Source organism: Salmo trutta, chromosome 15 (assembly GCF_901001165.1).
Source record: "Salmo trutta chromosome 15, fSalTru1.1, whole genome shotgun sequence".
NCBI classification, from domain to species: domain Eukaryota; kingdom Metazoa; phylum Chordata; class Actinopteri; order Salmoniformes; family Salmonidae; genus Salmo; species Salmo trutta.
In genome coordinates this window covers 4,999,003-5,071,091 of record NC_042971.1, presented here as the reverse complement: position 1 = coordinate 5,071,091, position 72,089 = coordinate 4,999,003, and the positions used below count along the sequence as shown (strand labels likewise).

Here is a 72,089-nt window from a genome sequence, read left to right as displayed (position 1 = left end):
AGACATATAGCACTTGGATGTTGTAAATAAATACTGAAGTGATGTAAGATTGTAATTTTTTTTTAAATTATAGACCAATTTATTATACTGCGTCCTTATGTATAGGCTGCAAGTACCTTGAAATTAAGTTGTTTTCAAGTCATTGAAAGAACGACCCGAAAATACATCTTTTCAACTTTCACTTTGAATTACAAGCGAACATATATTGGACGTCGGGCATAGTCTTATTTTCAACGTCTTTTGAATTACATTTTGCTAAATGGGAATAGCGCAATGACAAAACACCGTTGTAACGAGTCCAAATCAATAACCAATATGTAGAAACAGTTTGGGATATATTGAAAACCTAAACATTTTGAAGTGTTGCATTTTGATTCAAGTGGGTCACCAACGTGGTAAGTGTAACACAACTCTATTTTTGTTAGTCACTTTTTGTTACATCTCATAAATAGTACTCTTTCAATTCTGAGCCTGGATTTTACTTTCTACTGAGGCTAATATCAACTGAACAGTGGCCAAACGTTTAGGGTTCTACATTCTGACATTCCTTAAAATACTGCTACTATAATGTTAAAACATTCTATATTGTGACGTTACTAAAATACTTCCACAATATTAAAAACATTTTACATTATTTCATTGATATCATGAAACAACTCCATGTATTTTCTGATGTTTAGTCAGAGATTTTTTATTAGAGTATCTCTTCCCAGATTGATTACAGCTACGAGATTTCTCTCCTGTGTGTGTTCTCTGGTGTATAGTTAGATAGCTAGATGTAGTCAAACTCTTCCCACATTGAGTACAGCTATAAGGTATCTCTCCTGTGTGTGTTCTCTTGTGTTTTGTCAGACAGCCAGATGTACCGAAACTCTTTCCACATTGATCACAGCTATAAGCTTTCTCTCCGGTGTGTGTTCTCTGGTGTGATACTAGGTTGTTTAGCCAAGTAAAACGCTTCCCACACTGACTACAGCTATAACATTTCTCTCATGGGTGTGTTCTCTGGTGTATAGTTAGTTTGCTAGATGTAGAAAAACTCTTCCCACATTGATCACAGCTATAAGGTTTCTCTCCTTTGTGTGTCCGCTGGTGTACTATCAGGCTGTATTGCCGAGAAAAACTCTTCCCACATTGATCACAGCTATAAGATTTCTCTCCTGTGTGTGTTCTCTGGTGTTCTGTCAGAGAGCCAGATATACAGAAACTCTTTCCACATTGAGTACAGCTATAAGATTTCTCTCCTGTGTGTGTTCTTTGGTGTTTTGTCAGACAGCCAGATGCACCTAAACTCTTTCCACATTGATCACAGCTATATGGTTTCTCTCCTGTGTGTATTCTCCGATGTATAGTGAGATAGCTAGATCTGGTAAATCTCTTCCCACATTGATCACAGCTGTAAGGTTTCTCTCCAGTGTGAATTCTTTGATGTATTTTAAGGTCTGATGAAGTGTTGAATCTTTTCCCACAGCCAGAGCAGCAATTAGATTTCTTCCCTGTGGGTCTCTGCTGGTGTTTCTTTAGGAGTTCTGATCTGGAGAGACTTTTCTCTGCCTCTTCAGCATCATGATGTTGTTGAGCCTCCCCAGAGGATCCCCGATAGTCACGTCACTCTCATGTGTGAATGACAAAGTCAGACAGACGGTTAAAGGCCCACAACAGCAGAAATCAAATCAAATCAAATGTATTTATATAGCCCTTCTTACATCAGCTGATGTCAGAAAGTGCTGTATAGAAACCCAGCCTAAAACCCCAAACAGCAAGCAATGCAGGTGTAGAAGCACAGTGGCTAGGAAAAAGTCCCTAGAAAGGCCAAAACCTAGGAAGAAACCTAGAGAGGAACCAGGCTATGAGGAGTGGCCAGTCCTCTTCTGGCTGTGCCGGGTGGAGATTATAACAGTACATGGCCAAGATGTTCAACTGTTCATAAATGACCAGCATGGTCAAATAATAATAATCACAGTAGTTGTCGAGGGTGCAACAGGTCAAGGACCTCAGGAGTAAATGTCAGTTGGCTTTTCATAGCCGATCATTGAGAGTATCTCTACCGCTCCTGCTGTCTCTAGAGAGTTGAAAACAGCAGGTCTGCAGGTCTGGGACTGTTTATTTGAGGTGATGCCCAGAGCATACCCATGAAGTTGTACAACAATTCATATCTGTTAAATTATTTGACAATTAAGACAGTCAAGTTAGCAACAAGTCATATTTAGTCTTGTTTTCACATTAGTAGTAACTAGAAATAAGTTATTAAAGTTGTTGAAATCCTAAGCAGTGTGCCAGACAACTATTGGTCTCCAATATAGGTCCTTTCAGCACGAGGGCAAAGCACACACAATTTGATTACAGAAACTCCTCCCTGCTAATGAGGAAACCACTAGTTATTGATGTAGTATATCTGGTAATGAGGAAACCACTAGTATTGGATGTAGTATATCTGGTAATGAGGAAACCACTAGTTATGGATGTAGTATATCTGGTAATGAGGAAACCACTAGTTATGGATGTAGTATATCTGGTAATGAGGAAACCACTAGTTATGGATGTAGTATATCTGGTAATGAGGAAACCACTAGTTATGGATGTAGTATATCTGGTAATGAGGAAACCACTAGTTATGGATGTAGTATATCTGGTAATGAGGAAACCACTAGTTATGGATGTAGTATATCTGGTAATGAGGAAACCACTAGTTATGGATGTAGTATATCTGGTAATGAGGAAACCACTAGTTATGAATGTAGTATATCTGCTAATGAGGAAACCACTAGTTATGGATGTAGAATATCTGCATGGAGCAAAAATAGTGAACAAAGATTTTAGTTTTTCACAAAGCATTCTGGATATTACAGAGCAAGATCAGGAGTGCTACTCAAGAAAACTCACATTAAGTTCTTTGCCGCTATTTACTAATTCACCACCGTGGGGGAAAACTCAGGGGAAAACTCAGGGGAGTTCTCATAGGCTGACAGCAAATATAGCCTCCATTTACAGGTTGCTTAAAAGTGCATTTCACATTAAATATGGATTATAATTGTAAGACTCGCTTGAATCACCTGCTTAATATGTTTGTGTTATTGTCGCAAATCAACTGATTTATAGTTAAACACTTTAACCAGTAAAATGCTCTTTGGCTAGCTTTGCCATCAGCCTGACAATAAGTGTTTAACCAATTGGCCCATAACTTCACCTAACAACAACATAGACCTACTGTAGGACCCATAACTTCACCTAACAACAACATAGACCTACTGTAGGACCCATAACTTCACCTAACAACAACATAGACCTACTGTAGGACCCATAACTTTACCTAACAACAACATAGACCTACTGTAGGACCCATAACTTCACATAACAACAACATAGACCTACTGTAGGACCCATAACTTCACCTAACAACAACATAGACCTACTGTAGGACCCATAACTTCACCTAACAACAACATAGACCTACTGTAGGACCCATAACTTCACCTAACAACAACATAGACCTACTGTAGGACCCATAACTTCACCTAACAACAACAACATAGACCTACTGTAGGACCCATAACTTCACATAACAACAACATAGACCTACTGTAGGACCCATAACTTCACCTAACAACAACATAGACCTACTGTAGGACCCATAACTTCACCTAACAACAACATAGACCTACTGTAGGACCCATAACTTCACCTAACAACAACAACATAGACCTACTGTAGGACCCATAACTTCACCTAACAACAACATAGACCTACTGTAGGACCCATAACTTCACCTAACAACAACATAGACCTACTGTAGAACCCATAACTTCAACTAACAACAACGTAGACCTAAGACTATATATAACTTAATATTTCAGGTGAAACAAGGAAACTAAAATGTCTATGTCATGACATTTCATAAACTGATCACCAGATAATTTTGTGAATAATCCCACTAGGCTACTCTGTAATGTGTTGTCATTCTAAATGTCCTGAATAAAGGAAAATATCTCTGTGTGTTGTACAATAGCCTATCCATCAAGGAACAGTTCTCTACACATTATGAGCTAAGTATCTCTGTGCGCAAACAGAGTAACGAAACGCTACTGTAAATCAAGCAGACAATAACATTATAAACATCAATTTGTTAGGGATGTTGGAGCCAACATGGAGCACGGCATAACTGTCTTTCCCAGAGTAATGAATGAAGAAGCACTTTGGTTGTTGTTGCATGTCGTGATGTTTGTCATGTGACTGTCATTCAGAAAATAATTTCCTGGATCAGCTGATGATAGTTGAACATGTGAGTGTAACTAAACAGCTACAGTATTAAGTATTATGTGTAATTATTTAAGAACCGCATTAATGACAGTATCCATTTGGGAGTTGTCAATAAAGTTAAGGTGACTCTCGGTTAAAACCATTGGATTTAGGAAACTCTGAAATGATTTAGGATTTCTGTGCCCATGAAAACTGTTTTCCCAAAGTAACATAAGGAGACACTAAATGTTACGTAGGTCGAGTGCATTTTTTTAACTTAGAAATTGCACTGTTGGTATGAGCCTGTAAGTCAGCATTTCAATGTAACACCTGTTGTATTTGGCGCAAGTGACAAATATATTTTGATTTGATAGTAGGACTAGTCTACCTGGCCTGTGTGCAAATGTAGGTCTATAAATGTGCCCATTTGGGGATGTCTGATAGTATTTCTGATTGTCTTAATGCAACACCACTAATGAGTTGTGGAGCTTCTCAAAGTAATTTTTTCTTCACCTCAAACAGCAAGTAAACAAAGTCTAATCAAAATCAACTGCGAATGACAATAGTTCCTCAAAGTATTTTAGTAAAATATTTCCAGCTCTCGCCCTTTCGATAACCACTCAGCATAAAAGGGAAAAATGTAATTCTCTGATCCAGTGGAAATGTCATAAAATACCTGATTACTTCTTATCCTTTGCACAAATATCCTATAGCTGTGTCTGTCCAGAAATCACTGGAGCAGGAAACTGAGGGCCCAGAATATTTTATACAATGTTGCAAGCTTGATATCTGGAGTTTTGGGCCGACCAAGTTGATAGTTGATACAATGTTTCCAGTTTGTTGTAGACAGGCCATGTGCAGCCAATGTCATTTATATGATATTTATTTTTATCAGGACATTTTCTCCCCGCAGGCTGCAATGTTTAAATTTTGGGGCTATATGTAGGTTATTTTAAAAAACGTAGCAATGGAAATAAAACATTTTATTTATAATTTTCATTTAAATAGAATGTAGATTAACCACAGAGAATGATGTTGAGATACAACGACTATTATAATTATTATTACTATTATAAATTCAATGAAAATGTTCCAGTAAAATGTGCATATGAAAATCTTAACTGGCACCAGATCAGTAGAAATGGTCAGATAAATTGGCACCAAATGGAAAAGGTTGGAGCATAACAACTGCTGGTGTAGCCTATTACCAGAAACTATAGGAGCATAACGACTGCTGGTGTAGTCTATTACCAGAAACTATAGGAGCATAACGACTGCTGGTGTAGCCTATTACCAGAAACTATAGCAGCATAACGACTGCTGGTGTAGTCTATTACCAGAAACTATAGGAGCATAACGACTGCTGGTGTAGCCTATTACCAGAAACTATAGGAGCATAACGACTGCTGGTGTAGCCTATTACCAGAAACTATAGGAGCATAACGACTGCTGGTGTAGCCTATTACCAGAAACTATAGGAGCATAACGACTGCTGGTGTAGCCTATTACCAGAAACTATAGGAGCATAACGACTGCTGGTGTAGCCTATTACCAGAAACTATAGGAGCATAACGACTGCTGGTGTAGCCTATTACCAGAAACTATAGGAGCATAACGACTGCTGGTGTAGCCTATTACCAGAAACTATAGCAGCATAATGACTGCTGGTGTAGCCTATTACCAGAAACTATAGCAGCATAACGACTGCTGGTGTAGTCTATTACCAGAAACTATAGGAGCATAACGACTGCTGGTGAGGTCTATTACCAGAAACTATAGGAGCATAACATCAGAATTTACGAAGGCCAGCAGCAGCGGGAGGAGTTGGCTAAGGAAGAGGTTTTTCTGATGGTTAGGCTATCTTGTTTCAGAGGGGTGTCATCAATAGCCCATAATGACAAAGTGAAAACAGGTAAAAAACAGAAATACCTTATTTACATAAGTATTCAGACCATTTGCTGTGAGACTCGAAATTTCTTTCAGGTGCATCTTGTTTCCATTAATCATCCTTGAGATGTTTCTACAACTTGTTCGGAGTCCACCTGTGGTAAATTCAATTGATTGGATATGATTTAGAAGGCACACACCTGTCTATATATGGTCCCACAGTTGACAGTGCATGTCAGAGCAAAAACGAAGCCATGAGGTCGAAGGAATTGTCCGTAGAGCTACAAGACAGGATTGTGTCGAGGCAAAGATCTGGGGAAGGGTACCAAATAATAATATGTAGCATTGAAGGTCCCCAAGAACACAGTGGCCTCCATCATTCATAAATGGAGCTGGTCCTAGAGCTGGTCCTAGAGCTGGTCCTAGAGCTGGTCACATCATAAATGGAGCTGGTCCTAGAGCTGGTCACCCGGCCAAACTGAACGATTGGGGAGAAGGGCCTTGGTCAGGGAGTTGACCAAAAACCTGATGGTCACTCTGACAGAGCTCCAAAGTTCCTCTGTGGAGATAGGAGAACCTTCCAGAAGGACAACCATCTCTGCAGTACTCCACCAATCAGACATTTATGGTAGAGTGGCCAGATGGAAACCACTCCTCAGTAAAAGGCACATGACAGCCTACTTGGAGTTTGACAAAAGGCACCTTAAGGACTCTAAGACCATGAGAAACAAGATTCTCTGGCTTGATGAAACCAAGATTTAACTCTTTGGCCTGAATGCCAAGAGTCAGGTCTGGAAGAAACCTGGCACCATCCCTACGGTGAAGCATGGTGGTGGCAGCATGATGCTGTGGGGATGTTTATTCAGCAGCAGGGACTGGGAGACTAGTCCGGAAAGTATTATGTGAAATTATTTTGATGTGATATTTAAATATTGTGTGAAACTATTCTGAATTTATATGAAAGTACAGCAATTTATGTTTCTAGAAACGTATCGCAATTGAGAACCGATTCACATTTAGATGGAATATTTGACTATTTTAGCTGCCAGAGCCAGTCTACCTCTGAAAATAACATACAGTCCTTGGACCTTGAGGAGTAAAGGGGGCAGCAATAAGCAGTAGAAACAAGAACAAAGCGTACTCCCTGCCCGTTTCGGTAAAAAGCTGAGGGATGGGGCTGGAGAAATATAACCATCCATGAAATCAACATTCTAGTTTTAACCATGTTTTGAGGATATACAGTGTTTATATTTACAGACAAACATTGGAGTAAATAAAAGCCTATATTTTGGGTTCTGATGGGGTACGACAGTTGAACTAAGCTCATGAGGCATTTATAAGGGATTTCTTCAAGAAACAATGAGTACATATCATTAATGTATAAGTCCCAAAATGGATGTAACAACTACTGATTGCCCCTTTAAGAGAACGTATTGGGCTAATCTAATAGGAGATATTGAGGACTACAGTATTTCAGGCATTGTCATTGGATGCATTTGATCAATTGTTAATGTTTTGTTGATGGTCAACTCTTGATGTTCTACACGCTACAGTGTAGCTTCAGCCATTCCTACAGAACAACATTAAAACCTCTTACATCTAGATGTTCCGCTAGCGGAACACCGCTCCAATATCCAATGATAGGGCGTGGCGCGAATTACAAAGTCCTCGAAAATCCGAAAACTTCCATTTTTCAAACATATCACTATTTTACACCATTTTAAAGACAAGACTGTCCTTTATCTAACCACACTGTCCGATTTCAAAAAGGCATTACAACGAAAGCAAAACATTAGATTATGTCAGGAGAGTACCCAGCCAGAAATAATCAGACACCCATTTTTCAAGCTAGCATATAATGTCACAAAAACCAAAACCACAGCTAAATGCAGCACTAACCTTTGATGATCTTCATCAGATGACACTCCTAGGACATTATGTTATACAATACATGCATGTTTTGTTCAATCAAGTTCATATTTATATCAAAAAACAACTTTTTACATGTGACGTTCAGAACTAGCATTCCCACCGAACACTTCCGGTGATTTTACTAAATTACTCACGATAAACGTTCACAAAAAACCTAACAATTATTTTAAGAATTATAGATACAGAACTCCTTTATGCAATCGCGGTGTCCGATTTTAAAATAGCTTTTCGGTGAAAGCACATTTTGCAATATTCTGAGTTGATAGCCCGGCCATCACAGGCTAGCTATTTTGACACCCACCAAGTTTGGTACTCACCAAACTCAGATTTACTATAAGAAAAATAATCCATAGTTATATCCAAATAGTGGCGTTTTGTTCGTGCGTTCAAGACACTATCAGAAGGGTAACGATGGGTGACGCGCCGACGCATATCGTGACAAACAATTTCAAAATATTCCACTACCGTACTTCGAAGCATGTCAAACGCTGTTTAAAATCAATTTTTATGCGATTTTTCTCGTAAAATAGCGATAATATTCCGACCGGGAGACGTCGTTTTCGTTCAAAGACTGAAAATGTCAAATGGACATTCAGGGACTGCAGAGTCATCATTCAACGTTCTGGCGCCTTCTGAGAGCCTATGGGAGCCGTAGAAAGTGTCACGTTACAGCAGAGATCCTCTGTTTTCAATAAAGAGGCTAAAGAAGGCCAAGAAATGGTCAGAGAGGGCACTTCCTGTTTGGAATCTTCTCAGGTTTTGGCCTGCCATATGAGTTCTGTTATACTCACAGACACCATTCAAACAGTTTTAGAAACTTTAGGGTGTTTTCTATCCAAATCAAACAATTATATGCATATTCTAGTTTCTGGGCAGGAGTAATAAACAGATTAAATCGGGTACGTTTTTTATCCGGCCGTGAAAATACTGCCCCCTATCCATAACAGGTTTTAAAGTGTAGAAGTCCTTTACTGCATATTGGTTCAAGGACTGCAGAGACGGTACTTACTGGTGTTAATCAGATCTCCAACCTCCTCTTCTTCCTCCAATGTGACAGTCATCTCCCCCTCCTCCTCTTTCACTCCAAAAACTGCATCCTCCTCTTTCTCTTCCTCCTCATCTTTTACTGTAACATCCTCCTCCTCTTTCACTCTGAATGCGTCTTCCTCTTCTTTCACTGAAACGTCTTTCTCTTCTTCTTTCACGGTAACAGCCTCACCCTCCACTTGTTTTTGTATTGTAGCATCCTTCTCTTCCTCCTCCTCTTTCACTAGAGCTTCTTTCTCCGTCCAGCAGACCTCCTCTTCTTTAGCAGGAGGAGAGTAACTTAGTGAACTCATGGTCGGGGATGTTAGCTAGCTAGCATTAGCGACTAGCCTAGTTCTAAGCTAACTTAGCAAACCAGCTAGCTGACAAACAACGTAAATATATAATTAAATGGACCAACAAGTACATACGACAGAAGTGTGTTTAATACACAGCGACTAATATACACCAAAACAGTGTAAAGAGCGTGAATGTTGTAGCTATGTTTGCTAGAAAGCTACCGAGGTGTCTGACTAGCTGTTGTTGTTGAAGGAGCGTTCGTCCACTAGATTATACGTCACACTGGCAGCATCGCCTGAACCTAAAAGACGCACATCGCCATCTGCTGACTGGAGTGGGCAAAGCAGTTGAGGTACCAAACGTTTATTTTTAATTTATTTCATAAAAGTTTAATATTATATTAAGTCGTTCAAAGAGAAGCATGTGTTGATTGATTCGTGTTTAATGAGTTACAATTTAAAACAAACTTCACACCCACTACATATTTGCATTGAACCATACTTCTGACATGGATCATTTTGACCCCAGAGGCATATCTTTTATCATAGCCAAAATGTAGTTTATTCAATTCTTCCAAATTTTCCTGACTTTGTCAATCAACTTGTTCTTAATAAATCTAAATCATGGTTTAGTGTTTCTGTATCAATATGGACTTTTTACAAATTCAAATCCTTTGGAGTAATTTTGACCCCAGCCAAAAGCATCTTTGATAAATAGGACGTTTATTTCAAATCAAAATCACATTTTATTGGTCACATACACATGTTTAGCAGATGTTATTGCGGGTGTAGTGAAATGCTTGTGTTTCTAGCTTCGACAGTGCAGTAATATCTAGCAAGTAATATCTAACAATTTCACAACATATACCCAATACACACACATCTAAGTATTTGAATCTAGGTTTCTCTGTAGACATGATCCATCCCACCAGAGAGGGGAGGGGCTCCTGTATCAGTGGTTTTGACCAGATAGACACCTGCAGACACACAGAATAGTGCCTCCCATGTACTCTCCTAAGATTGGACTTTTCTATACCACATATCACATGACTGTGATCCTGCCAAGGCAGCAACTACTCTTCCTGGGGTTTATTATGGATCCCCATGAGTTCCTGCCAAGGCAGCAGCTACTCTTCCTGGGGTTTATTATGGATCCCCATTAGTTCCTGCCAAGGCAGCAGCTATTCTTCCTGGGGTTTATTATGGATCCCCATTAGTTCCTGTCAAGTAAGAAGTATGGTCAGGGAGCGTGCCAGCCTGCCTGAACCGCCCCTTTCGAGCAAAAGGTATAAATGATGGGTTATGAATTAACAGGTATAAATGATGGGTTATGAATTAACAGGTATAAATGATGGGTTATAAATTAACAGGTATACATGATGGGTTATGAACTAACAGGTATACATGATGGGTTATGAACTAACAGGTATACATGATGGGTTATGAACTAACAGGTATACATGATGGGTTATGAATTAACAGGTATACATGATGGGTTATGAATTAACAGGTATAAATGATGGGTTATGAATTAACAGGTATAAATGATGGGTTGTGAATTAACAGGTATACATGATGGGTTATGAATTAACAGGTATACATGATGGGTTATGAATTAACAGGTATACATGATGGGTTATGAATTAACAGGTATACATGATGGGTTATGAATTAACAGGTATAAATGATGGGTTGTGAATTAACAGGTATAAATGATGGGTTATGAACTAACAGGTATAAATGATGGGTTGTGAATTAACAGGTATAAATGACCACTGTTAAGGCACAGCACACCAACATCAAAACCTCATTCCAACTGTAAAGTATGGTGGAGGGAGCATCATGGTTTGCGGCTGCTTTGCTGCCTCAGGGCCTGGACAGCTTGCCATCATCAACAGAAAAATGAATTCCCAAGTTTATCAAGACATTTTGCAGGAGAATGTTAGACTATCTGTCCGCCAGTTGAAGCTCAAGTTGGGTGATGCAACAGGACAACGACACAAAACACAGAAGTAAATGAACAACAGAATAACTTAAACAGAATAAAATACGCCTTCTGGAGTGGCCCAGTCAGAGTCCTGACCTCAACCCGATTGAGATGCTGTGGCATGACCTCAAGAGAGCAGTTCACGTCAGATATCCCAAGAATATTGCTGAACTGAAACAGTTTTGTAAAGAGGAATGGTCCAAAATTCCTCCTGACCGTTGTGCAGGACTGATCCGCAACTACAGAAAACGTTTGGTTGAGGTTATTGCTGCCAAAGGAGGGTCAACCAGTTATTAAATCCAAGGGTTCACATATTTTTTCCACCCTGCACTGTGAATGTTTACACGGTGTGTTCAATAAAGACATGAAAACGTATAATTGTTTGTGTGTCATTAGTTTAAGCAGACTGTGTTTGTCTATTGTTGTGACCTAGATGAAGATCAGATCAAATTTTATGACCAATTTATGCAAAAATACAGGTATTTCCAAAGGGTTCACATACTTTTTCTTTCCACTGTAAGTAGCTGAATATGATTAAGGACTAACAGTCTAACAGTTTGAAAGGCACAACTCATGTTATTCTGATTAAACAGTGAGAGACTAGTTGAGTTTCATATTGGGGCTAAATGGCTAATGTAACGATGCAATATATATATATATATATATGACACATCTACTCATTTAAGTGTTTTTCTTTATTTTACTATTTTCTACATTTGTAGAATAATAGTGAAGACATCAAAACTATGAAATAACACAATGGAATCCTGAAGTAACCAAAAAAAGTGTTAAACAAATCAAAATGTATTGTATATTCTTTAAAACCCTTTGCCTTGATGACAGGTTTTCACACTATTGGCAATCTGTCAAATAAATCAAGAGATAAAAACAAATAAATGAATATTACAAAGTAAATGTGCTGAACGATACATCATGTAGCCTCAGAAATAGGGACACATTATTGATACTCATTCATGGGTGTAAAGGCCTGTTGGTTAAGAGTTCAGAAATGTCTGCTCCTGCTTTTTTCCAGAGAGGACACATCTGGTGTTGTGTCAGGTTTCTTAGGGAAGTAAAGCGCTTCCCACAGTCAGAGCAGTGGTAAGGTTTGTCTCCTGTGTGTGTTCTCTGGTGTTGTGCCAGGCTTCTTAGGGAAGTAAAGCTCTTCCCACAGTCAGAGCAATGGTAAGGTTTGTCTCCTGTGTGTGTTCTCTGGTGTTTTGTCAGGTTTCTTAGGGAAGCAAAGCTCTTCCCACAGTCAGAGCAGTGGTAAGGTGTGTCTCCTGTGTGTGTTCTCTGGTGTTGTGTCAGGCTTCTTAGGGAATTAAAGAGCTTCCCACAGTCAGAGCAATGGTAAGGTTTGTCTCCTGGGTGTGTTTGCTTATGTTCAGTCAGATAATAAGTTCTACCAAAGCTTTTCCCACATTAATCACAGCTATAAGGTTTCTCTCCTGTATGTGTTATCTGGTGTCCTTTAAGGTATTCTATCCGAGAAAAGCTTTTCTCACATCGATCACAGCTAAAAGGTTTCTCTCCTGTGTGTGTTCTCTTGTGTCTATTCAGGCTGTTTGACTGAGTAAAACTCTTCCCACACTGATCACAGCTATAAGGTCTCTCTCCTGTGTGTGTTCTCTGATGTCCTTTAAGGTGGTCTATCCGAGAAAAACTCTTCCCACATTGATTACAGCTATATGCCTGCTCTCCTGTGTGTGTTCTCTGGTGTGATACCAGGTTGCTTGACTGAGTAAAACTCTTGCCACACTGATCACAGCTATAAGGCTTCTCTCCTGTGTGTATTCTCTGGTGCTCTTTAAGGCTTTCTCCCCGAGAAAAGTTTTTCCCACATTGCTCACAGCTATATGACTGCTCTCCTGTGTGTGTTCTCTGGTGTGTTTTCAGATTACTTGAATGAGTAAAACTCTTCCCACATTGATTACAGCTATAAGGTTTCTCTCTTGTGTGTACTCGCTGGTATTTTTTAAGTTCTGATGAAAATCTGCAAGTTTCCCACGGTCAGAGCAGTGAGATTTCTTCCCTGTGGGTCTCTGATGGTGTTTCTTGAGGTGTCCTGATGTTGCAAGACTCTTCTCTGCCTCGTCAGCATCATGATGTTGTTGAGGCTCCCCAGAGGATCCACGATAGTCCCGTCTCTCTCCTGTATGAAAGTCAAAATCAGACAGTCAATGTAGTGAATGTAGTGTTTAAATGTTTTTACAAACTTTGACAAATGTCTTCTAAGTCTTGTTTTAGATTGATTTTGGTCCACCAGCCACTGTAGCAGGCAGATGATAGAATATACCAGCCAGTGTAGCAGGCAGATGATAGAATATACCAGCCACTGTAACAGGCAGATGATAGAATATACCAGCCACTGTAGCAGGCAGATGATAGAATATACCAGCCACTGTAGCAGGCAGATGATAGAATATACCAGCCACTGTAGCAGGCAGATGATAGAATATACCAGCCACTGTAGCAGGCAGATGATAAAATATACCAGCCACTGTAGCAGGCAGATGATAGAATATACCAGCCACTGTATCAGGCAGATGATAGAATATACCAGCCACTGTAGCAGACAGATGATAGAATATACCAGCCACTGATTTTTTACCAGCCCAAATACTTTTTTGCCATGACTGATTACACCAACAATCCCAACAACAAGAAACGAATGAGCAGCTTGGCAATGTTTGTAACACAAGAAATGTAAGTAAGAAGTAATGTGGTATATTGCTCCATGTAATTACATTTTTGTGACAAGAGTCTTTTAACCAATGTGTTAAAATAATTCATTTAGATACAATAGTAATGATGAACATGAAGAATCACCAAAGTGCCTCCATAACACATCACTACACACCACACTGTCCTGCCAGATAAACTGCTGATCACTACACACCACACTGTCCTGCCAGATAAACTGCTGATCACTACACACCACACTGTCCTGCCAGATAAACTGATCACTACACACCAAACTGTCCTGACAGATAAACTGATCACTACACACAACACTGTCCTGACAGATAAACTGATCACTACACACCACACTGTCCTGACAGATAAACTGATCACTACACACCACACTGTCCTGCCAGATAAACTGCTGATCACTACACACCACACTGTCCTGCCAGATAAACTGCTGATCACTACACACCACAATGTCCTGACAGATAAACTGCTGATCACTACACATCACACTGTCCTGCCAGATAAACTGATCACTACACACCACACTGTCCTGACAGATAAACTGCTGATCACTACACATCACACTGTCCTGCCAGATAAACTGATCACTACACAACACACTGTCCTGACAGATAAACTGCTGATCACTACACACCACACTGTTCTGCCAGATAAACTGCTGATCACTACACGCCACACTGTCCTGCCAGATAAACTGATCACTACACACCACACTGTCCTGCCAGATAAACTGCTGATCACTACACACCACACTGTCCTGCCAGATAAACTGCTGATCACTACACACCACACTGTCCTGCCAGATAAACTGCTGATCACTACACACCACACTGTCCTGCCAGATAAACTGCTGATCACTACACACCACACTGTCCTGCCAGATAAACTGCTGATCACTACACACAACACTGTCCTGACAGGTAAACTGCTGATCACTACACATCACACTGTCCTGCCAGATAAACTGCTGATCACTACACACCACACTGTCCTGCCAGATAAACTGCTGATCACTACACACCACACTGTCCTGCCAGATAAACTGATCACTACACACCAAACTGTCCTGACAGATAAACTGATCACTACACACAACACTGTCCTGCCAGATAAACTGCTGATCACTACACACCACACTGTCCTGCCAGATAAACTGCTGATCACTACACACAACACTGTCCTGCCAGATAAACTGCTGATCACTACACACCACACTGTCCTGCCAGATAAACTGCTGATCACTACACACCACACTGTCCTGACAGATAAACTGATCACTACACACCACACTGTCCTGCCAGATAAACTGCTGATCACTACACACCACACTGTCCTGACAGATAAACTGCTGATCACTACACATCACACTGTCCTGCCAGATAAACTGCTGATCACTACACACCACACTGTCCTGCCAGATAAACTGCTGATCACTACACACCACACTGTCCTGCCAGATAAACTGCTGATCACTACACACCACACTGTCCTGCCAGATAAACTGCTGATCACTACACACCACACTGTCCTGCCAGATAAACTGATCACTACACACCACACTGTCCTGCCAGATAAACTGCTGATCACTACACACCACACTGTCCTGCCAGATAAACTGCTGATCACTACACACCACACTGTCCTGCCAGATAAACTGCTGATCACTACACACCACACTGTCCTGCCAGATAAACTGCTGATCACTACACACAACACTGTCCTGACAGGTAAACTGCTGATCACTACACATCACACTGTCCTGCCAGATAAACTGCTGATCACTACACACCACACTGTCCTGCCAGATAAACTGCTGATCACTACACACCACACTGTCCTGCCAGATAAACTGATCACTACACACCAAACTGTCCTGACAGATAAACTGATCACTACACACAACACTGTCCTGCCAGATAAACTGCTGATCACTACACACCACACTGTCCTGCCAGATAAACTGCTGATCACTACACACAACACTGTCCTGACAGATAAACTGCTGATCACTACACATCACACTGTCCTGACAGATAAACTGATCACTACACACCACACTGTCCTGCCAGATAAACTGCTGATCACTACACACCACACTGTCCTGACAGATAAACTGCTGATCACTACACACCACACTGTCCTGACAGATAAACTGCTGATCACTACACACCACACTGTCCTGCCAGATAAACTGATCACTACACACCACACTGTCCTGCCAGATAAACTGCTGATCACTACACACCACACTGTCCTGCCAGATAAACTGATCACTACACACCACACTGTCCTGACAGATAAACTGATCACTACACACCACACTGTCCTGCCAGATAAACTGCTGATCACTACACACCACACTGTCCTGACAGATAAACTGCTGATCACTACACATCACACTGTCCTGCCAGATAAACTGCTGATCACTACACACCACACTGTCCTGCCAGATAAACTGCTGATCACTACACACCACACTGTCCTGCCAGATAAACTGCTGATCACTACACACCACACTGTCCTGCCAGATAAACTGCTGATCACTACACACCACACTGTCCTGCCAGATAAACAGATCACTACACACCACACTGTCCTGCCAGATAAACTGATCACTACACACCACACTGTCCTGCCAGATAAACTGCTGATCACTACACACCACACTGTCCTGACAGATAACTGATCACTACACACCACACTGTCCTGACAGATAAACTGCTGATCACTACACACCACACTGTCCTGCCAGATAAACTGATCACTACACACCACACTGTCCTGACAGATAAACTGCTGATCACTACACACCACACTGTCCTGCCAGATAAACTGCTGATCACTACACACCACACTGTCCTGACAGAAAACTGCTGATCACTACACATCACACTGTCCTGCCAGATAAACTGCTGACCACTACACACCACACTGTCCTGCCAGATAAACTGCTGATCACTACACACCACACTGTCCTGACAGATAAACTGCTGATCACTACACATCACACTGTCCTGCCAGATAAACTGCTGATCACTACACACCACACTGTCCTGCCAGATAAACTGATCACTACACACCACACTGTCCTGCCAGATAAACTGATCACTACACAACACACTGTCCTGACAGATAAACTGATCACTACACACCACACTGTCCTGCCAGATAAACTGCTGATCACTACACACCACACTGTCCTGACAGATAAACTGCTGATCACTACACACCACACTGTCCTGACAGATAAACTGCTTATCACTACACACCACACTGTCCTGCCAGATAAACTGATCACTACACACCACACTGTCCTGCCAGATAAACTGCTGATCACTACACACCACACTGTCCTGCCAGATAAACTGATCACTACACACCACACTGTCCTGCCAGATAAACTGATCACTACACAACACACTGTCCTGACAGATAAACTGATCACTACACACCACACTGTCCTGCCAGATAAACTGCTGATCACTACACACCACACTGTCCTGACAGATAAACTGCTGATCACTACACACCACACTGTCCTGACAGATAAACTGCTTATCACTACACACCACACTGTCCTGCCAGATAAACTGATCACTACACACCACACTGTCCTGCCAGATAAACTGCTGATCACTACACACCACACTGTCCTGCCAGATAAACTGATCACTACACACCACACTGTCCTGACAGATAAACTGATCACTACACACCACACTGTCCTGCCAGATAAACTGCTGATCACTACACACCACACTGTCCTGACAGATAAACTGCTGATCACTACACATCACACTGTCCTGCCAGATAAACTGCTGATCACTACACACCACACTGTCCTGCCAGATAAACTGCTGATCACTACACACCACACTGTCCTGCCAGATAAACTGCTGATCACTACACACCACACTGTCCTGCCAGATAAACTGCTGATCACTACACACCACACTGTCCTGCCAGATAAACAGATCACTACACACCACACTGTCCTGACAGATAAACTGATCACTACACACCACACTGTCCTGCCAGATAAACTGCTGATCACTACACACCACACTGTCCTGCCAGATAAACTGCTGATCACTACACACCACACTGTCCTGCCAGATAAACTGCTGATCACTACACACCACACTGTCCTGCCAGATAAACTGATCACTACACACCACACTGTCCTGCCAGATAAACTGCTGATCACTACACACCACACTGTCCTGACAGATAAACTGCTTATCACTACACACCACACTGTCCTGCCAGATAAACTGCTGATCACTACACACCACACTGTCCTGCCAGATAAACTGATCACTACACACCACACTGTCCTGACAGATAAACTGCTGATCACTACACACCACACTGTCCTGCCAGATAAACTGCTGATCACTACACACCACACTGTCCTGCCAGATAAACTGCTGATCACTACACACCACACTGTCCTGCCAGATAAACGGCTGATCACTACACACCACACTGTCATGACAGATAAACTGCTGATCACTACACACCACACTGTCCTGACAGATAAACTGCTGATCACTACACACCAAACTGTCCTTACAGATAAACTGCTGATCACTACACACCACACTGTCCTGACAGATAAACTGATCACTACACACCACACTGTCCTGCCAGATAAACTGATCACTACACACCACACTGTCCTGCCAGATAAACTGCTGATCACTACACACCACACTGTCCTGACAAATAAACTGATCACTACACACCACACTGTCATGACAGATAAACTGCTGATCACTACACACCACACTGTCCTGACAGATAAACTGCTGATCACTACACACCACACTGTCCTGCCAGATAAACTGCTGCCTTATTATTATAGTTCAGGGCTCTACGCTGACATGTGTTTCTAAGTTTATATACTGAACAAAAATATAAACGCAACATGGAAAGTGTTGGTCCCATGTTTCATGCGGGATCGTCTGAGGGAGGGGGGTGCGGAGGGGTATTTCTGTCTGTAATAAAGCCCTTTTGTTGGGAAAACCTCATTCTGATTGGCTGGGCCTGGCACCCCAGTGGGTGGGCCTATGGCAGCAGAACCTGCCCAGTCGTGAAACCCATAGATTAGGGCATAATTAATTTATTTCAATTGACTTCTATGAACTGTAACTCAGTAAAATCTTTGAAGTTGTTGCATGTTGCGTTTATATTTTTTGTTGAGTATAGTTAGGAGCTGGGCAATTCCACAGTAACAGAATTACACCAGACTCAGATTTTGGATTTTAAAATTTATGCAAAACAAAAACCATTGCTGCTTTAAAACCACGTTTGTGTTCATCAGTTCAACAACTGCAGGAATTGTGCCCCGTTATTAAATATTAGTATTTACTGGTGTTAATCTGACCTGTCTCCTCCTCCTCCTCTTCCTCTTCTTCTTTCACAGTAACATCCTCCTCCTCTTTCACTCTGAACGTGTCTTCCTCTTCTTTCACTGAAACGTCTTTCTCTTCTTCTTTCACTGTAACAGCCTCACCCTCTACTTCTTGTTTTACTGTAACATCCTCCTCTTCCTTCTCCTCTTTCACGACAATGTCCAGCAGACTTCCTCTTCTTTAACAGGAGGGGAGTAGTTTAGGGAGCTCATGTTCGGGGATGTTAGCTAGCTAGCTATCATTAGCGACTAGGCTAATGCTAACTTAACCAGCCAACGTTATATTAAATGAAATAGGTTAACAAGTAGATACGACAGAAGTGTGTCTAAAACACAGTAGGTAATATAGACCGAAAGCGTATAAATATCTTGAATCTTTCGGCTATGTTGGCTAGCAAGCTACCGAGGTGGTTGACGAGCTGTTTATGAAGAACCGTCCACTAGATTATACGTCACGCTGCAGCATCGCCTGAAAGACGCACATCGCCGTCTGCTGACTGGAGGGAAACGCAGTTGAGGATCAGATTTTATTTTCAGACAAAGATTATTTCACATGGATTTAATTAAATAATACTATTATATTGAGACATACAAAGACAGGAATGTGTTGATTGATTAGTGCTAATAATGTTTTACTACAGCACATTTAAGGCAGTTTTATTCAGTCAAACTAAATCTAAATAAGTAGCCAGCTACTCTAGGTCTATACTGCTCCTACATGGTGTAACAATACATCATGTAGATGTATATAATGAACAGACTAGGTCTATACTGCTCCTACATGGTGTAACAATACATCATGTAGATGTATATAATGAACAGACTAGGTTTATACTGCTCCTACATGGTGTAACAACACATCATGTAGATGTATATAATGAACAGACTAGGTCTATACTGCTCCTACATGGTGTAACAACACATCATGTAGATGTATATAATGAACAGACTAGGTCTATACTGCTCCTACATGGTCTACCAAAAGTTTGGGGTCACTTAGAAATGTCCTTGTTTTTGAAAGAAAATCAAAAAGATTTTCCATTAAAATAACATCAAATTGATCAGAAATACAGTGTAGACATTGTTAATATTGTAAATGACTATTGTAGCTGAAAACGGCAGATTTTTTATGGAATATCTACATAGGTGTACATAGGCCCATTATCAGCAACCATCACTCCTGTGTTCCAATGGCACGTTGTGTTAGCTAATCCAAGTTTATCATTTTAAAAGACTAATTGATCATTAGAAAACCCTTTTGCAATTATGTTAGCACAGCTGAAAACTTTTGTGCTGATTTAACAAAGCTTTTGTAAACAGTGTTGTTGCATAACAATCAGGCAGTAGAACAACAATAATCATCACCCTCTTGACCAATCTTCCCTCCCCTTAACATTGGGTTGATTCAGGCCCTGTCAGTGTACCAGGTGGACATTGGGTTTGATTCAGACCCTGCCAGTGTACCAGGTGGACATTGGGTTTGATTCAGACCCTGCCCGTGTACCAGGTGGACATTGGGTTTGATTCAGACCCTGCCAGTGTACCAGTTGGACATTGGGTTTGATTCAGACCCTGCCAGTGTACCAGGGGGACATTGGGTTTGATTCCGACCCTGCCAGTGTGCCAGGTGGACATTGGGTTTGATTCAGACCCTGACAGTGTACCAGGTGGACATTGGGTTTAATTCAGACCCTGCCAGTGTGCCAGGTGGACATTGGGTTTGATTCAGACCCTGTCAGTGTACCAGGTGGACATTGGGTTTGATTCAGACCCTGCCAGTGTACCAGGTGGACATTGGGTTGATTCAGACCCTGCCAGTGTACCAGGTGGACATTGGGTTTGATTCAGACCCTGCCAGTGTGCCAGGTGGACATTGGGTTTGATTCAGACCCTACCAGTGTACCAGGTGGACATTGGGTTTGATTCAGACCCTGCCAGTTTACCAGGTGGACATTGGGTTTGATTCAGACCCTGTCAGTGTGCCAGGTGGACATTGGGTTTGATTCAGACCCTGTCAGTGTGCCAGGTAGACATTGGGTTTGATTCAGACCCTGCCAGCATGGCCAGAAATGTATTCCAAGGTCAGTAACTTATAACCACAGAACCACCCCAGACCTTTCATGCATGACTAAAAACACCTAAGTATTAATTTACTACCATGGTCTAGTATGTCACTGCATTAGACACCATTCCCAATTCTGGCTGAGGTACTAGTAAAACATGACATATTATTTCCTAACCATTCACAATGCTGGCTGTGGTACGAGTAAAACATGAAATATTATTTCCTAACCATTCATAATGCTGGCTGAGGTACGAGTAAAACATGACATATTATTTCCTAACCATTCACAATGCTGGCTGAGGTACGAGTAAAACATGACATATTATTTCCTAATCATTCACAATGCTGGCTGAGGTACTAGTAAAACATGACATATTATTTCCTAACCATTCACAATGTTGGTTGAGGTACGAGTAAAACATGACATATTATTTCCTAATTGTAAAAAATTCCCCAATCTTTTAAAAAATATCTGAAATGGCAAGGCCTTAGTTCAATACTTATTTCCCTCATTAAAATGAAAATCAATTTATAACATTTTTGACATGCGTTTTTCTGGATTTTTTTGTTGTTATTCTGTCTCTCACTGTTCAAATAAACCTACCGTTAAAATTATAGACTGATCATTTCTTTGTCAGTGTGCAAACATACAAAATCAGCAGGGGATGAAATACTTTTTTCCCTCACTGTATATGCTCTCTAACATAGACAGTTGTTCCTGCTGTAGATGTTATGCCTTTGAACAGATCTAGGATCAGTTCTCCTCCACAATGCATATTCAGTACCGGTCAATTGTTTGGACACACCTACAATTCTGTTTTTTCTTTATTTTAACTATTGTCTACATTGTAGAATAATAGTGAAGAGAACACAACTATGAAATAACTCATATGGAATCATGTAGTAACCAATAAAGTGTTAAACAAATCCAAATATATTTTATATTTGAAATCTTTCAAAGTAGCCACCCTTTGCCTTGATGACAGCTTTTCACACTCTTTGCAGTCCCTCAACCAGCTTCACCTGGAATGCTTTTCCAACAGTCTTGAAGGAGTTCCCACATATGCTGAGCACTTGTTGGCTGCATTTCTTTCACTCTGCGGTCCGATTCATCTCAAACCATCTCATAGGCATAGTTGTGTTATCTTCACAGTTAACTCTAATGAACTTATCTTCTGCAGCAGAGGTAACTCTGGGTCTTCCTTTCCTGTGGCAATCCTCATGAGAGCCAGCTTCATCATAGCGATGGATGGTTTTTGCGACTGCACTTGATGAATCTTTCAAAGTTCCTGAAAGTTTCTGCATTGACTGACCTTCATGTGTTAAAGTAATGATGGACTGTCATTTTTTTATGCTTATTTGAGCTGTTCTTGCCATAATATAGACTTGGTCTTTCAGCAAATAGGGCTATCTTCTGTATACCACCCCTACCTTGTCACAACACAACTGATTGGCTCAAATGCATTAAGAAAGAAAGAAATTCCGCAAATGAACATTTAACAAGGCACGGTAAATTGAAATGCATTCCAGGTGACTACCTCATGGTAGATAGATTATAGGAGATAGAATGGTGGTCAAATGATAAAAGTCAAAATAAAATTTAAAAAAGTCAAAATAAAACATAATAAAAAGTACATTTGAATGACACTAAGTGGCAGTGTTTTTACAACTAATGCCGGTTTGCCTGAGGCTGATGCCATGCAGGTGTTGGTACACATGCATATACACACACTCTCATTCAAATAAACACATACAAGAACACACACATACAAACTTATACAGTTGGAATTGCTGTTATGATTTCAGTTGTCCTTGATGTCCTTTGTTTAAATTTACTTTTTATTTTTTTGCATTGTTGTTTGCTGTTTTCTTCTGTCTTTTCCTTTTTTCTCTGTAGTTAATTATCTTGGTTGTTGGTGCATTGGGAGGTTCTTGGGGGTGGAGAATGGAATCAATAGTATTTTTTATATTTTTTCTTCTGGGGGGGGACTGTGGGAGGGGTCTCGAATGGTTGAGGGACAGCTATTGGGGAACTGTGGGGGGATCTTGGAGGGTTGAGGGACAGCTATTGGGGAGCTGTGGGGGGATCTTGGAGGTTTGAGGAACAGCTATTGGGGAACTGTGGGGGGATCTTGGAGGGTTGAGGGGCAGCTATTGGGGAGCTGTGGGGGGATCTTGGAAGGTTCGGGTTTTACAAGATTGTGATCATGAAAAAGGAAACTATGACATATATTTTATATCACTATCATGCACATTCACCCTCACACATAAGGATGGCTCTGTTGTGGACAGACTGATACATGTTTGATAGTGTCTTGATGCTGTATTGTTTGTCCTTCATGTTCTAATACTTTAATGTTACCCCTTCCTTGTGTTTTTTGTAATAAATAATAATATATATATATATTTTAATCAGTCGGGGTCTAAACTTACTGTTGAGAGTTAGAATAGAAGAATAGACAAGGTGTCATTTAGAAATGTGGTTGTTCATCAGCAGTTTTTCTCTTGAAAAAAATAAAGAGGTGGGGAAAAGTACATTCTACACAAATGACCTTCATTATATCAAAGAACAAATGTGTGTCTGAGGGGAAATTAACTTTCATACAGCCACAAGGGGTGAGAAGTTATACCAATATCAGTGGACAATTTGCACTGTTGCTGAAAAACATCCCCACAGCATGATGCTGCCACCACCATGCTTCACCGTAGGGATGGTGCCAATTTTCCTCCAGATGTGACACTTGGCATTCAGGCCAAAGAGTTCAATCTTGGTTTCATCAGACCAGAGAATCTTGTTACTCATGGTCTGAGAGTCCTTTGGGTGCCTTTTGGCAAACTCCAAGCAGGCTGTCATGTGCCTTTTACTGAGGAGTTTCTTCCATCTGGCATCTCTACCATAAAGACCTGATTGGTGGAGTGCTGCAGAGATGATGGTCCTTCTGGAAGGTTCTCCCATCTCCACAGAGGAACTCTGGAGCTCTGTCAGAGTGACCATCGGGTTCCTGGTCACCTCCCTGACCAAGGCCCTTTCCCCCCGATTGCTGTTTGGCTGGGTGGCCAGCTCTTGGAAGAGTCTTGGTGGCTCCAAACTTTTTCCATTTCAGAATGATGGAGGCCACTGTGTTCTTGGGGACCTCCAATGCTGCAGACATTTTTTGGAACCCTTCCCCAGGTCGGTGCCTCGACACAATCCTGTCTCAGAGCTCTACGGACAATTCCTTTAACCTCACGGTTTGTTTTTGTTCTGACATGCACTGTGAACTGTGGGACCTTATATAGAGAAGTGTGTGCCTTTCCAAATCATGTCTAATCAATTGATTTTACCACAGGTGGACTCCAATCAAGTTGTAGAAACATCTCAAGGATGATGAATGGAATCAGGATGCATCTGAGCTCAATTTCGAATCTCATAGCAAAGGTTCTGAATACTTAAGTAAATACATTTGTAAACATTTCTAGAAACCTGTTTTGTTTTTGTCTTTGTGGGGTACTCTGATGGTATTGTAATGTCATTACGGGGTATTGCTATGTCATTATGGGGTATTGTGTGTTGATTGATGATGGCGAAAAATTATTCAATTTTAGAATAAGTCTGTAACGTAACATAATGTGGAAAATGTGAAGGGGTCTGAATACTTTACGAATGCACTGTATATCGCTGGCAGAGTTTTCTACCGCTGGCAGAGTTTTCTACCACTGGCAGAGTTTTCTACCATTGGCAGTTTTGTACACAGTCATGTGATACGTGATATAGAAAAGTCTAATCTTAGGAGAGTACATGGGAGGCACTATACTGTGTATCTGCAGGTGTCTATCTGATCAAAACCACTGATACAGGAGCCCCTCCACCCTCTGGTGGGATGGATCATGTCTACAGAAAAACCTAGATTCAAATACTTAGATTTGTGTGTATTGGGTATATGTTGTGAAATTGTTAGATATTACTTGTTAGATATTACTGCACTGTCGGAGCTAGAAACACAAGCATTTCACTACACCCACAATAACATCTGCTAAACATGTGTGACCAATAAAATATGATTCGATTTTGATTTGAAATAAACGTCCTATTTATCAAAGGTGCTTTTGGTTGGGGTCAAAATGACTCCAAAGGATTTGAATTTGTTAAAAGTCCATATTGATACAGAAGCACTAAAACATGATTTTGATTTATTAAGAAATTAAGAAATTGATTGACAAAGTCATGAAGAATTGAATAAACCCCATTTTAGCCATGATAAAAGATATGCCTCTGGAGTCAAAATGATCCATGTCAGAAGTATGGTTCAATGCAAATATGTAGTGGGTGTAAAGTTTGTTTTAAATTCTCACTTATTAAAAACGAATCAATCAACACATGCTTCTCTTTGAACGACTTAATATAATATTAAACTTTTATGAAATAAATGAAAAATAAATGTTTGGTTCCTCAACTGCGTTGCCCAGCTTGTCAGACACCTCGGTAGCTTTCTAGCAAACATAGCTACAACATTCACGCTCTTTACACTGTTTTGGTGTATATTAGTCGCTGTGTATTAAACACACTTCTGTCGTATGTACTTGTTGGCACATTTAATTATATATTTACGTTGTTTGTCAGCTAGCTGGTTTGCTAAGTTAGCTTAGAACTAGGCTAGTCGCTAATGCTAGCTAGCTAACATCTCCGACAATGAGTTCACTAAGTTACTCTCCTCCTGCTAAAGAAGAGGAGGTCTGCTGGACGGAGAAAGAAGCTCTAGTGAAAGAGGAGGAGGAAGAGAAGGATGTTACAATACAAAAACAAGTAGAGTGTGAAGCTGTTACCGTGAAAGAAGAATCAGAGAAAGACGTTTCAGTGAAAGAAGAGGAAGACGCGTTCAGAGTGAAAGAGGAGGAGGATGTTACAGTAAAAGAAGAGAAGGAAAAGGCGGCTGCAGTTTTTGGAGTGAAAGAGGAGGAGGGGGAGATGACTGTCACATTGGAGGAAGAAGAGGAGGTTGGAGATATGTTTAACACCAGTAAGTACCGTCTCTGCAGTCGTTGAACCAATATGCAGTAAAGGGGTTCTACACTTTAATGTTGTTCTGTAGGAATGGCTGAAGCTACACTGTAACGTGTAGAACATCAAGAGTGGACCATCAACAACACGTTAACAATTGCTCACATGCATCCAATGACAATGCCTGAAATACTGTAGTCCTCAATATCTCCTATTAGATTAGCCCAAGATGTTCTCTTAAAGGGGCAATCAGCAGTTGTTACATCCATTTTGGGACTTATACATTCATGATATGTACCCATTGTTTCTTGAAGAAATCCCTTATAAATGCCTCATGAGCTTAGTTCAACTGTCGTACCCCATCAGAACCCAAAATATAAGCTTTTTTTACTCCAATGTTTGTCAGTAAATATAAACAAACACTGTATGTCCTCAAAACATGGTTAAAACTTGAATGTTGATATCATGGATGGTTGCATTTCTCCAGCCCCATCCCTCAGCTTTTTACCGAAACGGGCAGGGAGTACGCTTTGTTATTGTTTCTACTGCTGATTGCTGCCCCCGTTACTCCTCAAGGTCCAAGGACTGTATGTTATTTTCAGAGGTAGACTGGCTCTGGCAGGTAAAATAGTAAAGTATTCCATCATCAAATCAAATTTATTTATATAGCCCTTCTTACATCAGCTGATATCTCAAAGTGCTGTACAGAAACCCAGCCTAAAACCCCAAACAGCAAGCAATGCAGGTGTAGAAACACGGTGGCTAGGAAAAACCCCCTAGAAAGGCCAAAACCTAGGAAGAAACCTAGAGAGGAACCAGGCTATGAGGGGTGGCCAGTCCTCTTCTGGCTGTGACGGGTGGAGATTATAACAGAACATGGCCAAGATGTTTAAATGTTCATAAATGGCCAGCATGGTCAAATAATAATAATCACAGTAGTTGTCGAGGGTGCAACATGTCAGTACCTCAGGAGTAAATGTCAGTTGGTTTTTCATAGCCGATCATTGAGAGTATCTCTACCGCTCCTGCTGTCTCTAGAGAGTTGAAAAAAGCAGGTCTGGGACAGGCAGCACGTTCGGTGAACAGGTCAGGGTTCCAAAGCTGCAGGCAGAACAGTTGAAACCGGAGCAGCTGCACGGCCAGGTAAACAGGGGACAGCAAGGAGTCATCATGCCAGGTAGTCCTGAGGCATGGTCCTAGGGCTCAGGTCCTCCGAGAGAGAGAGAAAGAAAGAAAGAAATAAAGAATTAGAGAGAGCATACTTAAATTCACACAGGACACCGGATAAGACAGTAGAAATACTCCAGATATAACAGACTGACCCTAGCCCCCCGACACACAAACTACTGCAGCATAAATACTGGAGGCTGAGACAGGGGGGTCAGGAGACACTGTGGCCCATCTGACGATTCCCCTGGACAGGGCCAAACAGGCAGGATATAACCCTACCCACTTTGCCAAAGCACAGCCCCCACACCACTAGAGGGATATCTCCAACCACCAACTTACCATCCTGAGACAAGGCCGAGTATAGCCCACAAAGATCTCCGCCACGGCACAACCCAAGGGGGGGTGCCAACCCAGACAGGAAGACCACGTCAATGACTCAACCCACTCAAGTGTCGCACCCCTACTAGGGACGGCATGGAAGAACACCAGTAAGCCAGTGACTCAGCCCCTGTAATAGGGTTAGAGGCAGAGAATCCAAGTGGAAAGAGGGGAACCGGCCAGGCAGAGACAGCAAGGGCGGTTCGTTGCTCCAGAGCCTTTCCGTTCACCTTCACACTCCTGGGCCAGACTACACTCAATCATAGGACCTACTGAAGAGATGAGTCTTCAGTAAAGATTTAAAGGTTGAGACCGAGTCTGCGTCTCTCACATGGGTAGGCAGACCATTCCATAAAAATGTAGCTTTATAGGAGAAAGCCCTGCCTCCAGCTGTTTGCTTGGAAATTCTAGGGACAATTAGGAGGCCTGCGTCTTGTGACCGTAGCGTACGTGTAGGTATGTACGGCAGGACCAAATCGGAAAGATAGGTAGGAGCAAGCCCATGTAATGCTTTGTAGGTTAGCAGTAAAACCTTGAAATCAGCCCTTGCCTTAACAGGAAGCCAGTGTAGAGAGGCTATCACTGGAGTGATATGATCAAATGTTTTGGTTCTAGTCAGGATTCTAGCAGCCGTATTTAGCACTAACTGAAGTTTATCTAAATATGAATCGATTCTCAATTGCGATAAGTTTCTAGAAACATAAATCACTGAAGTTTCATATCACATCAAAATAATTTCACACAACTCTGAAATATCACATCAAAATAATTTCACATAATACTTTCATATCACATCAAAAACATTTCAAATAATACTTTCATATCACATCGTAACAAGTAACACCCCAAACGGTAAACCAAATTAGTTTCTCGTCATTTCTCCTTCCTTCGGGCTTCTTTTTCTTCTTAGGAATTGATATGGCGGTTGGCAACCAACTTTAAGGTGCATTACCACCATCAACTGGACTGGGGTGTGGACCTCAGTTCATCTTTCAATCACCCATATGGGTATATACCAAGACAGTCATGAAGAGGGCACAACAAAACCTTTTCCATGGGTCCCCAGATCCTCAAAAGCTAATACAGCTGCACCATCGAGAGCATCCTGACCGGTTGCATCACCGCCTGGTATGGCAACTGCACGGCATCTGACCATAAGGCGCTACAGAGGGTAGTGCGAACGGCCCAGTACATCACTGTGGCCAAGCTTCCTGCCATCCAGGACCTATATAATAGGCGGTGTCAGAGGAAAGCCCATAAAATTGTCAGAGACTCCAGTCACCCAAGTTTTAAACAGTTTTCTCTGCCACCGCACTGCAAGCGGTACCAGAGCGCCAAGTCTAGGACCAAAAGCCTCCTCAACAGCTTCTACCCCCAAGCCATAAGACTGCTGAACAATTCATAAAATCGCCACTGGACAATTTACATTGACCCCCCCACCCCCCTCACTTTTGCACTGCTGCTACTCGCTGGTTGTTTGTTACCTATGCATAGTCACTACGCCCCTACTTTCATGTACAGATTACCTCAACTAGCCTGTACCCCTGCACACTGACTCGGTACCGGTGCCCCCTGTATATAGCCTGGTTATTTTTTATCTTATTGTGTTACTTTTTATTATTACTTTTTATTTTAGTCTACTTTGTGTCTTAGACCGCTGCGCCACTCAGGAGCCCCAAAATCATGTTCTAGTACTGTCCCCAACTAGTCATCTGTTATTTCTACCAATCGATTGGTTGAAATGTTATGTGTATTTTTCCATATATAGACACACCTCATGTGTTTTAATAAAATCAACTGTATGTACTGAACTGGTCTGATGCTTTAAGCACGCTGTTTGATCAAATAATTAAGACACACAAATGACTTGAGGGAGCCAGAGATCAAGATAACCTAACCAGAAGGAGAAGAATTCTGCCGTTTTGCTCCTGAAGTTTCCGGTAATGGGCTACACCAGCGGTCAACAACCTTTTCCATTTGGAGTGGCAATGTATCTTACCATTTCTACTGATCTGGTGCCAGTTCTGATTTTCATATTCACATTTTACTGGAACAGTTTCATTTAATTCATAATAGTATCTCAAAATCATTGTCTGTGATTAATCTACATTCTATCTAAATCTAAATGAAAATTATACAAATCTAAAAGTAACTTTTATTGACATTGCCATCTATGTAAAAAAAAATGCAAGTAAAAATAAATGCATGCTATTCAATCGATCACTGCCCGCACCTGCTCGCCCGTCCAGCATCACTACTCTGGACGGCTCTGACTTAGAATACGTGGACAACTACAAATACCTGGGTGTCTGGTTAGACTGAACTCTCCTTCCAGACTCACATTAAGCATCTCCAATCCAAAATTAAATTGAGAATCGGCTTCCTATATCGCAACAAAGCATCCTTCACTCATGCTGCCAAACATACCCTCGTAAAACCGACCATCCTACCGATCCTCGACTTCGGTGATGTAATCTATAAAATAGCCTCCAACACTCTACTCAACAAACTGGACGCAGTCTATCACAGTGTCATCCGTTTTGTCACCAAAGCCCCATACACTACCCACCATTGCGACCTGTACGCTCTCGTTGGTTGGCCCTCGCTTCATACTCGTCGCCAAACCCACTGGCTACAGGTCATCTTCAAGTCTCTGCTAGGTAAAGCCCCGCCTTATCTCAGCTCACTGGTCACCATAGCAGCACCCATTCGTAGCACGTGCTCCAGCAGGTATATCTTACTGGTCACCCCCAAAGCCAATTCATCCTTTGGCCGCCTTTCCTTCCGGTTCTCTGCTGCCAATGACTGGAACAAACTGAAAAAATCTCTGAAGCTGGAGACTCATATCTCCCTCATTAGCTTTAAGCACCAGCTGTCAGAGCAGCTCACAGATCACTGCACCTGTACATAGTCCATCTGTAAACAGCCATCTATCTACCTACCTCATCCCCATACTGTGTGTATTTATTTATGGCCTATTTATTGCCTTAACTTACCTCATTTGCACTCACTGTATATAGACTTTTTGTTACCTTTTGTTCTACTGTATTATTGACTGTATGTTTTGTTTATTCCATGTGTAACTCTGTGTTGTTGTATGTGTCGAATTGCTATGCTTTATCTTGGCCAGGTCGCAGTTGCAAATGAGAACTTGTTCTCAACTAGCCTACCTGGTTAAATAAAAGTGAAATTTAAAAATAAAATTTAAAAAATGTATGGGTCCTACAATAGGTCTATGTTGTTAGGTGAAGTTATGGGTCCTACAGTAGGTCTATGTTATTATTAGGTGAAGTTATGGGTCCTACAGTTGGTCTATGTTGTTGTTAGGTGAAGTTATGGGTCCTACAGTAGGTCTATGTTGTTGTTAGGTGAAGTTATGGGCCAATTGGTTAAACCCTTATTGTCAGGCTGATGGCAAAGCTAGCCAAAGAGCATTTTACTGGTTGAAGTGTTTAAGTATAAATCAGTTGATTTGCGACAATAACAAAAACATATTAAGCAGGTGATTCAAGCGAGCCCTACAATTATAATCCATATTTAATGTGAAATGCACTTTTAAGCTACATGTAAATTGAGGCTATTTTTGCTGTCAGCCTATGACAACTCCCCTGAGTTTTCCCCCACGGTGGTGAATTAGTGAATAGACACAGAGCTTAATGTGAGTTTCCTTGAGTAGCACTTCTGATCTTGCGCTGTAATATTCAGAATACATTATGAAAAACTAAAATCTTTGCTCACTATTTTTTGCTCCAGGCATATATACTACATGCATAACTAGTGGTTTCCTCATTACCAGATATACTACATCCATAACTAGTGGTTGTACACTTCAAAATGTAGCTAGCTGTTTTCTACAAATTGTCCTCTAACCAGTGATGTACACATTATTCCCAGATTCCGTGTGGTTTTTGAGCTGTTAGTTTTAACAGGAAGTGCAACCTCATCTCCCTCCTCTTGCACAATTGATTTCAACATGATATCTATGAGTGATGACAAATAAGTGTTGTGTTCCTTTGTTTAGCGACCCCTACATTTAAATGCATCACTCCAAAATGTACCTGACTGTCTTCTGCAGGTTGTCCTCTAACCAGTGAGGTAAACGATATCTCCCATTTCCATGTGTTTTTTTTAGAGGTGTTAGTTTCAACATCACGTACAACCTGATTTCCCCCCTAATCGATATCAGTGATTTATTGCTACTTGTCAAAACAACAGCGTTTCTGGTGCTTGTGCAGTTTATAAGGTGCTTGTTTAAAAAAATACAAGTAATATGATTATTGTGGCAAATGTTTGTGTATATTGCACAATTTATGTTTAGGTTTTCAATACATCACAAACTGTTTCTGCATATTGGTGATTGATTTGGACACTTTAAAACTGTTTTGACATTGGGGCTATCCCATCTAGCAAAATGTCATTGAAAAGAATACTATGCCCGACGGCCAATAATCAATTTGTCTATAATCAATTTTATTAACAATCCTACATCACTCCAGTATTTCTTTACAACATTCAAATGCTAATTGTCTTTATTCCACTACTGAAGAAGCAAGACTCAAATCACCTCATATTTCAAACATTCAGCCTGACAAAAGATACATGTTTTGTTATTCCATGCCTCACCATTAAGTGAATTATTGCCAATACATATTAACAAAGGGGTGTACATTTGGTTTTGATATTTAATATTTACAATTCATGTAACATTTAGAAACCATAATTATTTATGCAACCAGCTGACCATTTTTGGTTACAATTATATTGACATTGTTGCCCTGCTTTTAGAATATCAGGGTTCATTCTCAGATGTGCCAACCCAAAATTACTAGAGCATGACATTGGGGACTGGGCCCCGATCCAACAACATGCCTATCTAGTGAACCCTGAAAAGAGAGAGAAGCTCCACTCCACAACTTGGTTGCTGATTGTCTCAAGGGTGAGAAGTCAAAACTTTTGTGTTTAGCCAGTGAGTTGCCATGGATCACAATTTATTTTTGACTACCCGTTTTTCTGTATTGGAGGTGAGTTTTGTTTGGGCTCGTTCCAAGTGGGGCAGAGCCTAGTGGTTAGAGAGTAAAAGGTTACTAAAAGTCAATCGAATTCCCGAACTGCAAAGGAAAAAATCTGTCTTTCTGCCCCTGAACAACCCACTGTTCCTAGGCCGTCATTGAAAATAAGAATTTGTTCTTAACTGACTTGACTAGTTATATAAAGGTAAAATAAAATTAAAATGTGGACTAGAGTTCTAGAAGCTAGTGAGTTTTGATGAAATAAAGAACATTTTGAAAACAATTATACTGTCGTATATTATTATTTAGAAATACGTGTTTTTTGTTGTTTTTAATTGTTTTATATTGGTGAAGCATTGTCGTCTGTTGGTGGTGAGCAAACTTGTCAATCAAAAATATAGGATATATTTATATATATAACAATATATATATATATATATATATATATATATATCGTTGTTTTGAGGTTGGATGTTAGCATATAGGAAATGGGGAGTTAGTTGTTCAACTGAAATGTGTCGTCGGTGCACAGATTGGTGTAGCTCGTTAGCGCGTCTAGCTCGTTATTAGCGCGTCTAGCTCGTTATTAGCGCGTCTAGCTCGTTATTAGCGCGTCTAGCTCGTTATTAGCGCGTCTAGCTCGTTATTAGCGCGTCTAGCTCGTTATTAGCGCGTCTAGCTCGTTATTAGCGCGTCTAGCTCGTTATTAGCGCGTCTAGCTCGTTATTAGCGCGTCTAGCTCGTTATTAGCGCGTCTAGCTCGTTACGTTAGCGCGTAGGACGCACTGATTGGTGTCACCTCGTTAGTCAGTATGTGTTACACCTGTGCTGGCTTGTCCATCTCGTTAGTGGGAAGGTGTTTCACCTGAGCTGGTTCAGGTTCTATTTAAGAGTGTCTGGCCCAGTGCTCCAGTTGGCTTGATAGATGTGGAGAGTCAACACCTTTAGTTGCTCCACCTTTTTGGTTTGCTTCCTGTCTTTAAGTTTGGTGTGGGTTTTTCTTTTGTTTTCCTCTTCTTGGGCAGATTTAGTGGGTCTCATGGTGGGTGTCTTTTAGGTCCCAGTTGTTGTTACTAGTCAACTTTCAGTGGACACCCCCATAGTGTCTTTCAGAGCCCCTCCTAAAACCCCACCTGTTTAGTTGTTGTCAGTGACTCTTTGTTAGTTCCCTCTTTTATTTAAGGGGGTAACAACAAACAAGCGTGTATTTTGGGATGTTGCATCCGTTTCTTTAATATTTTAACCAATGGATTTTCCTTAGAATGCTCATTAGTCTTTGAGTTGTTCCTGTGTTTTTTTTATCCTCTTATGTTTGAAAAATAAATATTAGTTTTTTTTCTGTGAAGCCCTTGTGTTGCATCCATGTCTGAAATGTGCTGTATAAATAAAGCTTGATTTGGTTTGAACATATTGTAAAACAAATAACCCAATGACCGACCAATCAACACGTATCTTGGTCTTTCTCGGTATGAAAAACAGTATAATTTCAGTATATCTCCCACTATTTCAAAATAGTGCATATTATGTATGTTTATCACTTTAAAACCAACCCAGTTAGTTTGTTGAAAATGAAAAATGTTGAATTCAACAATACATCAAAGGATTCATCTACTGAAAACTAAAACAAACAAATGGATCAACCAGATCAATCCCACTTTTCCAGCCTGCTAAAGGCGTGGTGGAGTGGTAAACACCACCCCCGGCTCTACCAGGGGCTTGAGGTGGTCTCCCACAGCTCTGATTATGTCATGTTCTGTGACCTTGCTGTTCCATTTCTTGACTGTCCCTGCAACACAGAAATAAACACATTTAGTCATATTATATAAAACATAACATATATAAAACATCCAAGCTGCATTAGGTTCAGATCTACCAGGATGGGTATTTGACGCAGTCAAGCCACCGAATATATGCATCAGCAATGTAAAGAGAAGGGGTGAATGAGTGGGGAAAAATACATTTTCCACAAATTATCTTCATAAATCAAATCAAATGTTATAGGTCACATACAGGTGTTCAGCAGATGTTATTGGAGTGAAATGCTAGACAAGACAAGTATGCACGCAATGGATTATGGTCATTGTAGTTAATTACGTTTTATGCGCTACACTATGTAGAATATTGGCCTGTTGGAAACTACAACTCTCTACTACATCACACAGTTCAGGCTGGATCTGATTTATCTCAAAAGAAACTACAACTCCCTACTACATCACACAGTTCAGTCTGGATCTGATTTATCTCTAGAAAAACTACAACTCTCTACTACATCACACAGTTCAGAATGGATCTGATTTATCTCTAGAGAAACTACATCACACAGTTCAGAATGGATCTGATTTATCTCTAGAGAAACTACAACTCCCTACTACATCACACAGTTCAGTCTGGATCTGATTTATCTCTAGGTATACGACAACTCTCTACTACATCACACAGTTCAGTCTGGATCTGATTTATCTCTAGAGAAACTACATCACACATTTCAGTCTAGATCTGATTTATCTCTAGAGAAACTACAACTCCCTACTACATCACACAGTTCAGTCTGGATCTGATTTATCTCTAGAGAAACTACAACTCCCTACTACATCACACAGTTCAGTCTGGGTCTGATTTATCTCTAGAGAAACGACAACTCTCTACTACATCACACAGTTCAGCCTGGGTCTGATTTATCTCTAGAGAAACTACAACTCCCTACTACATCACACAGTTCAGTCTGGATCTGATTTATCTCTAGGTATACGACAACTCTCTACTACATCACACATTTCAGTCTGGATCTGATTTATCTCTAGAGAAACTACAACTCCCTACTACATCACACAGTTCAGTCTGGATCTGATTTATCTCTAGAGAAACTACAACTCCCTACTACATCACACAGTTCAGTCTGGGTCTGATTTATCTCTAGAGAAACTACAACTCCCTACTACATCACACAGTCTGGATCTGATTTATCTCTAGAGAAACTACTTCACACATTTCAGTTTAGATCTGATTTATCTCTAGAGAAACTACAACTCCCTACTACATCACACAGTTCAGTCTGGGTCTGATTTATCTCTAGAGAAACTACAACTCTCTACTACATCACACAGTTCAGCCTGGGTCTGATTTATCTCTAGAGAAACTACAACTCCCTACTACATCACACAGTTCAGGCTGGATCTGATTTATCTCTAGGTATACGACAACTCTCTACTACATCACACAGTTCAGTCTGGATCTGATTTATCTCTAGAGAAACTACAACTCCCTACTACATCACACAGTTCAGTCTGGATCTGATTTATCTCTAGAGAAACTACAACTCCCTACTACATCACACAGTTCAGGCTGGATCTGATTTATCTCTAGAGAAACTACAACTCCCTACTACATCACACAGTTCAGTCTGGATCTGATTTATCTCTAGAGAAACTACATCACATAGTTCAGCCTGGGTCTGATTTATCTCTAGAGAAACTACAACTCCCTACTACATCACACAGTTCAGTCTGGGTCTGATTTATCTCTAGAGAAACTACAACTCCCTACTACATCACACAGTCTGGATCTGATTTATCTCTAGAGAAACTACTTCACACATTTCAGTCTAGATCTGATTTATCTCTAGAGAAACTACAACTCCCTACTACATCACACAGTTCAGTCTGGGTCTGATTTATCTCTAGAGAAACTACAACTCTCTACTACATCACACAGTTCAGCGTGGGTCTGATTTATCTCTAGAGAAACTACAACTCCCTACTACATCACACAGTTCAGGCTGGATCTGATTTATCTCTAGGTATAATACAACTCCCTACTACATCACACATTTCAGTCTAGATCTGATTTATCTCTAGAGAAACTACAACTCCCTACTACATCACACAGATCAGTCTGGATCTGATTTATCTCTAGAGAAACTACAACTCCCTACTACATCACACAGTCTGGATTTGATTTATCTCTAGAGAAACTACTTCACACATTTCAGTCTAGATCTGATTTATCTCTAGAGAAACTACAACTCCCTACTACATCACACAGTTCAGTCTGGGTCTGATTTATCTCTAGAGAAACGACAACTCCCTACTACATCACACAGTTCAGTCTGGATCTGATTTATCTCTAGGTATACGACAACTCTCTACTACATCACACATTTCAGTCTGGATCTGATTTATCTCTAGAGAAACTACAACTCCCTACTACATCACACAGTTCAGTCTGGATCTGATTTTTCTCTAGAGAAACTACAACTCCCTACTACATCACACAGTTCAGTCTGGGTCTGATTTATCTCTAGAGAAACTACAACTCCCTACTACATCACACAGTCTGGATCTGATTTATCTCTAGAGAAACTACTTCACACATTTCAGTTTAGATCTGATTTATCTCTAGAGAAACTACAACTCCCTACTACATCACACAGTTCAGTCTGGGTCTGATTTATCTCTAGAGAAACTACAACTCTCTACTACATCACACAGTTCAGCCTGGGTCTGATTTATCTCTAGAGAAACTACAACTCCCTACTACATCACACAGTTCAGGCTGGATCTGATTTATCTCTAGGTATACGACAACTCTCTACTACATCACATATTTCAGTCTGGATCTGATTTATCTCTAGAGAAACTACAACTCCCTACTACATCACACAGTTCAGTCTGGATCTGATTTATCTCTAGAGAAACTACAACTCCCTACTACATCACACAGTTCAGGCTGGATCTGATTTATCTCTAAAGAAAGTACAACTCCCTACTACATCACACAGTTCAGTCTGGATCTGATTTATCTCTAGAGAAACTACATCACATAGTTCAGCCTGGGTCTGATTTATCTCTAGAGAAACTACAACTCCCTACTACATCACACAGTTCAGTCTGGGTCTGATTTATCTCTAGAGAAACTACAACTCCCTACTACATCACACAGTCTGGATCTGATTTATCTCTAGAGAAACTACTTCACACATTTCAGTCTAGATCTGATTTATCTCTAGAGAAACTACAACTCCCTACTACATCACACAGTTCAGTCTGGGTCTGATTTATCTCTAGAGAAACTACAACTCTCTACTACATCACACAGTTCAGCGTGGGTCTGATTTATCTCTAGAGAAACTACAACTCCCTACTACATCACACAGTTCAGGCTGGATCTGATTTATCTCTAGGTATAATACAACTCCCTACTACATCACACATTTCAGTCTAGATCTGATTTATCTCTAGAGAAACTACAACTCCCTACTACATCACACAGTTCAGTCTGGATCTGATTTATCTCTAGAGAAACTACAACTCCCTACTACATCACACAGTCTGGATTTGATTTATCTCTAGAGAAACTACTTCACACATTTCAGTCTAGATCTGATTTATCTCTAGAGAAACTACAACTCCCTACTACATCACACAGTTCAGTCTGGGTCTGATTTATCTCTAGAGAAACGACAACTCCCTACTACATCACACAGTTCAGTCTGGATCTGATTTATCTCTAGGTATACGACAACTCTCTACTACATCACACATTTCAGTCTGGATCTGATTTATCTCTAGAGAAACTACAACTCCCTACTACATCACACAGTTCAGTCTGGATCTGATTTTTCTCTAGAGAAACTACAACTCCCTACTACATCACACAGTTCAGTCTGGGTCTGATTTATCTCTAGAGAAACTACAACTCCCTACTACATCACACAGTCTGGATCTGATTTATCTCTAGAGAAACTACTTCACACATTTCAGTTTAGATCTGATTTATCTCTAGAGAAACTACAACTCCCTACTACATCACACAGTTCAGTCTGGGTCTGATTTATCTCTAGAGAAACTACAACTCTCTACTACATCACACAGTTCAGCCTGGGTCTGATTTATCTCTAGAGAAACTACAACTCCCTACTACATCACACAGTTCAGGCTGGATCTGATTTATCTCTAGGTATACGACAACTCTCTACTACATCACATATTTCAGTCTGGATCTGATTTATCTCTAGAGAAACTACAACTCCCTACTACATCACACAGTTCAGTCTGGATCTGATTTATCTCTAGAGAAACTACAACTCCCTACTACATCACACAGTTCAGGCTGGATCTGATTTATCTCTAAAGAAAGTACAACTCCCTACTACATCACACAGTTCAGTCTGGATCTGATTTATCTCTAGAGAAACTACATCACATAGTTCAGCCTGGGTCTGATTTATCTCTAGAGAAACTACAACTCCCTACTACATCACACAGTTCAGTCTGGGTCTGATTTATCTCTAGAGAAACTACAACTCCCTACTACATCACACAGTCTGGATCTGATTTATCTCTAGAGAAACTACTTCACACATTTCAGTCTAGATCTGATTTATCTCTAGAGAAACTACAACTCCCTACTACATCACACAGTTCAGTCTGGGTCTGATTTATCTCTAGAGAAACTACAACTCTCTACTACATCACACAGTTCAGCCTGGGTCTGATTTATCTCTAGAGAAACTACAACTCCCTACTACATCACACAGTTCAGGCTGGATCTGATTTATCTCTAGGTATACGACAACTCTCTACTACATCACACAGTTCAGTCTGGATCTGATTTATCTCTAGAGAAACTACAACTCCCTACTACATCACACAGTTCAGTCTGGATCTGATTTATCTCTAGAGAAACTACAACTCCCTACTACATCACACAGTTCAGGCTGGATCTGATTTATCTCTAGAGAAACTACAACTCCCTACTACATCACACAGTTCAGTCTGGATCTGATTTATCTCTAGAGAAACTACATCACATAGTTCAGCCTGGGTCTGATTTATCTCTAGAGAAACTACAACTCCCTACTACATCACACAGTTCAGTCTGGGTCTGATTTATCTCTAGAGAAACTACAACTCTCTACTACATCACACAGTTCAGTCTGGATCTGATTTATCTCTAGAGAAACTACATCACACAGTTCAGCCTGGGTCTGATTTGTCTCTAGAGAAACTACAACTCCCTACTACATCACACAGTTCAGGCAGAATCTGATTTATCTCTAGAGAAACTACAACTCCCTACTACATCACAGTTCCGGCTGGATCTGATTTATCTCTGTGCAATGTTGTGAGGGAAAAATCTATGTTAACCTCTAAGTTTATCACTTCTAATGTGTTGAAGGATCTCTTTAAGGTTGAGAAGTTTATGTGTATGTTTGTGTGGGTGTGCAACCACACACATTTACATTTAAGTCATTTAGCAGACGCTCTTATCCAAAGCGACTTACAAATTGGTGCGTTCACCTTATGATATCCAGTGGAACAACCACTTTACAATAGTGCATCTACATTTTTTAAGGGGGGGGGGTTAGAAGGATTACTTTATCCTATCCCAGGTATTCCTTAAAGAGGTGGGGTTTCAGGTGTCTCCGGAAGGTGGTGATTGACTCCGCTGTCCTGGCGTCGTGAGGGAGCTTGTTCCACCATTGGGGTGCCAGAGCAGCGAACAGTTTGGACTGGGCTGAGCGGGAACCGTGCTTCCTCAGAGGTAGGGGGGCCAGCAGGCCAGAGGTGGATGAACGCAGTGCCCTTGTTTGGGTGTAGGGCCTGATCAGAGCCTGAAGGTATGGAGGTGCCGTTCCCCTCACAGCTCCGTAGGCAAGCACCATGGTCTTGTAGCGGATGCGAGCTTCAACTGGAAGCCAGTGGAGAGAGTGGAGGAGCGGGGTGACGTGAGAGAACTTGGGAAGGTTGAACACCAGACGGGCTGCGGCATTCTGGATGAATTGTAGGAGTTTAATGGCACAGGCAAGGAGCCCAGCCAACAGCGAGTTGCAGTAATCCAGACGGGAGATGACAAGTGCCTGGATTAGGACCTGCGTCGCTTCCTGTGTGAGACAGGGTCGTACTCTGCGAATGTTGTAGAGCATGAAACTACAGGATCGGGTCACCGCCTTGATGTTAGTGGAGAACGACAGGGTGTTGTCCAGGATCACGCCAAGGTTCTTAGCACTCTGGGAGGAGGACACAAGGGAGTTGTCAACCGTGATGGCGAGATCATGGAACGGGCAGTCCTTCCCCGGGAGGAAGAGCAGCTCCGTCTTGCCGAGGTTCAGCTTGAGGTGGTGATCCGTCATCCACACTGATATGTCTGCCAGACATGCAGAGATGCAATTCGCCGCCTGGTTATCAGAAGGGGGAAAGGAGAAGATTAATTGTGTGTCGTCTGCATAGCAATGATAGGAGAGACCATGTGAGGATATGACAGAGCCAAGTGACTTGGTGTATAGCGAGAATAGGAGAGGGCCTAGAACAGAGCCCTGGGGGACACCAGTGGTGAGAGTGTGTGGTGCGGAGACAGATTCTCGCCATGCCACCTGGTAGGAGCGACCTGTCAGGTAGGACGCAATCCAAGCGTGGGCCGCGCCAGAGATGCCCAACTCGGAGAGGGTGGAGAGGAGGATCTGATGGTTCACAGTATCAAATGCAGCAGATAGGTCTAGAAGGATGAGAGCAGAGGAGAGAGAGTTAGCTTTAGCAGTGCGGAGAGCCTCCGTGACACAGAGAAGAGCAGTCTCAGTTGAATGCCCAGTCTTGAAACCTGACTGATTAGGATCAAGAAGGTCATTCTGAGAGAGATAGCAGGAGAGCTGGCCAAGGACGGCACGTTCAAGAGTTTTTGAGAGAAAAGAGAAGGGATACTGGTCTGTAGTTGTTGACATGGGAGGGATCGAGTGTAGGTTTTTTCAGAAGGGGTGCAACTCTCGCTCTCTTGAAGACGGAAGGGACGTAGCCAGCGGTCAAGGATGAGTTGATGAGCGAGGTGAGGTAGGGGAGAAGGTCTTCGGAAATGGTCTGGAGAAGAAAGGAGGGGATAGGGTCAAGTGTGCAGGTTGTTGGGCGGCCGGCCGTCACAAGACGCGAGATTTCATCTGGAGAGAGAGGGGAGAAAGAGGTCAAAGCACAGGGTAGGGCAGTGTGAGCAGGACCAGCGGTGTCGTTTGACTTAGCAAACGAGGATCGGATATCGTCAACCTTCTTTTCAAAATGGTTGACGAAGTCATCCGCAGAGAGGGAGGAGGGGGGGGAGGGGGAGGAGGATTCAGGAGGGAGGAGAAGGTAGCAAAGAGCTTCCTAGGGTTAGAGGCAGATGCTTGGAATTTAGAGTGGTAGAAAGTGGCTTTAGCAGCAGAGACAGAAGAGGAGAATGTAGAGAGGAGGGAGTGAAAGGATGCCAGGTCCGCAGGGAGGCGAGTTTTCCTCCATTTCCGTTCGGCTGCCCTGTTCTGTCAGCTCGCAGTGAGTCGTCGAGCCACGGAGCAGGAGGGGAGGACCGAGCCGGCCTGGAGGATAGGGGACAGAGAAAATCAAAAGATGCAGAAAGGGAGGAGAGGAGGGTTGAGGAGGCAGAATCAGGAGATAGGTTGGAGAAGGTTTGAGCAGAGGGAAGAGATGATAGGATGGAAGAGGAGAGAGTAGCGGGAGAGAGAGAGCGAAGGTTGGGACGGCGCAATACCATCCGAGTAGGGGCAGAGTGAGAAGTGTTGGATGAGAGCGAGATCGAGAGGGAAAAGGATACAAGGTAGTGGTCGGAGATTTGGAGGGGAGTTGCAATGAGATTAGTGGAAGAACAGCATCTAGTAAAGATGAGGTCAAGCGTATTGCCTGCCTTGTGAGTAGGGGGGGAAGGTGAGAGGGTGAGGTCAAAAGAGGAGAGGAGTGGAAAGAAGGAGGCAGAGAGGAATGAGTCAAAGGTAGACGTGGGGAGGTTAAAGTCACCCAGAACTGTGAGAGGTGAGCCATCCTCAGGAAAGGAACTTGTCAAGGCGTCAAGCTCATTGATGAACTCTCCAAGGGAACCTGGAGGGCGATAAATGATAAGGATGTTAAGCTTGAAAGGGCTGGTAACTGTGACAGCATGGAATTCAAATGAGGAGATAGACAGATGGGTCAGGGGAGAAAGAGAGAATGTCCACTTGGGAGAGATGAGGATTCCAGTGCCACCACCCCGCTGGCTCGATGCTCTAGGGGTATGCGAGAATACGTGGGCAGACGAGGAGAGAGCAGTAGGAGTAGCAGTGTTATCTGTGGTAATCCATGTTTCCGTCAGTGCCAGGAAGTCTAGGGACTGGAGGGTAGCATAGGCTGAGATGAACTCAGCCTTGTTGGCCGCAGACCGGCAGTTCCAGAGGCTGCCGGAGACCTGGAACTCCACGTGGGTCGTGCGCGCTGGGACCACCAGGTTAGAGTGGCAGTGGCCACGTGGTGTGAAGCGTTTGTATGGCCTGTGCAGAGAGGAGAGAACAGGGATAGACAGACACATAGTTGACAAGCTACAGAAGTGTTGTTTCTTGTATTATTGTCTCGTGTCTTTAGAGAACTGTTTCACTTTGATATCCTTTTTCTTCTGTCCTGATTTTTTCTTTCTTTTCTTCTGTTAACTAGATATTCTTTGTTATTCTTCGTTAGCTAGCTAGCTTCTTCCAAAAGAGTCCCTAGCAACTGCTTAGCAACTGGTAAACAATTCAGCTAGCTAAGATAACTAAAATTTTATGAAAAATAGTAACTTTTTTCAAAAGCCTATCTTTGTTTGTTGCTTGTTTTTTCTCCTATTCAGTCTTGCAGTTTTCTTTTGATTTTTTCCGATGTACTTCACTCTAAAAACCATGTAAATTTCAATATTTGTAGGAGCTCATTTTTCAGCTGCTGCTGCTCAAATTGGAATTCACACCCTCTGGGCAGACAGGCCAAAGGCGCTTGCTTGGCCCATTTCAGGGAACCGTTGATCTACTTCAGAGGAACTGTGTCGAGAGTGATTTCCTGTTGTTTTGACACCTCACTGGAAAACTAGAATAACTTGCTGTTGCTACAGAACGAGACGACCAATTCACAGTTAGTCTGCGTCTCGTTCTCCACACACGTACACATACCAAGATCACGTGTTTTCTATACGCACAAGATAGTTTGACTATATAAGGCTTCTGTATTCCTTGTGTCATCGAGCTCTTGGCCTTCCACCTCAGAGTGTAGGGCTGACCAGCTACATTATTGCAATTCTTATCAAATAAAGGTTGATTGTTTGAAGAAATGACAAAGTCTCTCCTGATTGGTTAGAATTTCCACCACAATTTGCAGTAGGCTTTTTCAATACCAACAATGATAGATCCATTCTGTTGTTGATTTACTTCTGTGTTTTGAGTCGTTGTCCTGTGTCGTGTCTTTGGCTATGCCGGATTAAGTGATATGACATGCTATCCTATAAAATCCTTTCTCTGTAATTAATATCACCTGATTAGCTAATCATGTAAACGTAATTAACTAGAAAGTCGGGACACCATGGAAGAGTGTTTATAGAGCCGTTATCTTCCGAATAAACTCTTAAAAACTTAGTAATATTTCACATCGAAAGCCGTCAATATTAATCCTCCTCTTATTTTCAGTCTCATAATGAAAGTTGTAAATTCTTGGTTATCTGCACGAAATTGGGTTTAATTATTTATTTACCAAATACCTAAACTAATCACACAGAATTACATATACACAGAATGCAAATTATGTCATACAGAAAACGACCCTGGTGGACGGAGCCGACATGGCGGCTTGTTACACAAAGAAAGGGGGTTGAGCTTGAATGAAAGAACGGGAAGACTGAGGAACAAAGAAAGCAGCTATGCTATCGTAAATACAGTATCTTATGCATTCTAAATTACCGGCCATTTGGAAAAGGAAAATGCAATAAATATTTACTCTGATCTGCGCTTCGGTAGGTTGGTCATAGATGCTGGCCGGGTTGGCCAACAGAGATCTTCCTGTCCTCGGAAGAATGTCAATTGTGATAAAATGGATATGTAGTAGTATCTTTGTCTGTGTTAGACTGGATCCGTCGTTCGTCCTTTCCTAGCCCACGCCTACAGCGGCCACTGCTAACTCAACTGCTAGGAAGTATCACTTCTGTAGTGAATAAGTTCAAAGTTCATACCATTCGCCACCAAAGCTCACGCTGAAGTTGGCTTAGTTCTGTACTTGACATGTGTGTCCTTTTAACGCAGAGGCTGCAGACCTTACGTAGTGGAACCCTGGTTACATTGGGTCATTGTCTTATATAGTGGCGAGGGGAGAAGGGTGTGTTTCATCGTTTATAACCCCTGTCTCTTCACAGGGGTGGGCCACTGATTAAGCAGGGCACTTTCCTAACGAAAACCCAATTCTCTCATTTGGAAGCTAAAATTACATTTAATCTTCTAACAAACAGTTTCAATAGCAAACATTTAACTTGCACAACAATTCCACGTGAATTTGATAACTAGAATATGTAGACTTTCCCAGGTACAGTTTATGTCGTCCTGTCATCAGTCATAATGTCTCAGATGACAACCGAACTGACATCCATACTCATTAAGTTCCAACGCATATTTCCAACTGGTTCTATTACCAAAATATGGTTCCTTTTCCCCATTTGTTTGACGTTCCCAGACTCTCTATATTTAACAAAGGCTATTCAACAGTCCTTCAGTAGGGTCAGAGAGAGAGGGGAAGGGAGAAAGGTATTTATGGGGGGTCATAAACCTTACCCACAGGCCAACGTCATGACACCTGTTGCATCACCCAACTTCTGTTGAGCTTCAATTGGCGGACAGATAGTCTAACATTCTCCTGCAAAAGGTCTTGATAAACTTGGGATTTCATTTTTCTGTCGATGATAGCAAGCTGTCCAGGCCATGAGGCAGCAAAGCAAGCGCTAACCATGATGCTCCCTCCACCTTACTTTACAGTTGGGATGAGGTTTTGATGTTGGTGTGCTGTGCCTTTTTTTCTCTACACATAGTGTTGTGTTCCTTCCCAAATACTCAACTGTAGTTTAATCTGGCCACAGAATATTTTGCCAGTAGCGCTGGGGAACATCCAGGTGCACTTATTCAAACTTCAGATGTTCAGCAGTTCAACATCAGTTCACCGTCTCACCTCATACTGTATTGGAGCAGCAGCAGCTGACTGCCCGGTTCAACATCAGTTCACCGTCTCACCTCATACTGTATTGGAGCAGCAGCAGCTGACTGCCCGGTTCAACATCAGTTCACCGTCTCACCTCATACTGTATTGGAACAGCAGCAGCTGACTGCCCGGTTCAACATCAGTTCACCGTCTCACCTCATACTGTATTAGAGCAGCAGCAGCTGACTTGATCGTTGATACTAATCATCATGTTTGAATCTGAGAGTAAATAGAGCCGACTACACTCTAAAAATGAAGGGTTCAACAGGAGTTGTTCTCAGATACCCTAAGAACCGTAGGGTTCTTGGTCAATGAAAAACAGCCCCAAAAGGTTATTCAAAGAACTTGTTAGAAGGTGGGTTCATCAAGGAACCTCCGTTGTTGCTGGACTTCTTCCGGGAACTTCGCAATTACAACTGAAAACGATGGTGACAAGTTTGGATGCGACAACAGTTAAAAAGGTTAACCTGTCTGGGGTATGTGGGACGATTTCGTCCCACCTACGTAACAGCTACTGATATTCCAGTGGCGCGATTTTTGAATCGTTAGAAATACTATTACTTCAATTTCTCAAACATATGACTATTTTACAGCTATTTAAAGACAAGAATCTCGTTAATCTAACCCCACTGTCCGATTTCAAAAAGGCTTTACAACGAAAGCAAAACATTAGATTATGTCAGCAGAGTGCCCAGCCAGAAAAAATCAGACAGACATTTTTCAAGCTAGCATATCATGTCACATAAACCCAAACCACAGCTAAATGCAGCACTAACCTTTGATGATCTTCATCAGATGACACACCTAGGACATTGTGTTATACAATACATGCATGTCTGTTCAATCAAGTTCATATTTATATCAAAAAACAGCTTTTTGCATTAGCATGTGACGTTCAGAAAACGCATAACCCCCGGCAAACTTCCGTTGAATTTACTAACAGTTTGCTAAATTACTCACGATAAACGTTCACAAAAAGCATAACAATTATTTTAAGAATTATAGATACATTACTCCTCTATGCACTCGATATGTCCGATTTTAAAATAGCTTTTCGGATGAAGCACATTTTGCAATAATCTAAGTACATAGCCCGGCATTACAGGGCTAGCTATTTAGATACTCACCCAGGTCAGCATCCACCAAAATCACATTTCCTATAAGAAAAATGTTCTTACCTTGCTTGTTCTTCATCAGAATACACTGCCAGGACTTCTACTTCAATAACAAATGTTGGTTTGGTCCCAAATAATCCATCGTTATATCCAAACAGCGACGTTTTGTTCATGAGTTCTAGAATGCTTCTTCCCGGTTTCGCGCATGGCGCATTGGCGTGTCAAAAATGTCTAAATATTCCATTACCGTACTTCGAAGCATGTCAACCGCTGTTTAAAACCAATTTTTATGCCATTTATGTCGTAGAGAAGTGATAATATTCCGACCGGGAGTATGCATTGAGCCTAAACAGCCGAATAAAATTCTCCTCAGAAGCGACTCATGCACGCGCATCATTCAAAGGTCCTCGGAGCATCCACTTACAAAAGGCGATAATATGTTTCAACCTGAGGCTCCCTCGTAAACCTTCAGTTATTTCGCGGGCTCTGAGAGCCTATTGGAGCCCTGGGAATTGTCACGTTACAGCTAAGATCCTTACTTTTCAATAAAAAGATGCAAGACGCACGACTCCTTGTCAGACAGGGTACTTCCTGCTTGAAACCTTGTCAGGTTTTTGCCTGCCATAGGAGTTCTGTTATACTCACAGACACCATTCAAACAGTTTTAGAAAATTCAGAGTGTTTTCTATCCAAACCTGAACAATAATATGCATATTCTAGCTTCTGAGTTGGTGTAGGAGGCAGTTAAAAATGGGAACATATTTTTCCAAAATTCTCAATACTGCCCCCTAGCCCAGACAGGTTAAGTTGGGTTGATGTTTGGCTCTGAATATGTCTCGAAATAATTTATTATAATAATATAACATACTAATAATGAATAACGAAGACAATGATGGTTTTCTGTGAATATCTTCCATAACGTTACTATAGTTAATTAACGTAAATATTAGAAAGCCGGGTTTGACCGTCGGCGTTGTATGAGCTACAGTACAGTACCGTTAGCTAGCTAGCTAACGTTATGTCCTAACTAGGCAGAACTAGGTTTGGATTATTTCCTCAACTATATTCTTTCCCATATATTGTATATCGTTTCCATGAAGCCAACATGGCTTTACACTCATTAACGTAAGTTTCTAATCTACATGTACAACTAGCTATCGTTAGCTTCGTTAACTAACTAACTAACTGACCAACTAACTAACTAACTGACGGTGACCTGTCCAGACGAGATGTTACAACGAACTGAATCGTCAATGGATATCTTCCTCTTTATATAGCCTGCTACAGCATGCAATACTATTAACTCACAAGGGGGCATAACGTTACATGTACAATACTATCCCATTTTGGAAACGTTACATGTACAATACTATCCCATTTTGGAAACGTTACATGTACAATACTATCCCATTTTGGAAACGTTACATGGACGATACTATCCCATTTTGGAAACGTTACATGTACAATACTATCCCATTTTGGAAACGTTACATGTACAATACTATCTCATTTTGGAAACGTTACATGGACAATACTATCCCATTTTGGAAATGTTACATGGACAATACTATCCCATTTTGGAAACGTTACATGTACAATACTATCCCATTTTGGAAACGTTACATGTACAATACTATCCCATTTTGGAAACGTTACATGTACAATACTATCCCATTTTGGAAACGTTACATGTACAATACTATCCCATTTTGGAAACGTTACATGTACAATACTATCCCATTTTGGAAACGTTACATGTACAATACTATCCCATTTTGGAAACGTTACATGTACAATACTATCCCATTTTGGAAACGTTACGTGGGCAATACTATCCCATTTTGGAAACGTTACATGTACAATACTATCCCATTTTGGAAACGTTACATGTACAATACTATCCCATTTTGGAAACGTTACATGTCCGCCCCCTTGTGGAGGGAAATTAATATCTTAGATGGTAGCTGTAGATGGGATTCAAATGCATAATGGTATTAATACAGTGTCTAGACTACCTCTTTTGTATAAATGCCCTTCAGAATCCAAACACAGTATTACCACGCAGCAAAATGTTGCATATAATCTTTCAAGTCAGCCTGATAAAATATTGAACAATTTGTGTACAAAGATATCTTGAAATGTGATATTATGCCTGTATGGCAGTACTGTTACTGTATGGCAGTACTGTATTGGCTAGTGCTTTCTCCAATATGTTCTTCTATTTTACATTCAATTGTATGTTGATGCCATTTATCTTTCAATATTTATTTAATATATGTATATATGTTTTAATGCTTGTAACACTATTCTTTGACACATTTTCTCTTCCTTTGAAATTCTTATAGGACAGAACATGGACACAATGCAATTGGGATCAAGAAGAAGGTACAGATATGTTGTAGGACAACTGCATTTGAAGTGTACATTTTACCTACATAGCAGTCAATACAAACTTAAATCTATTAGGATACAAATGTGTGAAAATTATCTTTTCAGATCTTCTCAGAAATGAATCAAGTCCATGGAATGGATATAGACAAAAAGATAGTCCTTGAATTATCAGAGGTAGAGAGGCGAGGCAGGGGTGAGGACATCATCCTGCTATTTTGACAGTCCCTGAAGGACAATACAGAAGAGGGATTTGCTCTTATTCCTTCCCTTTCTCTAATGTATTTTGTAATAAAATTAGCAAGTGTAGTAAGATCATTGCTTTACTTTACTAGGACTGGAGACCACAGCAGCGATTCTGCTCTTGCCCTACCTCTTCAACGAGGACCCGAGTGGCCTTTATGTCCGTGACAAGGTATGTCTATGCACCAATCATCTGTTTCTTCATAAACATAGGTGTGCATGCTTATATAAAACTACAGCTGAACATTTGTTATGTTCTTTGTTAATTGTATGTGTATTAATCTTTTCTTACCTTTGTTGACACAGATTCACCGCTCTTCACTCCTTTACTGCACATCGGTGGAAATCCATTTCACCATGAGTGAAATCCCGCTGGCCTTTGATGGGGAGAACATCCAGGCCCTCGAGGACGTCCCTATGGGACTTGGGGCTCTGCTACGACTGGATTTTTATTTTCTGTAACATTTCCCCAAAATGTCAGAAAAACAATTATGTTGTTAATAAGTTACTGTGTTCTGGGGATCAGAGAAGTTGGGGTGAAGTTACCTCGGCCGGTCATAAAGATGGAGAACTTCCTAATATAACTAAGTGGATACGATATACACACTAAAACTGAAAAATCTGTATTTAGCATCAAGTCTACAATGTTGTTAGTTTACCTATGACTCATTTTTAATGATGTTTTTATTGTACATCATTATCCTCTATGGGACCGGCGGGACGAATTCGTCCCACCTACGTAACAGCCAGTTGAATCCTGTGGCGCGATTTTTAAAACGTTTGAAATACTATTACTTCAATTTCTCAAACATATGACTATTTTACAGCTATTTAAAGACAAGAATCTCGTTAATCTAACCACACTGTCCGATTTCAAAAAGGCTTTACAACGAAAGCAAAACATTAGATTATGTCAGGAGAGTGCCCAGCCAGAAATAATCAGACACCCATTTTTCAAGCTAGCATATAATGTCACAAAAACCCAAACCACAGCTAAATGCAGCACTAACCTTTTATGATCTTCATCAGATGACACACCTAGGACATTATGTTATACAATACATGCATGTCTGTTCAATCAAGTTCATATTTATATAAAAAAACAGCTTTTTACATTAGCATGTGACGTTCAGAAAAAGCATACCCCCTGCAAACTTCCGGGGAATTTAGTAACAATTTGCTAAATTACTCACGATAAACGTTCACAAAAAGCATAACAATTATTTTAAGAATTATAGATACATTACTCCTCTATGCACTCGATATGTCCGATTTTAAAATAGCTTTTCGGATGAAGCACATTTTGCAATATTCTAAGTACATAGCCCAGCCATCACGGGCTAGCTATTTAGACACCCACCCAGTTTAGCCTTCACCAAAATCACATTTCCTATAAGAAAAATGGTCTTACCTTTCCTGTTCTTCGTCAGAATGCACTCCCAGGACTTCTACTTCAATAACAAATGTAGGTTTGGTCCCAAATAATCCATCGTTATATCCAAACAGCGGCGTTTTGTTTGTGCGTTCTAGACACTATCAGAATGGTAAATCACGGTCGCGCACATGGCGCAGAACGTGACAAAAAAATTCTAAATATTCCATTACCGTACTTCGAAGCATGTCAACCGCTGTTTAAAATCAATTTTTATGCAATTTATCTCGTAGAAAAGCGATAATATTCCGACCGGGAATCTGCAATTTGCTAATCAGCCGAAGGAAAATACTGCAAGGGGTCGAATTGCGCACACGCCTAATTCTATTGTCCTCTGATGGGACACTTGGAAAAGGGGATTCTGTGTTTCAGCCTGAGGCTGCCTCGTCATCGTTCAGGTTTTTCCCGGGTTCTGAGAGCCTATTGGAGCCCTAGGAATTGTCACGTTACAGCTAAGATCCTGACTCTTCAATAAACAGAAGCAAGAACAACAACACCTTGTCAGGCATGGTACTTCCTGCATGCAACCTTCTCAGGTTTTTGCCTGCCATAGGAGTTATGTTATACTCACAGACACCATTCAAACAGTTTTAGAAACTTTAGGGTGTTTTCTATCCAAACCTGAACAATAATATGCATATTCTAGCTTCTGAGTTGGTGTAGGAGGCAGTTAAAAATGGGCACATGTTTTTTCCAAAATTGTCAATACTGCCCCCTAGCCCCTGTTTTTAAATGTCATGAAAAGCACTGTACAAAGTAAATGTAGTATTTATTATGGTCTGACATGTCTGCAGAAATGTTGCAATTTGGTAATGTGTTTTGTTTGGTAAATTGTTTTGTTTATTTTGTGGTGCCACAAAATAAACAATGAATTATTTAAATCAATATTGTTATTATTAAAATATGTTTTTATAATGCAGGGAGGGTGGACAGGGAGTTAAAAAAATTAACCCCAAAAGGTTCTTTGAGGAACCATGATAAGGGGTTCTTCAAAGAACTTATAGGAGTTCCCCCACAGTTTCAATTTGAAGAACCCCTAAAGGATACTCCAGGAACCTTTACTTTTTAGAGTGTATATTGATAAAAGTCACCTTGTCCGAGAGACATTTACATAGTTATACACAGCCCAATTTGGGATGACTATTTTAGGGCGAAATAGCGGCCACAACATACAGACCTGATATCGCCCATAATTCGACGTCCTTGGACGTCACGTGCTGACTGGGTATGACCAGAGTTATTCTATTTATCTACACTTTGAAGTACATTTTTACACTATAATAAATGTTTATTATGCCACATCGCCCGTTTTCAAAGGGAGTCGTTGGTTTTTAGGGGCAGTCGCTTTTCAGCTTTTTGTCTGAAAGTATTTTCTCAACTGCGATACTAACTCCAGTCAGCGATGTGCGTCTTTCAGGTGATTCTGCCACTGTGACGTATAATCTAGTGGACGAGAAGCTTCTTCAGCAAGTCAGCCACCATGGTTCACTCTAACTTTATGGAAAAAGGTTTATTCAATAAATCCAGCAACTCCTCTCATACTGGGAAGAAATTATCCATTAAAGATACCAACTCAAAACCTACGTCCGTCGACGTGTGGGTTGTTTAAATTGTATCTAATTATATTCCCAGTATTACTTTATCAAATCTCTACTAATCGATTATACACACATACATTTTATCATATTTTTATATATTCATAGAATCCATATAAAACGTAAGAAATTCTCAGGTACTCACTACCATTCCATTTGCTTTTTCAAGGACTCTCCAAAGCTACGAAGCAGCTCTCCAAACATACTCCCAGCGGACCAAAAAAAATTTACTTTTGTTTCCCGGACAATTACCATGGGATCCTCAACGGTTCTCTAACCTCCCAGAGACCACGGCAAAATCAAGCCTCCCAGGAACTATAGACCTTCTGCTACTTTCTAAAAATATCATCCCGCTTATCCACATTTCAATCATCTGATTAAGCATATTTCTATGTTACTATCCAGACGACAGATTAAGACTCATTTCCACAGTCACACAACTCCCATATCACAGTCACACAACTCCCATATCACAGTCACACAACTCCCATATCACAGTCACACAACTCCCATATCACAGTCACACATCACAGTCACACAACTCATATCAGTCACAACTCATATCACAGTCACACAACTCATATCACAGTCACACAATGCTATTCCCAAACATACCTAATCAATTAGTTGTTTTTCAACAATATTTTAACCTGCAGGAATATTTTCACATTTCTATCTCATGGTAAGTTCCTAGGATAATGTAACTCATACATTTACACCTTTCATTTTACTTCTAAAATGGTGTCTAGGTTTAAAATAATTACAGGTGCACCTTACTATCTTATACTATATCATAAATGGTCTTAACTAGTAAACACATTCTAGTTTTCATCCAGTTCAAAGATAGCTGACTGGGCCCTGTTTACACCTCCACACAGGAATACACACTCAGAGCCTACGAGGCTTTTCTAAAAACTCCACTTTGCATGTTTCGCACACCTTTTTAAAAAAAACTATGTTCAAGATGTGGTATCCACTCGGCTCGTTGCCTCTCAGAACAAAGGTGTGTCCATTTGCTCCGTTCCCGAAGTTTGGTTTCCCTGAGATCCCAAGTTAGAGGGATCCCTGGTGCACCATTTACCCAGGTCATCAGGAGCGGTCACCAAGTCTAGATTCACATCCCCGTCGTCAAATCTGGTTAATTTCTTTAATATCAAATGAGGAGAGACAAACTTATCACACAAGTCAGAGTTAATCTTAAACTAAATCTTTATTCACTTAATAAGGGAGCAGGTCAATACAACACACAAATATAGGGTGAATCAATTGAGTGCTCTACGATAATGATGGCTGGTCGACGAATCACCCCCAGATGATTCATTGAGAGCCACGAGACAAAAGTACAAAGGTCTTTTACAGCCAAGATACACCCCTTTCAACCTACATGACGAACAACAGATGTATAGAACGGGTCACAAGCTTAAGATTTGTATAAAAGATACTTATAATTCTCAGCAGAGACTATCTGCTGTAAAAACAGTACTCTTTGTGTAGAGACCAGGGTCTGGCCCTGGGGTCATCTCTCCCTGGTACCATATAGAACAGAAACATTAACTCATGCTCTGGAATGCGGTCTCTTTAGGTTTTATCACCCAAAAGACATTGTAAATCTCCTGTCAGTGTTTTCTCCCAGAGGCCCATCCTCAGTAGAACATAGACACAATAGTTCTAAGAACCCTCTATTCTGCTGCATAAAACAACCATTTGACGCAATAAAATATTATAACATAATCTTGCAATTTTGCTCTCACAGTGTCTACTGAAAGTTGACTAGTCACAACAACTGGGACCTAAAAGACACCCACCATGAGATCCACTAAATCTGCCCAAGAAGAGGAAAACAAAAGAAAAACCCACACCAAACTTAAAGACAGGACACAAACCAAAAAGGTAGAGCAACTAAAGATGTTACCTCTCCACATGTATCAAGACAACTGGAGCACTGGGCCAGACACTCTTAAATAGAACCTGGACCAGCTCAGGTGAAACACCTTCCCACTAACGAGATGGACAAGCCAGCACAGGTGTAACACATACTGACTAACGAGGTGACACCAATCAGTGCGTCCTACGCGCTAACGAGCTAGACGTGCTAACGAGCTAGACGTGCTAACGGGCTAGATGTGCTAACGGGCTAGACGTGCTAACGGGCTAGACGTGCTAACGGGCTAGACGTGCTAATGAGCTAGACGTGCTAACGAGCTAGACGTGCTAACGAGCTAAACGTGCTAAAGTCCAACCTCAAACCATAAATGGAAAAACCAAAGCCTGTAACACCTTCCCCTTTAAGACAACAAATATATCCTATATTTTTGTTGGACAATTTTGCTCACCACCAACAGAAAACAACTTCCATTTCACATTATAATCAACTACAATGCTTCACCTTCTACAATATAAAACTCGTCTTCCTAAGAATCAGAACTCTAGAACTCAAACAAAACTCATCTTCAATATGAAAAAGGTGCAGTCAAAATAAATTGTGATCCATGGCAACGCACTGGCTAAACGCAAAACACAAATCTTTTTGACTGCCCACCCTTGAGACAATCAGCAACCAAGTCGTCCTTACCACAGACATGTCTGACTTCAAGAGGAAACATATTATTATTTTCTATTACATTTTGCTAGGTGGGATAGCCCCACTGTCAAAACACAGTTTTAACGTGTCCAAATCAATAACCAATATGAAGAAACAGTTTGTTATATATTGAAAACCTAAACATAACATGTACTATTTACACAAACATCTGCCACAATAATCATATTACTTGTATTTTTTTTAAACTGCACAAGCACCAAAAACGCTGTTGTTTTCACAAGTAGCAATAAATCACTGATATCAATAAGGGGGGAAATCAGGTTGTACATGCTGTTGAAATTAACACAACTAAAATAAAAACATGGAAATGGGAGATATCTGTTACTTCACTGGTTAGAGGACAACCTGCAGAAGACAGTCAGCTACATTTTGGAGTGATGCATTTAAATTTAGGGGTCACTAAACAAAGGAACACAACACTTATTTGTCATAACTCATCGATATCATGTTGAAATCAATTGTGCGAGAGAAGGGAGATGAGGTTGCACGTCCTGTTAAAACTAACAGCTCAAAAACCACACGGAATCTGGGAATAATGTGTACATCACTGGTTAGAGGACAACTTGTAGAAAACAGCTAGCTACATTTTAAAGTGTTGCATTTTGATTCCAGTGTGTCACCAACACAGTAAGTGTAACACAACCCTTTTTTTGTTAGTCACTTTCAGAGCTTGGATCTTTCCCCTGAGGCTAAAATCATTTAACAGGGGGCAAACGTTAAGGGTTCTATATTCTGACATTATTTAAAATAGTCCTACTACAATGTTAAAACATTCTATTGTGACAATATTAAAAAACTTCCACAATATTAAAAACATTCTACATTGTGACATTATTTCATTGATATCATGAAACTCCTTCATGTATTTTCTGATGTTTAATCAGAGATCTTTTATCAGAGTACCTCTTCCCACATTGATCACAGCTATAAGATTTCTCTCCTGTGTGTGTCCGCTGATGTACAATCAGGTTGGTTAGGTGAGTAAAACTCTTCCCACACTGATCACAGCTATAAGGTTTCTCTCCTGTGTGTGTTCTCTGGTGTAATATCAGCTGGCTAGATGTAGTAAAACTCTTCACACACTGATCACAGCTATAAGGTTTCTCTCCTGTGTGTGTCCGCTGATGTACTATCAGGTTGGTTGTTTGAGTAAACCTCTTCCCACATTGATTACAGCTATAAGGTTTCTCTTCTGTGTGTGTTCTCTGGTGTACTATCAGGCCGTTTCGCTGAGTAAAACTCTTCCCACATTGATTACAGCTATAAGGTTTCTCTCCAGTGTGTATTCTCTGGTGTGATTTCAGGGTTTGTAGCCGAGTAAAACTCTTCCCACACTGATCACAGCTACAAGGTTTCTCTCCTGTGTGTGTTCTCTGGTGTAATATCAGCTGGCTAGATGTAGTAAAACTCTTCCCACATTGATTACAGCTATAAGGTTTCTCTCCAGTGTGTATTCTCTGGTGTGATTTCAGGGTTTGTAGCCGAGTAAAACTCTTCCCACACTGATCACAGCTATAAGATTTCTCTCTTGTGTGTGTTCTCTTGTGTAATATCAGCTGGCTAGATGTAGTAAAACTCTTCCCACATTGATTACAGCTACAAGGTTTCTCTTCAGTGTGTATTCTCTGGTGTGATTTCAGGGTTTGTAGCCGAGTAAAACTCTTCCCACATTGATCACAGATATAACGTTTCTCTCCTGTGTGTATTCTCGGGTATATTTTAAGGTCTGATGAATATTTGCAACGTATCCCACAGTCAGAGCAGCAATTAGATTTCTTCCCTGTGAGCCTCTGCTGGTGTTTCTTGAGGAGTTCTGATCTGGAGAGACTCTTCTCTGCCTCGTCAGCATCATGATGTTGTTGAGGCTCCCCAGAGGATCCACGATAGTCCTGTCTCTCTCCTGTGTGAACAACAAAGTCAGACAGATGGTTAACCCAAAACATCAGAAATCCACTGCATATTTGAGGTAAAAAGTGATGCCCAGAGCATACCCATGAAGTTGTACAACGATTGACGTCTGTTAACTTTTTAGTGATCCGCTCAGATCCCGGTGACGGGATTGATTTGATAACATCCAGTGAAATTGCAGCGCGCCAAATTCAAAAACAGAAAAACTCATAATAACAATTCACAAAACATACATGTATAATACATCAAAATAAAGCTTACCTTCATGTTAACAAGCCGCAATGTCCGATTTCAAAAAGGCTATACGGTGAAAACAGACCATGTGATTATCTGAGGACAGCACCCCGCATACAAACACATGAAAATCATATTTCAACCAGCCAGGTGCGACACAAAACTCAGAAATAACGATATAATTCTTGCCTTACCTTTGAAGATCTTCTTCTGTTGGCACTCCAAAATGTCCCAGAAACATCACAAATGGTCCTTTTGTTTGATAAATTCCTTCTTTATTACCCCAAAATGTCCATTTATTTGGCACGTTTGAATCAGAAAATAAACCGGTTCCAACTCGCCCAACATGACTACAAAGTATCTAATAAGTTACGTGTAAACTTGGTCCAAACATTTCAAACAACGTTCCTAATCCAAACTTAGGTATCGTAAAACGTAAATAATAGATCAAATTTAAGACGGGATAAACTGTGTTCAATACCAGACGAAAACAAAGTGAAGCGCGTTCCAGGTCGCACGCACCAAAAGCCTAGAGTCCACCTGGAGTGACACATGGAAAGAACAGGGCTACTTCTTCATTTCTCAAAAGAAAAACATCAACCAATTTCTAAAGACTGTTGACATCTAGTGGAAGCAATCGGAACTGCAACCAGATTCCTATTAAAAAGGGCATACCATGGAAAACTAATGGAAAAAGAGATTGACCTCAAAAAATAATTTCCCTGGATGGATTGTGATTGGGGTTTCGACTGCAAAATCAGTTCTGATATACTCACAGACATTATTCAAACAGTTGTAGAAACTTCAGAGTGTTTTCTATCCAAATCTACTAATAATATGCATATCCTAGCTTCTGTGCCTGAGTAGCAAAAAGTTTACTTTGGGCACGCTTTTAATCCGGACGTGAAAATACTGCCCCCTATCCCTACGAAGTTGTTTAAATTATTTGACAATTAAGACAGTCAAGTTAGCGACAAGTCATATTTAGTCTTGTTTTCACATTAGTGGTAACTAGAAATAAGTTATTAAAGGTGTTGACATCCTAAGCAGTGTGCCAGATGACTTTTGGTCTCCAAAAAAGGCCCTTTTCTGTGTTTGCTAAAATTGCAGGACGAGGGCAATGCACATACAATTTCATTGCAGAAACACCTCCCTGCTAATGAGGAAACCACTAGTTATGGATGTAGTATATCTGGTAATGAGGAAACCGCTAGTTAAAATGTAGTATATCTGCCTGGAGTAAAAATGGTGAGCGAAGATTTTAGTTTTTCACAATGTATTCTGAATATTACAGCACACTATCAGTGCTACTCAAGGAAACTCACATTAAGCTCTGTGTCTATTTACTAATTCACCACCGTGGGGGAAAACTCAGGGGAGTTCTCATAGGCTGACAGCAAAAATAGCCTCCATTTCCAGGTTGCTTATGAGTGCATTTCACATTACTTTTGGATTACAATTGTAAGGCACGCTTGAATGTCCTGGTTAATATGTTTGTGTTATTGTCGAAAATCAACTGCTTTATACTTAAACATTTCAACTAGAAAAATGCTCTTTAGCTAGCTTTGCCATCAGCCTGAAACTGAGGGTTTGTACACTAAATGTTTAACAAATTGGCCCATAACTTCAGTTAACAATAACATAGACCTACTGTAGGACCCATAACTTTACCTAACCACAACATAGACCTACTGTAGGATCCATAACTTCACCTAACAATATAGACCTACTGTAGAACCCATAACTTCACCGAACCACAATAACTACAGACATACTGGAAAGTGGAGCCCGGCATAACTGTCTTTACCTGTGTAATGAATGAAGAAGCACTTTGGTTGTTGTTGCATGTCATGATTGTCATTTGACTGGAATTCAGAAAATGATTTCCTGGATCAGCTGATGATAGTTGAACATGTGACTGTAACTAAACAGCTACAGTATTAACCTGTTGGGGATAGGGGGCAGTATTTGCACGGCTGGATAAAAAAAGTACCCGATTTAATCTGGTTACTACTCCTGCCCAGTAACTAGAATATGCATATAATTGTTTGATTTGGATAGAAAACACCCTAAAGTTTCAAAAACTGTTTGAATGGTGTCTGTGAGTATAACAGAACTCATTTGGCAGGCCAAAACCTGAGAAGATTCCAAACAGGAAGCGCCCTCTCTGACCATTTCTTGGCCTTCTTGATCATCTCTAACCAAAACAGGGGATCTCTGGCATAACGTGACATTTTCTAACGCTCCCATAGGCTCTCAGAAGGCGCCAGAATGATGAATGGTGGCTTTGCAGGCCCTGGCTGAAAAACATTAGCGCATTTGGATAGTGGTCGATCTGAGGACAATGAGACTTGAGGCGCGTGCACGAGCCGACACCATGTTTACTTTCTCTCTCTTTGAACGAAAACAACGACTCCCGGTCGGAATATTATCGCTTTTTTACGAGAAAAATCGCATAAAAATTGATTTTAAACAGCGTTTGACATGCTTTGAAGTACGGTAATGGAACATTTAGAATTTTTTGGTCACGAAACGCGTCGGGCGCGTCACTTTTCTTTACCCTTCGGATAGTGTCTTGAACGCACAAACAAAACGCCGCTATTTGGATATAACTATGGATTATTTGGAACCAAACCAACATTTGTTATTGAAGTAGAAGTCCTGGGAGTGCATTCTGACGAAGAACAGCAAAGGTAATCAAACTTTTCTAATAGTAAATCGGAGTTTGGTGAGTACCACACTTGGTGGGTGTCAAAATAGCTAGCCTGTGATGGCCGGGCTATCTACTCAGAATATTGCAAAATGTGCTTTCACCGAAAAGCTATTTTAAAATCGGACATAGCGAGTGCATAAATGAGTTCTGTATCTATAATTCTTAAAATAATTGTTATGTTTTTTGTGAACGTTTATCGTGAGTAATTTAGTAAATTCACCGGAAATGTTCGGTGGGAATGCTAGTCACATGCTAGTCACATGCTAATGTAAAAAGCTGGTTTTTGATATAAATATGAACTTGATTGAACAAAACATGCATGTATTGTATAGCATAATGTCCTAGGATTGTCATCTGATGAAGATCATCAAAGGTTAGTGCTGCATTTAGCTGTGGTTTGGGTTTATGTGACATTATATGCTAGTTTGAAAAATGGGTGTCTGATTATTTCTGGCTGGGTACTCTGCTGACATAATCTAATGTTTTGCTTTCGTTGTAAAGCCTTTTTGAAATTGGACAGTGTGGTTAGATTAACGAGAGTCTTGTCTTTAAAATGGTGTAAAATAGTCATATGTTTAAAAAATTGAAGTTTTTGCATTTTTGAGGTTTTTGAATAACGCGCCACGGGATTACACTGGCTGTTGAGTAGGTGGGACGCAAGCGTCCCACTGGCCCAGAGAGGTTATGAATTATGTGTAATTATTGAAGAACCACGTTAATGACAGTATCGATTTGGGAGTTGTCAATAACGTTAACCTGTTAGGGCTAGGGGGCAGTATTTACACGGCCGGATAAAAAACGTACCTGATTTAATCTGGTTATTACTACTGCCCAGAAACTAGAATATGCATATAATTATTGGCTTTGGAGAGAAAACACCCTAAAGTTTCTAAAACTGTTTGAATGGTGTCTGTGAGTATAACAGAACTCATATGGCAGGCAAAAACGTGAGAAGATTCCTTACAGGAAGTGGCCTGTCTGACAATTTCTTGGGCTTCTTGGCTCTCTTTATTGAAAACTGAGGATCTTTGCTGTAACGTGACACTTCCTACGGCTCCCATAGGCTCTCAGAAACCGGGAAAAAGCTGAATGGTGGCTTTGCAGGCCCTGGCTGAAAAACATTAGCGCGTTTGGATAGTGGTCGGTCAGAGTACTATGAGACTGAGGCGCGTGCACGAGGCGACCCCATGTTTTTATTTGCTCTGTCTTTGAACTAAAACACGGTTTCCCTGTCGGAATATTATCGCTTTTTTACGAGAAAAATTGCATAAAAATTTATTTTAAACAGCGGTTGACATGCTTCGAAGTACGGTAATGGAATATTTCGAATTTTTTTGTCACGAAACGCGTCGGGCGCGTCACCCTTCTTTACCCTTTTGGCTAGTGTCTTGAACGCACGAACAAAACGCCGCTATTTGGATATAACTATGGATTATTTTTAACCAAACCAACATTTGTTATTGAAGTAGAAGTCCTGGGAGTGCATTCTGACGAAGAACAGCAAAGGTAATAACATTTTTCTTATAGTAAATCTGACTTTGGTTCCAAATAATCCATAGTTATATCCAAATAGCGGCGTTTTGTTCGTGCGTTCAAGACACTATCCGAAGGGTAAAGAAGGGTGACGCGCCCGATGCATTTCGTGACAAAAAAAATCGAAATATTCCATTACCGTACTTTGAAGCATGTCAACCGCTGTTTAAAATCAATTTTTATGCAATTTTTCTAGTAAAAAAGCGATAATATTCCGACCGGGAGTCGTTGTTTTCGTTCAAAGAGAGAGAAAGTAAACATGGTGTCGGCTCGTGCACGCGCCTCCAGTCTCATTGTCCTCAGATCGACCACTATCCAAATGCGCTAATGTTTTTCAGCCATGGCCTGCAAAGTGACCATTCATCGTTCTGGCGCCTTCTGAGAGCCTATGGGAGCATTAGAAAATGTCACCGTTATGCCAGAGATCCCCTGTTTTGGTTAGAGATGATCAAGAAGGCCAAGAAATAGTCAGAGAGAGCGCTTCCTGTTTGGAATCTTCTCAGGTTTTGGCCTGCCAAATGAGTTCTTTTATACTCACAGACACCATTCAAACAGTTTTTGAAACTTTAGGGTGTTTTCTATCCAAATCAAACAATTATATGCATATTCTAGTTACTGGGCAGGAGTAGTAACCAGATTAAATCGGGTACGTTTTTTATCCGGCCGTGCAAATACTGCCCCCTATCCCCAACAGGTTAAATATGCTCTCTCTAATTCTCTCTTTCTTTCTTTCTCTCGGAGCACCTGAGCCCTAGGACCATGCCTCAGGACTACCTGGCATGATGACTCCTTGCTGTCCCCAGTCCACCTGGCCGTGCTGCTGCTCCAGTTTCAACTGTTCTGCCTGCGGCTATGGAACCCTGACCTGTTCACCGGACGTGCTTGTTGCACCCTCGACAACTACTGTGATTATTATTGTTTGACCATGCTGGTCATTTATGAACATTTTAACATCTTGACCATGTTCTGTTATAATATCCACCCGGCACAGCCAGAAGAGGACTGGCCACCCCTCATAGCCTGGTTCCTCTCTAGGTTTCTTCCTAGGTTTTTGGCCTTTCTAGGGAGTTTTTCCTAGGGAGTTTTTCCTAGCAACCGTGCTTCTTTCACATGCATTGCTTGCTGTTTGGGGTTTTAGGCTGGGTTTCTGTACAGCACTTTGAGATATCAGCTGATGTACGAAGGGCTATATAAATAAATTTGATTTGATAAATACATTTGATTTAGGGGTAGGGGGGATTTTAATATAGATTTAGGGGTGGGGGGGGATTTTAATATAGATTTAGGGGTAGGGGGGGATTTTAATATAGATTTAGGGGTGGGGGGGATTTTAATATAGATTTAGGGGTAGGGGGGGATTTTAATATAGATTTAGGGGTGGGGGGAATTTTAATATAGATTTAGGGGTGGGGGGGATTTTAATATAGATTTAGGGGCGGGGGGGATTTTAATATAGATTTAGGGGTAGGGGGGATTTGAATATAGATTTAGGGGTGGGGGGATTTGAATATAGATTTAGGGGTAGGGGGGGATTTTAATATAGATTTAGGGGTGGGGGGATTTTAATATAGATTTAGGGGTAGGGGGGATTTTAATATAGATTTAGGGGTAGGGGGGGATTTTAATATAGATTTAGGGGTGGGGGGGATTTTAATATAGATTTAGGGGTAGGGGGGATTTTAATATAGATTTAGGGGTGGGAGGGGATAGCAGTGCAGGCGCAATCACCAGGCTAATGGCTTCCATGGTCTGGTTGATGGAGGCCTGCACACCACTCCTCCAATGGCTGGTTCCACTTGGTGCAACTCCCGGGGGGTTGATGGAGGCCTGACTATATTTTTCTGTCCAGGTCCTTGGGTCAGTTGTCACGGCAGCTGTTGCCTGTGTTCTTTTCAGATCCCGACGGGCTGCTCCTGCAGGTGAGGTCACCAGTCTGCCTCTTCGGTAGGGGGTACTGGAAATTAGATCGGGATGTGCTGGATGAGCTTTCATTGAAGCCTTTACTGGTTTGTTTCGGGGGATTGAAGTCCTCCGGTCCATGTGTGAGGGGGTGTTAGAGTGGTGGGATTTAGTTAAGGTAAGGTATGGACAACAAGCTCAAGGACCTGAATTGGTTGAGCCTCCACAAGTGCTTGCCGGTACGTTCCATCATGTACCGGCATAGCTTGGCGCGATACCCCACCTGTCCAAGACCATCTTGTGGTGGGGAGGAGACAGTGCACCTTTTGGGACTGTGCCTTTGCCGGAGTAGTATGGGCACGGCTGTTGTTAGGTAGGGTGAAAGGGAATTTTGTTTTAACTTGGGCTAGGGTAGAGAGAGATGTAGGGAGAGCGAGGGAGACAGTCAGGGACAGGTTTCTGCTCTGGCTTCTCATAAGCCTCTTTAAACAGGGGCTGTGGGAAGCCAGGCTGGACATGGTAAAGACAGGGAGAGATTGGGGGATGGAGGGGAAAGTGAGGAGGGTGGAAGGAAATTTGAGGGGGAGGATGAAGAGGAAGTGGGGGCAGCATGCTGCCCGGCAGAGGTGGAAGGGAGGTTTAGGGCTGGGGTTAATTTAGATGATTTAAGGGGATAGAATAGTGACTTGGAGATAGGGGAAGGTAGGGTTTTAGAGATGTAGTTTGTAGGCATGAAGGGGAGGGAAGATGCTCCCCTGAGTTTTTTGTTATTGTGTTTTTATTTCGTTTTGAATTTAAAAATGCCTATATTTGAGTTTGTTTGGAATATTGATGGTTTTGTTTTGTATGAATGGCATTGTACGTAATAAAAACTTTTATATACAAACAAAATATAAAAAAATCTTCCACTATGTCAATATAGTGCATGGTATGTAAGTTTAGTATCACTTTTCAACCAACCCAGTGCATTTGTTGAAAATTAAAAATTTTGAAATCAACAATATGTCAAAGGATTCAACTACTGAAAACTGAAACAAACAAATGGCTCAAACAGATCAATCCCACTGGACATTGGGTTTGATTCAGACCCTGCCAGCATGGCCAGAGATGTAACTTATAACCACTGAACCAACACAGACCTTTCATGCATGACATTTTACATTTACATTTTAGTCATTTAGCAGACGCTCTTATCCAGAGCGACTTACAGTAGTGAATGCATACATTTCATTAAAAAAAAAATATTCTTCCGTACTGGTGCCCCCGTGGGAAACGAACCCACAACCCTGGCGTTACAAACACCATGCTCTACCAACTGAGCCACACATGACAAAAAGCATGTAGGTATTAGATTTACTGCTATGGTCTAGTATGTCACCGCCTCAGACACCATTCACAATGCTGGCTGAGGTACGAGTAAAACATGACATATTATTTCCTAACCATTCACAATGCTGGCTGAGGTACGAGTAAAACATGACATATTATTTCCTAACCATTCACAATGCTGGCTGAGGTACAAGTAAAACATGACATATTATTTTCTAATTGTAAAAAAAATCCCCCCTTTTAATCAACTAGTCTCTCACAGTTTAACCAGAATAACATGAGTTGTGACCTTCAGACTGTTAGACTGTTAGTCCTTAATCAACTAGTCTCTCACTGTTTAACCAGAATAAAATGAGTTGTGTCATTCAAACTGTTAGACTGTTAGTCCATAATCAACTAGTCTCTCACTGAGACAGCTTTGATGGCCCAATAAAAAACAATACGTTTCTGCCAGCCAATGTGATAATTCCAGTGCAGTACATGTGTAGAGGGATAATTCCACTACAGTACATGTGTAAATGGTTTAGAGGGATAATTCCAGTACAGTACATGTGTAAATGGTTTAGAGGGATAATTCCAGTACAGTACATGTGTAAAGGGATAATTCCAGTGCAGTACATGTGTAAAGGGTGTTGAGGGATAATTCCAGTGCAATACATGTGTAAAGGGATAATTCCAGTACAGTACATGTGTAAATGGTTTAGAGGGATAATTCCAGTACAGTACATGTGTAAAGGGATAATTCCAGTGCAGTACATGTGTAAAGGGTGTTGAGGGATAATTCCAGTGCAATACATGTGTAAAGGGATAATTCCAGTACAGTACATGTGTAAAAGGATAATTCCAGTGCAGTACATGTGTAAAGGGTGTTGAGGGATAATTCCAGTGCAGTACATGTGTAGAGGGATAATTCCAGTGCAGTACATGTGTAAATGGTGTTGAGGGATAATTCCAGTGCAGTACATGTGTAAAAGGTGTTGAGGGATAATTCCAGTGCAGTACATGTGTAAAGGGTGTAGAGGGATAATTCCAGTGTACCGGTTATTGACTGGAGACTTAAAATGCTGAAAACAGGTCCCTAGTGGAATGACAACAACATGGCTGCTGGTTAAAGAAGAGATGGAGAGAGAGAGAGAGAACCATATACATTGCACATGGACCGTATGTCACGTTCTGACCAGTGTAGGGGTTATTTGTGATTGTAGTTTGGTCAGGACGTGGCAGAGGGTATTTGTTTTATGTGGTTGGGGTGGTGGTTTGTTTAGAAGGGTGTTTGATTTATTATTTCCGGGTTTTGGGTTATGTTCTATGCTTTTGGATTTCTATGTTCTTTCTAGTTTAGTATTTTCTATGTTAGGTAATTGGGTGTTGGACTCTCAATTGGAGGCAGGTGTTTGTAGTTGCCTTTGATTGAGAGTCCTATAATTAGGGATGTGTTTTGTTTGTTAATTGTGGGTAGTTGTTTTTGCATTGCGTTGGTGTAGCCTGCGAAACTGTTTCCTGTCGCCGTTTCTTTGTTTATTGTTTTTTTTGGTGTTCACATTTAATAAATTATAATGTTGAGCACGCAACCCGCTGCGCCTTGGTCCTCTCTTCACAAAGACAGCCGTTACACTGTAAGAAGTCTTGAAAGTATTGAAATGCCTGGGCTCGCAGGGGATGTGTTAATTCATAACCCATAATTTATACCTGTTAATTCATAACCCATAATTTATACCTGTTAATTCATAACCCATAATTTATACCTGTTAGTTCATAACCCATCATTTATACCTGTTAGTTCAAAACCCATCATTTATACCTGTTAGTTCAGGGGCGGTTCAGGCAGGCTGGCACGCTCCCTCACCTTACTTGGCAGGAACTAATGAAGATCCATTATAAACCCCAGGAAGAGTAGCTGCTGCCTTGGCAGGAACTAATGGGGATCCATAATAAATACAAATACTTTATCAATATATTTGTGTCTCTTTACTCTTGGATTCTAAAATGCTAATTAACATCAAAGTAGACGACATGCAAGACTACAAATCCCTGCAAGCTCCTGCATGTCATCTCCAGCCGACACCTTTCACAGAACAGTTCACTGAATTGTCCATTGAAATACATTTTGACAATTTAATCATTGCTACATTAAGGCCTGATTGGTGGAGTGCTGCAGAGATGGTTGTCCTTCTGGAAGGTTCTCCCATCTCCACAGAGGAACTCTGGAACTCTGTCAGAGTGAACATCGGGTTCCTGTTCACTTCCCTGACCAAGGCCCTTCTCCCCCGATTTCTCAGTTTAGCCAGGCGGCCAGCTCTAGTATGAGTCTTGGTGGTTTCAAATCATGTCTAATCAATTGAATTTACCACAAGTGGACTCCAATCAAGTTGAAGAAACATCTCAAGGATCATCAATGGAATCAGGATGCATCTGAGCTCAGTTTCAAGTCTCATAGCAAAGGGTCTGAATACTTAAGTAAATACATTTGCAAAAAAGTCAAAAAACCTGTTTTTGGTTTGTCATTATTGGTTATTGTGTGTAGATTGATGAGGGGGAGAAATTATTGAATTTTAGAATAAGGCTATAATGTAACAAAATGTGGAAAAAGTGAAGGGGTCTGAATTCTTAACTAATGCACTGTATACCACTGGCAGAGTTTACTTCCTCTGGCAGAATTTTCTACCGCTGGCAGAGTTTTCTACCATTGGCACAGTACACAGTCACGTGATACGTGGTACAGAAAAGTCCAATCTTAGGAGAGTACATGGGAGGCACTATACTGTGTATCTGCAGGTGTCTATCTGGTCAAAACCACTGATACAGGTGCCCCTCCACCCTCTGGTTGGATGGATCATGTCTACAGAGAAACCTAGATTCAAATACGTAGATTTGTGTGTATTGGGTATATGTTGTGAAATTGTTAGATTTTACTTGTTAGATTTTACTGCACTGTCGGAGCTAGAAATACAAGCATTTCGATACACCCGCAATAACATCTGCTAAACACGTGTTTGGGACCAATAAAATGTGATTTGATTTTGATTTGAAATAAACGTCCTATTTATCAAAGGTGCTTTTGGTTGGGGTCCAAATGACTCCAAAGGATTTGAATTTGTTAAAAGTCCATATTGATACAGAAACACTAAACCAGGATTTAGATTAATTAAGAACAAGTTGATTTACAAAGTCATGAAAAACTGGAAGATTTGAATAAACCACATTTTGGCTATGATAAAGATATGCCTCTGGGGTCAAAATGATCCATGTCAGAAGTATGGTTCAATGCAAATATGTAGTGGGTGTAAAGTTTGTTTTAAATTCTAACTCATTAAACATGAATCAATCAACACATGCTTCTCTTTGAACAGCTTAATATAATATTAAACGTTTATGAAATAAATGGAAAATAAACGTTTGGTTCCTCAACTGCGTTGCCCCCTCCAGTCAGCAGATGGCGATGTGCGTCTTTTAGGTTCAGGCGATGCTGCCAGTGTGACGTATAATCTAGTGGACGGACGCTCCTTCAACAACAACAGCTAGTCAGACACCTCGGTAGCTTTCTAGCAAACATAGCTACAACATTCACGCTCTTTACACTGTTTTGGTGTATATTAGTCGCTGTGTATTAAACACACTTCTGTTGTATGTACTTGTTGGCCCATTTAATTATATATTTACGTTGTTTGTCAGCTAGCTGGTTTGCTAAGTTAGCTTAGAACTAGGCTAGTCGCTAATGCTAGCTAGCTAACATCTCCGACCATGAGTTCACTAAGCTACTCTCCTCCTGCTAAAGAAGAGGTCTGCTGGACGGAGAAAGAAACTCTTGTGAAAGAGGAGGAGGAAGAGAAGGATGTTACAATACAAAAACAAGTGGAGGGTGAGGCTGTTACAGTGAAAGAAGAAGAGAAAGACGTTTCAGTGAAAGAAGAGGAAGACTCGTTCAGAGTGAAAGAGGAGGAGGAAGTTACAGTAAAAGAAGAGGAGGAAGAGAAAGAGGAGGATTCAGTTTTTGGAGTGAAAGAGGAGGAGGGGGAGATGACTGTCACATTGGAGGAAGAAGAGGATGTTGGAGATCTGTTTAACACCAGTAAGTACCGTCTCTGCAGTCGTTGAACCAATATGCAGTAAAGGGGTTCTACACTTTAATGTTGTTCTGTAGGAATGGCTGAAGCTACACTGTAACGTGTTGAACATCAAGAGTGGACCATCAACAAAACGTTAACAATTGATCAAATGCATCCAATAACAATGCCTGAAATACTGTAGTACTCAATATCTCCTATTAGATTAGCCCAAGATGTTCTCTTAAAGGGGCAATCAGCAGTTGTTACATCCATTTTTGGCTTATACATTAATGATATGTACCCATTGTTATTTTAAGAATTCACTTATAAATGCCTCATGAGCTTAGTTCAACTGTCATACCCCATCAGAACCCAAAATATAAGCTTTTTGTTTTACTCCAATGTTTGTCAGTAAATATACTGCTCAAAAAAATAAAGGGAACACTTAAACAACACAATGTAACTCCAAGTCAATCACACTTCTGTGAAATCAAACTGTCTACTTAGGAAGCAACACTGATTGACAATAAATTTCACATGCTGTTGTGCAAATGGAATAGATAACAGGTGGAAATTATAGGCAATTAGCAAGACACCCCCAATAAAGGAGTGGTTGTGCAGGTGGAGACCACAGACCACTTCTCAGTTCCTATGCTTCCTGGCTGATGTTTTGGTCACTTTTGAATACTGGCGGTGCTTTCACTTTAGTGGTAGCATGAGACGGAGTCTACAACCCACACAAGTGGCTCAGGTAGTGCAGCTCATCCAGGATGGCACATCAATGCGAGCTGTGGCAAGAAGGTTTGCTGTGTCTGTCAGCGTAGTGTCCAGAGCATGGAGGCGCTACCAGGAGACAGGACAGTACATCAGGAGACGTGGAGGAGGCCGTAGGAGGGCAACAACCCAGCAGCAGGACCGCTACTTCCGCCTTTGTGCAAGGAGGAGCACTGCCAGAGCCCTGCAAAATGACCTCCAGCAGGCCACAAATGTGCATGTGTCTGCTCAAACGGTCAGAAACAGACTCCATGAGGGTGGTATGAGGGCCCGACGTCCCCAGGTGGGGGTTGTGCTTACAGCCCAACACCGTGCAGGACGTTTGGCATTTGCCAGACAACACCAAGATTGGCAAATTCGCCACTGGCGCCCTGTGCTCTTCACAGATGAAAGCAGGTTCACACTGAGCACGTGACAGACGTGACAGAGTCTGGAGATGCCGTGGAGAACGTTCTGCTGCCTGCAACATCCTCCAGCATGACCGGTTTGGCGGTGGGTCAGTCATGGTGTGGGGTGGCATTTCTTTGGGGGGCCGCACAGCCCTCCATGTGCTCGCCAGAGGTAGCCTGACTGCCATTAGGTACCGAGATGAGATCCTCAGACCCCTTGTGAGACCATATGCTGGTGCGGTTGGCCCTGGGTTCCTCCTAATGCAAGACAATGCTAGACCTCATGTGGCTGGAGTGTGTCAGCAGTTGCTGCAAGAGGAAGGCATTGATGCTATGGACTGGCCCGCCCGTTCCCCAGACCTGAATCCAATTGAGCACATCTGGGACATCATGTCTTGCTCCATACACCAACGCCACGTTGCACCACAGACTGTCCAGGAGTTGGCGAATGCTTTAGTCCAGGTCTGGGAGGAGATCCCTCAGGAGACCATCTGCCACCTCATCAGGAGCATGCCCAGGCGATGTGGGGAGGTCATACAGGCACGTGGAGGCCACACACACTACTGAGCCTCATTTTGACTTGTTTTAAGGACATTACATCAAAGTTGGATCAGCCTGTAGTGTGGTTTTCCACTTTAATTTTGAGTGTGACTCCAAATCCAGACCTCCATGGGTTGATAAATTGGATTTACATTGATTATTTTTGTGTGATTTTGTTGTCAGCACATTCAACTATGTAAAGAAAAAAGTATTTAATAAGATTATTTTTTTCATTCAGATCTAGGATGTGTTGTTTAAGTGTTCCCTTTATTTTTTTGAGCAGTGTATAAACAAACACTGTATATCCTCAAAACATGGTTAAAACTATAATGTTGATATCATGGATGGTTACATTTCTCCAGCCCATCCCTCAGCTTTTTACCGAAATGGGCAGGGAGTACGCTTTGTTATTGTTTCTACTGCTGATTGCTGCCCCCGTTACTCCTCAAGGTTCAAGGACTGTATGTTATTTTCAGAGGTAGACTGGCTCTGGCAGCTAAAATAGTCAAATATTCCATATAATGTGAATCGGTTCTCAATTGCGATACATTTCCAGAAACATAAATCGCTGTACTTTCATGTCACATCAAAATAATTTCACATCACATCAAAATAATTTCCTACAATACTTTCATATCACATCAAAATAGGTAACCAGTTGCGACGTCCCAAACGGTAACCAAATTTGTTTCTCGTCATTTCTCCTTCCTTCAGGATTATTTTTCTTCTTTGGACTTTATATGGTGGTTGGCAACCAACTTTAAGGTGCATTACCACCACTAACTGGACTGGAGTGTGGACCTCAGTTCATCTTTCAATCACCCACATGGGTATATACCAAGACAGTCATGAAGAGGGCACAACAAAACCTTTTCCCCCTCAGGAGACTGAAAAGATTTGGCATGGATGCATCGTCTTATTTTCAACAGCTTTTCAATGACATTTTGCTAGGTGGGATAGCCCAACGTCAAAACACAGTTTTAACGTGTCTAAATCAATAACCAATATGCAGAAACAGTTTGATATATTGAAAACCTAAACATAAAATGTGCTATGTACACAAACATCTGCCACAATAATCATATTACTTGTAATTTTTTAAACAAGCACCTTAAACTGCACAAGCAGCAATAAATCACTGATATCAATTAGGGGGGAAATCAGGTTGTACGTGCTGTTGAAACTAGCACAACAACAAAAAAACACATGGAAATGGGAGATATATTTTACCTCACTGGTTAGAGGACAATTTGTAGAAAACA

At 41.1% G+C, this 72,089-nt stretch overlaps 2 pseudogenes; both read right to left on the bottom strand.

The window, feature by feature from the left end:
- Positions 1-639: 639 nt before the first annotated feature.
- Positions 640-1,618, bottom strand: LOC115149595 (zinc finger protein 180-like; annotated as a pseudogene).
- Positions 1,619-12,139: 10,521 nt separating this feature from the next.
- Positions 12,140-57,078, bottom strand: LOC115148373 (zinc finger protein 271-like; annotated as a pseudogene).
- Between the last annotated feature and the right edge of the window lie 15,011 nt (positions 57,079-72,089).